At 34.9% G+C, this 72,089-nt stretch overlaps 3 protein-coding genes, 1 non-coding gene and 1 pseudogene across 4 annotated transcripts; 4 read left to right on the forward strand and 1 right to left on the reverse strand.

Moving 5' to 3' along the window:
• Nucleotides 1-26,842: 26,842 nt before the first annotated feature.
• LOC107632852 (uncharacterized) lies at nucleotides 26,843-27,922 on the forward strand. The gene is made up of 3 exons (XM_016336494.1): nucleotides 26,843-26,939; nucleotides 27,432-27,527; nucleotides 27,606-27,922. The coding sequence occupies exons 1-3, from the start codon at nucleotides 26,843-26,845 to the stop codon at nucleotides 27,920-27,922; spliced, it is 510 nt and encodes a 169-aa protein (XP_016191980.1).
• Nucleotides 27,923-33,588: 5,666 nt separating this feature from the next.
• LOC107634335 (uncharacterized) lies at nucleotides 33,589-40,354 on the forward strand. Its single transcript, XR_015906995.1, has 17 exons — nucleotides 33,589-34,162; nucleotides 34,239-34,327; nucleotides 34,612-34,727; nucleotides 34,819-34,863; nucleotides 35,246-35,335; nucleotides 35,637-35,703; nucleotides 35,791-35,852; nucleotides 36,005-36,075; nucleotides 36,617-36,722; nucleotides 36,813-36,901; nucleotides 36,992-37,068; nucleotides 37,189-37,262; nucleotides 37,390-37,433; nucleotides 38,384-38,451; nucleotides 39,666-39,891; nucleotides 39,975-39,993; nucleotides 40,056-40,354. It is a non-coding gene; the product is annotated as an uncharacterized LOC107634335 (transcript).
• A 979-nt stretch (nucleotides 40,355-41,333) lies between these two features.
• On the reverse strand, nucleotides 41,334-42,311 carry LOC107632851 (putative CCR4-associated factor 1 homolog 9 pseudogene; annotated as a pseudogene).
• A 5,051-nt stretch (nucleotides 42,312-47,362) lies between these two features.
• Nucleotides 47,363-49,119, forward strand: LOC148570128 (uncharacterized). The gene is made up of 3 exons (XM_088506858.1): nucleotides 47,363-47,843; nucleotides 48,522-48,796; nucleotides 48,868-49,119. The coding sequence occupies exons 1-3, from the start codon at nucleotides 47,363-47,365 to the stop codon at nucleotides 49,117-49,119; spliced, it is 1,008 nt and encodes a 335-aa protein (XP_088362984.1).
• Nucleotides 49,120-49,639: 520 nt separating this feature from the next.
• On the forward strand, nucleotides 49,640-50,185 carry LOC148570129 (uncharacterized). The gene has a single exon (XM_088506859.1). The coding sequence runs from the start codon at nucleotides 49,640-49,642 to the stop codon at nucleotides 50,183-50,185; it is 546 nt and encodes a 181-aa protein (XP_088362985.1).
• Nucleotides 50,186-72,089: the final 21,904 nt, after the last annotated feature.

A 72,089-nucleotide genomic window follows, 5' to 3' on the forward strand; every position in this document is an offset into this window, starting at 1 on the left:
AGTCGACGGGCTAGCCCGCTTGTCTCTTTTTTTTTAAATAAAATTCATTAAAATTAACTAAAAAATAATAATTAAAAAATCAAATACAAATAAAAAATAGCCAAATTATAATATAATTTTTTTTATTATTTTTTTAATTTTTAACTTCAATAAAATTGTTCAAAATAATATTTGTCAATAAAACTATCTTTATTTTAAAAAACAAGTCACATAATTCGAACAAATATACGAAATTGTAAAATAAAATAAATAAAGTTAATAACTAAAAGATGAATAAAAATAAAAACAAAAAAGTGTTTGAAAAGTATATATTATTAATTTTATAATAGTAATCACTCTTTTATTTAATAAAAAAAAAGAAAAATAAAAATATTCAGCTCGGCGGACCGGCCGCCCCGCCCCGCCAAAACCCGCCAATTTGGCGGTGCAGATTTGGCAGATTTTTTAATTTGGCGAGCTCCAAATCCTAGCCCGATCCGTCTTTTTTAGCAGGTTTAGCGGATCAGCCCGACAGGTTCAACCCCTTTTGCCACCCCTATGTATAATATATGCACCAAGGTTTTATAAACTAACCATTTGTTTAATGTGAAGCTGGTTTTTTAGATTTTACAGTTATTTTACTTAATATTTTTCTGATTTAATTTAACGCAAATATAATTTTTTTTATGTATTCTATTATTAAAAAAGATTGTGAAAAATTTTTTTGTCGAGTTTGAATGCAAATTTTATGCTGTGTATGGGTGAACTGAAAACGGTGCACTACCCTTTTTTGGCCCAGTTCCTCTAAGAAATGTTTTGAGGCTTGGGTGGATAGTGAGTAAGAAAAGGAATTTCTTACGGTGATTTAGTTTGTGTGAAAGGATAGGAAAGAGATGATTTTTAATGATGTTATGTTTGATGAAAAAAAAGAATAAAACTTGATATAGTTGTTTCTTGTTTGTGCTTCAAACCGAAACCGGTAGAAGGAGCAAAGAAAAATAGCTAGTCCGAACCTTTCATGCATGTGTAGCGTGACAACTGGTTCGGGAATGTTTAGGGTCCATAGGAGGAGTATTAAGTTTTTACGTTATTCAATGATGTATTTAAGTTTTTCATTTGTGTTGCAATGATTTCTTTAAGTGGTTCCTTTTACTAGCTATTTAGAATTTTACTATGGGGGCGTTGGGCAAAGGATTCGATGGTCCCAGAACATTTGGACCATTAAATGGTCCCATAACAAAACATGTTTTTTAAGTTTTTTAATAATTGATAAATAGTCTTTATCTAATTTTAATTACAAATTAACCTCATATATTTTGTTTAATCATAAAAACTATTTTTTATTATATAAATTATTATTTTATCATTAATCTATTATGTTTATTAACAATCAAAAACAAAAACAATAACGAATTAGATCTTCTATTGATAGTAATAAACTTTTTAGCTATTCCAATCGATTAAAAGATTATATTTGATCCGTGACGTCCAGGAATGTGAAATCGTGTTTCTTTGAAAATCAATCGATTGGATTATCAAAACAATCGATTGAACTACAAGTTGTTATCACAAAACAATCGATTGAAAATTGCAAGGCAGCATGATTTTCACAAAAATCAATCGATTGGTCATATTACCCAATCAATTGAACGATGACTAAAATGTGGATTTTTAATAATTTAATCAATTGCTTATACTACCTAATCGAAAACAACCTAAGGTCTTACAATTCAATTGATTGGTTGTGTTACCCAATCAATTGAAGTCATCAAAACAATATGGATTTGCATATCTAGAACTTGATATTAATGGAAAGAATTGAGGCTGATCCTAATCCACTAAGAATTGCATCTCGTCCGTCTTTTAGTTTTAGATATATTCAGATTTTAGACCTGTGATGTCAATTTTGCATTCTTATAACATTGTCTTCTTGAGCTTATTCGCTTTAGCATGTGAACGTGATTGATTGCATAAATGAATGGGACTCCAAACTTTCAGTCTTCTTTAGGGTAATTGGTTATGCATTCTCTCTTTTGGATAAATGATAATATATTATACGTATTTGAATAGACTTGTGACTTTTTGTGCCTAGGAATTGTAAGTGATGGTTAATCAATTTTATATGTCTTTTAGCACAACCAATCGATTGAATTCAGCAAATTCATATTATTTTGATGACTTCAATCGATTGAATTGTGAGATCTCAGGTTGTTTTGAAGCATTCAATCGATTGGGTAGTATAAGTAATCGATTGAATTATTAAAAACCCACATTTTAGTCATCGTTCAATCGACTGGGTAATATGACCAATCGATTGATTTTTGTGAAAACCATGCTGCCTTGCAATTTTTAATCGATTGTTTTGTGATAACAAACTGTAGTCCAATCGATTGAATTATGAAAAACCTGAAATTCAATCGATTGTTTTGATAATCCAATCGATTGATTTTCAAAGAAACATGATTTCACAGTCCTGAACGTCACGGATCAAATATAATCTTTTAATCGATTGGAATAGCCGAAAAGTTTATTACAATCAATGGAAGATCTAATTTGTTATTGTTTTTATTTTTGATTGTTAATAAACATAATAGATTAATGATAAAATAATAATTTATAAAATAAAAAATAGTTTTTTATGATTAAATAAAATATATGGGGTTAATTTGTAATTAAAATTAGATAAAAACTATTTATCAATTATTAAAAAATTTAAAAAATATATTTTGTTATGGGACCATTTAATGGTCAGACCATCAAATCCGGTGCCGGGACGTTATATTTAACTATTTATTTAGAGAAAGTCTAGAAGATTATTTAGTGTCCACTCAACTAGAGTTAACTAGGATAAAAATAGTTCCAAAAACAAAAATCAATGTAATGTATAGTACATTGTACCAAGATCCAATTGTTTAATGTGAACAATGACAATATTAAAGATTTCGATTTATTAATTACAAACTTGATTTGTTCTAATTTAATTTAACACCAATATAATTATTTGATCCGTTCTATTATTAAAAACGATTATGTGAAAATATTTGAGTCAACTAGAATTTTGCTATGCGCATGGACGGTGTATTCATTTAGAAAAAGTCTAGGAGACCAACTATTGGTCCAGTCAATTAAAGCCAACTAAGATAAAAAAAAATTTCGAAATAAAAATTAAAAATAAAAATCGCTTAAAATATTTTTTTACGTTTTGGATGTTTCTTTATTTTAGGTTTTAGATGATTTTTTTATTTTAGATATATTTTTTTTAATTTTTGAATGTTTTTTTCTAATATTTTTTAGACATCTTGTTTTGATAAATTTTAGAATTTTTAAAATAATTTTGAATATCCTTTTTTTGTTAGGTTTTTTATGCTTCTTTTTATTAGGTTCAAATGTTTTTTTATTATGAATTTTAAAATAATTTTTAAAATAATTTTAGAATTTTTTATATGAATTTAAGAATTTCGAAAATAATTTTGAATGTTTAAAGTTTTTAAAATGATTTTGCTAGCATTGAATTGCCACCTGCACTCAATGTAGCCACCCTAAAGTTGGCAAATTGGAGATTATGGTTTTTATCACTGTTTCACTACTTTTTTTTAGGCTATATTGTTTTGGATGGTGAGAGTTACTAGTAAAATAGTCTAAAAATAAAAAAAAATGAAGATTTTGAAATTTAATGTTTTATGATTGTTTAGTTCAGTAATTATTAGCTCTTTCTTATATCATTGTCTTTGTTAACCACTTAACCCTCTATACTTGTTTTATATAGCTCTTTTGACATTTTGCTTCTTTATTAAAAGTAGTTGTAATATATTTATGATTTTAATTAAATTCAATGTCTGAGCTTTTTAGCTACTATCAGTGAACAGTGTGCGGATAGAGCCTATTTTACGCAAATAGATAGGCTGGATTTGGTTCTAACGGGAATTCTGATTATGAAAGGCTGTCCGAGGATCACGCTCTTTCTAACTTAACCCTGGAAAGCAACTTTGTTAAATTTTTAGAAGTCGAAGAAAAAGATAGAACATCGGTATGATTATTGATCATGTAAGAAGAATAGAAGAGAAAACCAATGTACTGTATAATATATGCACCAAAATTTTATAAACTAACTGTTTGTTTATTGTGAACAATGACAGAATTAAATATTTAGATTTATTAATTGAAAACTGATTTTTTTTTATTTTACAGTTATTCGACTTGATTTGCTCTGATTTAATTTAACACAAATATAATTATTTGATCAGATTCTATTATTAAAAAGGATTGTGAAAATATTTTTTTGTCGAGTTTGAATGCAAATTGTGTGCTGTATATTGGTGAACTGGAAACGGTGCACTACCTTTTCTTTGACCGGATTCCTCTAAGGAATACTTTGAGGCTTGGGTGGATAGGGTATTAATAAGAAAAGGAGTTTCTTACGACGATATGGTTTGTGTGGAATGGTAGGAATGAGATGATTTTTAATAATGTTATGTTTGATGAAAAAAGAATGAAATTTGATATAGCTGTTTATGCTTCAAACTTGAACTGGGAGTGAGAGTAAAGAAGAAAAGCTAGTCCAAACCTTTCGTGCAGGTGTGGCGCGACAACTGATTCGGGAATGTTTAGAGTTCCATAATTAATGGTTTAGTCAACTAGAGTCAACTAGGATAAAAATAGTTTCAAAAATAAAAATCAATGTAATGTATACTACACTATACCAAGATCTAATTGTTTAATGTGAACAATGACAACATTAAATATTTAGATTAAGTGATTGCAAACCTGATTTGTTCTAATTTAATTTAACACAAATATAATTATTTGATCTCTTCTACTATTAAAAACGATTATGTAAAAATATTTGAGTCAACTAGAATTTTGCTATGCGCATGGATGTTGTATTTGTAAGAACCGTGATTAATTAACCATTTAATTAAAATAATTAAATTATCTAAAATAGGATCTAAAAAATTTAGAATGTTAATTTGGAAATATAAATATGATATTTGGATTCAGTAGATTTTTCTGAGTTGAAAAATGTAATTTTTGCGAAAAACCGTGTAAAACTTTGAACCGACAGATTAACTGGCCGAACCGATTTAAGTCTGTCCGATACTGTGTGAGAATAATTAAAAACAGCAGAAAACTTTAGGAAAACATTTAGAATTGAAAATCGGACACTAATTTTAAAGGTTTGGCCTGAAATTAGGCCAAACAGAAAAAAATGCTAACGGGTTGGACTAGGCCTAATCTGGGCCCAAGCCCAACATATAAAACCCCTCTTTAATGAGCCATCGGCCTATTCACCACACTCAAACACCAAAAACACAGCTGAAGTGAATAGAAGAGAGAAGAGGGTTCTATTAACACTATTCACCTCAAACTTTCCAAGCTCATAACTTGAGCTATAGAGCTTCGATCGCCGCACCGTTTACGGCCACACGATCACTATGAAGAGCTCTAAAAAACCCATCTAAAAAACTGGTAATAAAATCACGAATCCCTTCTCAGCCTTTTCTTTCATAAATTCAAAATTTTTAGGTTTTGTATTGAGTGAAATTTTGTAATTTTGGGTGTTTAGGTACACTTTAGCCTTTGGTTCCTATTGGGTTTTGACCCAATCAATATTGGGTAAGGTGAGTTTATTCTTAATCCTCGTGAAATTGAATAATAAGGAACCCTAGGTATTAATTTGTGGTACATTAATGTGTAAAGCTTGGAATATTGATTGTTCATGCTTGATGGAGATTGATTGGTGGCTTGATTGAGTTTGAGAACTTGTGGAAGCTTGGTTGAGGTCAATTTGGTGATTTAGTACATATTGAAAATCGGTCAAGGTATGATTTCGGTTTTTTCTATGTAATATATAACATTTCTGGACACTTAGGCTAGTTGACCACAGGATAGGATTGAAATTGAATATTGATAATTATGATGTATGACTTTGAATTATGTTGCATGATGATGGATTTTTGATTTTGTGTTAAGATTGATGTTGGGTGGCTATTATGAGAATGATGGGTGGTAAGTGATGGATTTGTGTATGAGGAATTGTTGATGTGTGACGTTATTGTGTGTTGTTGAGAGATTTATGAATTAATCGATGATTTGGTATGGAAATGATGAAAATGTGAATTCTATGTTGTGGAAGTAATTGGAGGATATGTGAATATGTTCTAGGTACATTGTGACTATTTTAAATGTGGGATAAGTAATTTTGGATTGTGAGTTTGGTAAAATTGAGGTTTAGAGATTTTGGTAAAAATTAGATTTTTGGTGAACAAGATCATATCTTGAGCTATGATTTTTGAAATTGCTTGAATTTTATATCAAATTAAATATAATTCAAAGAGTTTTAAAACGGTATAGATTTTGTAGGAATTTGAATTTTGTAGAGAAAGATATGATCGTTGAAAATTGGTGTCAAAAATCAGAATTATGTGATGTTGCAGAATTTGAGATTTCTGGCTTGTGTGCGCACACACACTGCTGTGTGCGTACTCTGAACAGTGGCCTTGTCTTGACTTGTGCGTATGCACAGCCTTGTGCGCATGCACACCCTGTAAAAATTTGAAAACATACGTACGCACACATGTGTGCGCACGCACACATAAGGAGGTGCTTATTGTTGGGAGGATCGCGCACTTTGGTGCGCACGCAAGCCCTATGAATTTTTCAAGTTGTGTGTATGCACAACATTGTGTGCAAGCACATGCCGGGAGGTACTTTCTGTTGGGGGGCGTTTGCACGTATCTGTGCGTGTACGCAAAATAGCAACTTTTACTTACTGTGCGTACGCACACTTTGAGAAAATTTTTGGGAGGTGCGTACGCACAACCTTATGCGCACGCACACTACCCTGTTTTTCAATAAAAATCTTGTTTTTAACTGTTTTACCTCCCCGATAAGCTTGTAAACTTATGTGACACTTATCTAAGACTCTTTAGCTTGTTTTTAGGTGTTAAAACATAGAGAAGGCTTTAGGTGGACTTAATTAGGTATTTCTGGAAAAAAATTTAAAAAATGGAGATTTATATTTCTGGAGTACTGAGGACGAACTAGTTGAGTGAGATGGCGGAGTGTTGTAATAACGATCAAAATGATGAATTGTGAAATTCGAATTGATGATGTTGAGAGGAGTCGAGGACTCGGCGTGGGCTGAATACTAAAAATGATTTCTGAATCCACTGATGTGATATTTTTAAATGATATTGTTGAGACGCTATGCGCCTGGTAGGGACGGTGGTTGGATCCCGCCTGTCGAGGTCGTGGCGGCGGCGTAAGAGCGGTGGTTAGTCCCGCTTACGTTGAGATGTGAGATCCGTGGCAAAAGTATCCCGCTCGCATCCTTTCGGAATCACTAGAGTGTGCAGGCATTAAATCCTAGACCGTGTTCCAGGCACGATATCCTGGGGGTTCCCAATATGATGACCGAAAGGCGACATCTCCATGGAGGTGTGTCGGGTTGGCAGTTGAATCGACGATGTGATATCACAGCCAAATAGGACAGTCATTCATCATGTGCATATTCTATCTGCTTGTTTGCTTTGCCGACTTGTATTGTTTGCCTAAGTGTTCAACATGCCTAAATGCTTATTGAATTACTTGATATACATGCTTATACTTGTGCTTTACTTGCATTGTTATTAATTGTGTATTCTACTAGGATTGAGGAGGTTCGGAAGGCGGTGGCGATGGGATCGCATGGAGGTTAGGCTGGTGAAGGCTGTGGGATAGCGATGAAATGTTAGAGTAGAAATCCACTAAGTTGGATTACCCCTTTTTCATTGTGGTTTTAAATTTATGTTTTAAAATTTTTACTTATATTTTAAGCTTCAATCTCATGATGGATATGAAGTTCTAGGATTGCCTCTAGCGTCCCGAAGTCTTATATCTTACTTTAATCTCATGATGGATATGAAGTTCTAGGATTGCCTCTGGCATCTCGGAGTCTTATATCTTACATCATTGGGCACTGTTACTATACTGAGAACCTCCGATTCTCATTCCATACTCTGTTGTTATTTTTCAGATGCAGGTCGCAACCCACCTCGGTGAGTTGCTTTGATGGTGACAGAGCGGAGGATCCTTGCTATGTTTTGAAGTCTTTTGCTTTATTTTGATTAGATCTCTCATTTTTGTATCTATTTTGCCTTAGAGGCTTAATTTGAGAGAATTATTGTATAAGCTATTTTACCTTCTAAACTTTGTATGTTTGTATATAACTAGCCGGCTTAAACTCCGCAGGCGGCGGCTAGATCCTTATGACTATTATCTTTTGATATATCTATATATATACCTTGATATTTGTACATTTATCTTGTGCCTTAAATTTGTAGCTTCGTGTGAACGCTTTGCGTTTTTCGAACTCTGTTTTTGAGCTTAATCCTTCATCGGGCTTCTAGAATATATTTTTTTTAACCAAAATAAGCTCAACACACTAATGTGGAGCAAACGAACTAAATAACAAGTACTACATAGAAATACATAAAATCCTTGTAACTTCTGGCAATGCCTTCAACCACCAAAAGGATCACTCTCGGTCCATTCTTTGTAGCTCAGAATTGTCTTCTTTATTACGAACTCAACACCTGTTTCCTGATTATTGAAAATGCTAGCATTGCGTTCCACCCAAATGTTCCAAATAACTGTAAAGAACCCCGTCAACCACTTCTTCTGATCTTATTTCCGCTTATGCCTACCGGTCCACCTCTCAAACAGTTCCCTTATGGTTCCAGGAATAGGCCAAACTTCACCAAAAGACCTCAACCAACTACACCACACCTGCCATGTTAGTTCATATAGAAGAAATAAATGCTCCACCGACTCTATCTCCTTCTCACATAGTACACAGACATTATCACTGGGCCTAATAACGCCTAGTCTACTCAACCTCTCCTTAGTACTAACTCTACCAATAAGCACAAACCACCCAAAAAGCTTAATTCTCGGAGGTACCACTCCTCTCCAGACTGAACTTGTAAAACTGTAGCTCGTTATCTCAACCGACAGAGTCTTTGATTGTAGGACCTGCACAACAGATTTGGTAGAAAATATCCTTTTACTATCAAAATTCCACACCATGTTATCCTCTTTACCATCTGACAACTTCATCGGCCTTAGTCGCTCATGTAGCTGGTGGACAAGTTCCAGCTCCCATTGGAACAACTCTCTTCGCCACTGGAAATTTCATATCCACTCAAGCCCATCCCAAAATCCACAATCCCCTATCATCGATCCTTGCTGATTCGAAATAGAGAAGAGTCTTGGAAAAGTCACCTTCAGGGGCCCACCTTGCAACTAGTTATCTTCCCAAAACAGGGTGCTCCTCCCATTCCCTACCTCCATCGCTAGGCCAGTAAGCATTTTGTCTTTTATCCTCTGCTCTTTTATATTTAAATGACATATGTCTTTCTAGGGCCCCAGCATTCAGGTTGTTACACGAGCATACAATCTTCTTCCACAAGGGGCAATCCTTTTTTGAAAATTGCCACCACCACTTAAATAAGAGCGCTGTGTTCCGAAGCACTGCATCCCCAACCCCCAATCCCCCAGCCTTTTTCGGTACCTGAACCAACTCCCACTTAACTAACGGAATACCATCATTACCATCCCCCTTACACCACATAAATTGCCTTTGCAATGCGATCATCTTATCCGCAACCGCCTTTGGCATCTTGTACAGACTTAGGTAGTATATTGGTAGGCTATTCAGCACTGATTTGATGAGAACAAGCTTGCCCGCTTTGGTTAGAACCTTTGCTTTCCATAGGCTGAGTTTCTCTTCCACCTTATCTATTATCGGTTTCCAAGTCTTCACCATACGAGGATTTGCACCCAAGGAAATCCCGAGATACCTAACGGGTAAAACCGCTTGCTTGCACCCCAGCAAACCACATGCATGATCTATCCATTCCTGCTCACAATTCACCGATATCAGACTTGACTTATCAAAATTAATGCTCAGCCCCGACATCAACTCAAAATACCGCAACAATCTCTTATAATTCACTATTGTCTCTGTTACCGGGGGGGGGGGGGAGGCAAAATAATATCGTATCATATGCAAATTGTAAGTGCGATAATTCAATATCCTCTCCTCCGACCAGGAGCGGTTCAATGCGCCCGTTCCTGACAGCTTCTCCCACCATCCGATTCAACACGTCGACCACTAACACAAACAGAAATGGAGAAAGGGGATCCCCTTGTCTGAGGCCTCTTTCCATGTTAAACGGCTTGGATGGTGACCTATTTACCAGAACAGACATAGTGGCCGTACTGACACACTCTTTCACCTAATTCCTCCAACGCTGTCCAAATCCCATTTTCTGTAACACTATATCCACAAAACTCCATCTGACTCTATCATAAGCTTTATGAAAATCCAACTTAATGATTGCCGCTTTCTTTCTCCGTACCTTGAGCCAATGAACCGTCTCACAAGCTATGAGAGCACCATCATGAATTTTTCTACCTTTCACAAATGCAGTCTGAGTCTCTCCCACCAAGCCCGGCATAACCGACCTCATTCTTCTCACCAGCACCTTTGAAATCACCTTATACACACATCCCACCAAACTAATCAACCAAAAATCCTTGATCTCCTTAGCACCCAGGAATTTTGGGGTCAGTGTCACCCATGTTATATTCACATCTGATGGTAGCTTTGCCCTTTGGAAGAATTCCATTACCGCCGCCGTGAACTCCTGACCAATCTCTTTCCAATATTTCTTGATGAAATTCATATTGTATCCATCACTACCTGGGGCCTTAGAAGATTCACAATTCCATACTGCCTCCCTGATTTCCTCTGCAGACGGTAAAACCTCCAAGGCTTCTGCCTCAGCTCTATTAATTTGCTTTAACAACCCCTCTCGAACACCGATCCTTGGTGCATACTTCTGACGATACAATTCCTTGTAGAATTCCCTAATTGCATGCTTTATTCTTGCCTAGTTCCTCACAAGCCGTCCATGAATCATCAGAGCATCAATCCTGTTATTCTGCCTTCTAGCCGATGCAGTGGTATGAAAGTACCGGGTATTTCTGTCCATGTCTCTAGCATGTTTAGACCGAGACATCTGCTTCCAATGGATTTCCTTCCTAATGTACCACTTTTCACAAAATCTCACCAACGTCTTCCTTTTAGCCTCCGTTGTACCATCATAGATCCCATCACTAACCTGCTCGTCTAGCTTCCTGATCTCATCTTCAAATTTTTTCAGTCTGTTTTCCATATCACTAAAGTTATCCTTGTGCCATTGCCTCAAAGGTATCGTCAAGGCCTTCAGTTTACCAAGGAACGGAACTCCTCCCAAGGTCCGCCATTCATTTTTTACCGTCCTTAGAAAACCCTCATGGGTAAACCAGGAATCTAGACTCCTGAACGATCTAGGCCCCCCTCTTACTCTTGTATCCTCCACAATCAACGGGCAGTGATATGACAATCTCCTTGGACCACCTTTCAGCCTAATGTAAGAAAACTCCTCCACCCATTCGATAGTAACCACCACCCTATCAATTCTGCTACAAGATTGACCCCTGAACCATGTGAACTTCCTATCAGTAAGGGGGAGATCCACCAACTGCATGTCTTGCACCCAACTCTTGAACTCTTCCACTGAGACCGGCAAACTCCGCACCCCTTTGTGATCCTCCACTTGCAAAATCTCATTGAAGTCCCCCAACAAACAGAAAGGAACCTGACACAAGCCTGCAATATAGCTCAACTCCTCCCACACCACTGGTGCACGAAATTGTAAATCACACTTTTCACAACTCTGCACAACTAACCAGCAAGTGCACTGGGTCGTCCAAGTAATACCTTACGTGAGTAAGGGTCGATCCTACGGAGATTGTCGGCTTGAAGCAAGCTATGATTATTTTGTAAATCTTAGTCAGGAGATTAATAATAAGAGTGATTGTATTTATGAAAAATAAATAACATAAATTAAATGGTACTTGCGATTCAGTAATGAGAAACAGGTTGAGGTTCCGGAGATGCTCTGTCATCTGAATCTCTGCTTTCCTACTGTCTTCTTCTCCAACACGCATGGCTTCCTTCCATGGCAGGCTGTATGATCCTCTCGGATGAAAACAAATCCATATGCGCTGTCACCGCACGGCTAATCATCTGTCGGTTCCCGCTAGCGTCAGAATAGGACCATTGTCCTTTTGCACACTGTCACTTGTGCCCCACATTCGCAGGTTTGAAGCTCTTTACAGTCATCCCTTCCCAGATCCTACTCAGAATACCACAAACAAGGTTTAGACTTTCTGGATCCCAGGAATGCTACCAGTTGATTCTAGCCTATACCACGAAGGTTTTAACCTCCGGACTCGGTCCGTGGATCAGAAACCCAAGAGATACACATTCAAGCTGTCGCCCAATGACTACGTTGAGCTCAAATAGAACAAAATGATTGTCAGGCATGCATTCATAGGGTTGAGAATAATGATGAGTGTCACGGATCACCATCTTCTCCGGATTGAAGTACGAATGAGTATCTTAGAATATAATCAAACGTGATTGAAAGGAAAAACAGTAGTAATTGCATTAATCCATTAAAACACAGCAGAGCTCCTCACCCCCAACCATGGGGTTTAGAGACTCATGCCGTTAGAAATACAATATGAAGTGTAAAAATTTCATAAGGTACTAAATGAATCTCTAAAAGTAGTTTTTATACTAGACTAGTAACCTAGGGTTATTGAAAATGAGTAACTAAGTGCAGATAGTGCAGAAATCTACTTCCGGGGCCCACTTGGTGTGTGCTTGGGCTGAACATTGAAGCTTTTTCGTGCTTAGGCTATTCCTGGAGTTAAACGCCAGCTTTGGTGCCAGTTTGGGCGTTTAACTCCAATTCTGGTGCCAGTTTGGGTGTTTTACGCTAGAATTTTTAGGCAGAATTTGAACGCCAGTTTGATCCATCAAATCTCAGGTAAAGTATGGACTATTATATATTTATGAAAAGCCCAGAATGTCTACTTTCCAACGCAAATAAGAGCGTGCCAATTGGGCTTCTGTAGCTCTAGAAAATCTACTTCGAGTGCAGGAGGGTCAGAATCCAACAACATCTGCAGTCCTTTTTCAGCCTCTGAATTAGATTTTTGCTAAGGTCCCTCAATTTCAGCCATAAAATACCTGAAATCACAGACAAATACACAAACTCATAGTAAATTCTAGAAATGTGATTTTTGAATAAAAACTAATAAAAATATAATAAAAATTAACTAAAACATACTACAAACTATGTAAAAATAATGCCAAAAAGGGTATAAATTATCCGCTCATCACAACACCAAACTTAAATTGTTGCTTGTCCCCAAGCAACTAAAAACAAAATAGGATAAAAAGAAGAGAATATACAATGAATCTCAAAAATATCACTGAATATTAGTTTTAATTAGATGAGCGGGACTTGTAGCTTTTTGCTTCTAAACAGTTTTGACATCTCACTTTATCCTTTGAAGTTCAGAATGATTGGCATCCATAGGAACTCAGAATTCAGATAGTGTTATTGATTCTCCTAGTTCAGTATGTTGATTCTTGAACACAGCTACTTTTATGTGTCTTGGCCGTGATCCTAAGCATTTTGTTTTTCAGTATTACCACCGGATACATAAATGTCACAGACGCATAACTGGGTGAACCTTTTCAGATTATGACTCAGCTTTGCTAGAGTCCCCAGTTAGAGGTGTCCAGAGCTCTTAAGCACACTTTTTTTGCTTTGGATCACGACTTTAACCGCTCAGTCTCAAGTTTTTCACTTGACACTTTCACGCCACAAGCACATGGTTAGGGACAGCTTGATTTAGCCGCTTAGCCCATGATTTTATTCCTTTGGGCCCTCTTATCCATTAATGCTCAAAGCCTTGGATCCTTTTTACCCTTGCCTTTTAGTTTAAAGGGTTACTGGCTTTTTGCTCTTGCCTTTTGGTTTAAAGAGCTATTGACTTTTTCTGCTTGCTTTTTCTTTTTTCTTTTATTTTCGCTTTCTTTTTTTTGCAAGCTTTGTGTTTTTTCACTGCTTTTTCTTGCTTCAAGAATCAATTTTATAATTTTTCATATTATCAATAATATTTCTCTTTTTCATTGTTCTTTCAGGAGCCAATAATTTTAACATTCATAAACTTCACTATAAAAAATATGCACTGTTCAAGCATTCATTCAGAAAATAAAAAGTGTTGCCACCACATCAAAATAATTAAGCTAATGATAAGATGATTTTCAAAATTATGCACTGTTCTTTTGCAAATAAAAACATTTTTTTAGAAGGGTGAGGGATTCATGGAATCATTTATAGCTTTAAGACATAGACACTAGACACTAATGATCATGTAATGAAGACACAAACATAGTCAAAACATAAAGCATAAAAACGAAAAACAGAAAAACAAGAGCAAGGAAATTAAAGAACGGGTCCACCTTAGTGATGGTGGCTTCTTCTTCCTCTTGAAGATCCAATGGAGTTTTTGAGCTCCTTTAAGTCTCTTCCTTGCCTCTGTCGCTCCTTTTCCTAGAGGTTTCTCTGGCCTTGGGTGCCATTAATTTTTATGTAAAGCAAAGAGCTGAGCTTTTCCACACCAAACTTAAAAACTTTTCTCGTCCTCGAGCAAAATTAAATAGAAGGGAGTAGAAAAAGAATAATGCAATTAATTTTGAAAACTTATTATTGTATTCAAGAAAAATTAAAAAGAGTTGAAAAGAATTTGAAAAGATATATAAGTTTTGAAAACGTTTTGGAAGAAATTTTAAAAGAATTGAAAAAGAACTAAAAAGACTTGGAAAGATTATTAATTTTTGAAAATAGAAATTAAAAAGTGAAAGTTTAAAATATGTTTGATGCAAAAAATTATGAATTAAAACATGAAAAATTGAAAAAAAATCGAATTGGAAACAAAATTACCTCCATTGTGTCATCCTGGCGTTAAACGCCCAGAATGCTATCTATTCTGGCATTTAACGCCCACTTGACTGCCATTTTGGGCGTTTAACGCCCAGCCAGATACCCTGGCTGGCGTTAAACGCTAGGAATCTTTCTTTACTGGGCGTTTTTCTGAACGCCCAGAATGCTATCCTTACTGGCGTTTACATGCCAGTAAGCCTGTCCTCCAGGGTGTGCTGTTTTTGATGCTATTTTTGATTCGCTTTAATTCTGCAGCTATTTTTGTGACTCCACATGATCATCAACCTAAAGAAAACATAAACTAACAATGGAAAATGAGATGAAAAAGTAATTAACATAGATAAATAAGATTGGGTTGCCTCCCAATAAGCGCTTCTTTACTGTCTTTAGCTGGACTTTTACTGTGCTTTTAATTTAGTCTCAGTTTTGAGCACTCTTGCTCAACATTGCCTTCAAGATAATGTTTGACTCTCTGTCCATTAACAATGAACTTTTTGTCAGAGTCAATATCCTGAAGCTCTACATATCCATATGGTGATACACTTGTAATCACATATGGTCCCTTCCACCGGGATTTCAATTTCCCAGGGAACAATCTGAGCCTAGAGTTAAACAGCAGAACCTTCTGTCCTGCCTCAAAGACTCTAGATGACAGCTTCTTGTCATGCCACCTTTTTGCTTTCTCCTTGTAAATTTTAGCATTTTCGAAAGCATTAAGTCTGAACTCTTCCAGCTCATTCAACTGGAGTAATCTTTTCTCTCCAGCTACCTTAGCATCAATGTTAGGAACCTGGTTGCCCAGTAGGCCTTGTGTTCCAGTTCCACTTGTAGATGACAGTCTTTTCCATACACCAACTGGTATGGAGAGGTCCCTATAGGAGTCTTGAATGCGGTTCTGTATGCCCACAGAGCATCATCTAGACCTCTTGCCCAATCCTTTCTACGGGTACTTACAGTCCGTTCCAGGATTTGTTTTAGTTCTCTATTTGAGACTTCAGCCTGCCCATTTGTCTGTGGATGATATGGAGTTGCCACTTTATGGTTAATTCCATATCGGACCAGAGCAGAGTCAAGCTGTTTATTGCAGAAATGAGTGCCTCCATCACTGATCAGTATCCTAGGGACACCAAACCTGCTGAAGATATGCTTCTGGAGGAACTTTATTACTGTCTTAGTATCATTAGTGGGTGTTGCAATTGCCTCCACCCATTTAGATACATAATCTACTGCCACCAGAATATAAGTGTTTGAGTAAGATGGTGGGAAAGGCCCCATGAAGTCAATACCCCATACATCAAACAACTCAATGTCTAAGATCCCTTGCTGAGGCATGGCATAACCATGAGACAGATTACCAGCTCTATGGCAACTGTCACAGTTACGTACAAACTCTCGGGAGTCTCTATAGAGAGTAGGCCAGTAGAAGCCACATTGGAGAACCTTGGTAGCTGTTCGCTCACCCCCGAAATGTCCTCCATATTGTGATCCATGGCAATGCCATAGGATCTTCTGTGCCTCTTCTCTAGGCACACATCTACAGATCATTCCATTTGCACACCTCTTAAAGAGATATGGTTCATCCCACAAGTAGTACTTTGCATCAGTAATCAATTTTTTTGTTTGCTGCTTACTGTACTCTTTGGGTATGAATCCACAGCTTTATAGTTTGCAATGTCTGCAAACCATGGTACTTCCTGAATGGCAAAGAGTTGCTCATCCGGAAAGGTTTCAGAGATCTCAGTAGGAGGGAGGGACGCTCCTGCTACTGGTTCTATTCGGGACAGGTGATCTGCTACTTGGTTCTCTATCCCTTTTCTGTCTCTTATTTCTATATCAAACTCTTGCAGAAGCAACACCCATCTTATTAGTCTGGGTTTTGAATTCTGCTTTGTGAGGAGATATTTTAGAGCAGCATGGTCAGTGTACACAATCACTTTTGATCCTACTATATAAATCTGAATTTGTCAATGGCATAAACCACTGCAAGCAACTCCTTTTCTGTGGTTGTGTAATTCTTCTGTGCATCATTTAAAACACGGCTAGCATAATAAATGACATGCAAAAGCTTGTTATGCCTCTGTCCCAATACTGCACCAATGGCATGGTCACTAGCATCACACATTAGTTCGAATGGTAATGTCCAGTCTGGTGCAAAAATAACTGGTGTTGTGACCAGCTTAGCTTTCAGAGTTTCAAACGCCTGCAGACAATCTGTGTCAAAGACAAATGGCATGTCAGCAGCTAGCAGATTGCTTAGAGGTTTTGTAATTTTTGTAAAATATTTTATAAACCTCCTATAGAATCCTGCATGTCCCAGAAAGCTTCTGATTGCCTTAACATTGGCACTTGGCAGGTGGTGGTAATTTTTCAATTACCTCTACTTTAGCTTGATCCACCTCTATTTTCTTGTTTGAAATTTTATGCCCAAGGACAATTCCTTCAGTCACCATAAAGTGACATTTTCCCAATTTAAAACCAGGTTAGTCTCTTGACACCTTTTCAGAACAAGTGCTAGATGGTCAAGACAGGAGCTGAATGAGTCTCCAAATACTGAGAAGTCATCCATGAAGACTTCCAGAAATTTCTCTACCATATCAGAGAAGATAGAGAGCATGCACCTCTGAAAGGTTGCAGGTGCATTGCACAGACCAAAAGGCATCCTTCTGTAGGCAAATACTTCAGAAGGACATGTGAATGCTGTTTTCTCTTGGTCCTGAGGATCTACTGCAATTTGGTTGTAACCTGAATAGCCATCCAAAAAGTAGTAGTATTCATGACCTGCTAGTCTCTCTAGCATCTGGTCTATGAATGGTAAAGGAAAATGATCCTTTTTGGTGGCTGTATTGAGTCTTCTGTAGTCAATACACATACACCACCCTGTAACTATTCTTGTAGGAACCAGTTCATTCTTTTCATTATGCACCACTATCATGCCTCCCTTCTTGGGGACAACTTGAACAGGGCTCACCTTGGGGCTATCAGAAATAGGATAAATAATCCCAGCCTCTAGTAACTTAGTGACCTCTTTCTGCACCACTTCCTTCATGGCTGGATTTAGCCGCCTCTGTGGTTGAACCAATGGCTTAGCATCATCCTCCAATAGGATCTTGTGCATGCATCTTGCTGGGCAAATTCCCTTAAGATCATTTATGGACCACCCAAGAGCTGTCTTGTGTGTCCTTAGCACCTGAATTAGTGCTTTCTCTTCCTGTGGATTTAAAGTAGAGCTTATGATCACCGGAAAAGTCTCACCTTCTCCCAGAAATGCATATTTTAGGGATGGTGGTAGTGGTTTGAGCTCAGGTTTAGGAAGCTTATCCTCTTCCTGAGGAGTTTTCAGAGGTTCTTCCGTTCTCTCTGGTGCCTCCATATCAGGCTGAACATCCTTAAAAATGTCCTCTAGCTCTGATTTGAGACTCTCAGTCATATTGACCTCTTCCACCAAGGAGTCAATAACATCTGCGCTCAGGTAGTCTTTTGGTGTGTCTGGATGCTGCATAGCTTTGACAGCATTCAACTTAAACTCATCCTCATTGACTCTCAGGGTTATTTCTCCCCTTTGGACATCAATGAGGGTTCGTCCAGTTGCTAGGAAAGGTATTCCTAGAATGAGAGTTGCACTCTTGTGCTCCTCCATTTCCAGCACTACAAAGTCAGTAGGAAAGGCAAATGGCCCAACCTTGACAATCATGTCCTCAATTATGCCTGATGGGATTTTAATGGAGCCATCAGCAAGTTGGAGGCATATCCGGATTGGTTTAACTTCATCAATCAAACCAAGCTTTTTGATAGTGGATGCAGGTATTAGGTTGATACTTGCCCCAAGATCACATAGAGCTGTCTTGGTACAAGCATCCTCTAATGTGCATGGTATCATGAAGCTTCCGGTATCTTTAAGCTTTTCTGGTAAGCTTTTCAGAATGACTGCATTGCATTCTTCAGTGAGAAAATTTTTTTCAGTTTCTCTCCAATCCTTCTTATGACTTAAGATCTCTTTCATAAACTTAGCATAAGAGGATATTTGCTCAAGTACCTCTGCAAACAGAATCTTTATTTCAAGAGTCCTGAGATAGTCTACAAAGCGGGTAAATTGTTTATCCTACTCTGCTTGGTGGAGTTTCTGAGGATAAGGCATCTTGGCTTTATATTCTTCAACCTTAGTTGCTGCAGGTTTATTTCCTACAGAAGTGGTTGGAGAAGCCTGCTTAAGGGTGTTGTTATCAGCACTTGCAGGTGTCTGATCCCTTAGTAGCGTTTGAACGCCAGAATTGGGGGCTGAATGGGCATTTAACGCCAAATTGCCAATCTTTTCTGGCGTTTAGATGCCAGAACTGGCCAGTCCTTGGGCGTTTAACGCCACTTTTCCACCCTTTTCTAGCGTTTGAACGCCAGAATCATTCCTCTCTGGGCTCTTACTATCCTCAGATGGATTTTGGGCAGTGATTTGGTTGTCCTTTGTTAGTTGCTCCTTTCCTAGCTTTCTGCTACCTTGGATTGATACATTCAGTGTTTTCCCACTCCTTAATTTAACAGCTTGGCATTTTTCTGTTATCTGTTTAGATAGCTGTTGTCTTGTCTGATCCAATTGTGCTTCCATATTTTGGTTAGCATTTTTAGGTCTTGGAGCATCTCTTTGAATTCTGCGAACTATTTTGTTATAATAAGCAATTATTGATTGAGTTCAGCAACTTGTTCTTGAGGACTAAGTTCAGTGGATACTGCTTTAGCCTCTTTTTTCAGGGAGGACTCACTACTCAAGTACAGATGCTGATTTCTAGCAACTGTATCAATGAGCTCTTGAGCCTCTTTAATTGTCTTTCTCATATGTATAGATCCACCAGCTGAGTGATCTAGAGACATTTGAGCTTTTTCTGTAAGCCCATAGTAGAAGATGTCTAACTGTACCCACTCTGAAAATATTTCAGAGGGGCATTTCCTTAGCATCCCTCTGTACCTCTCCCAGGCATTATAAAGGGATTCATCATCCTCTTGTTTAAAGCCTTGGATATCCAGCCTTAGCTGTGTCATCCTTTTTAGAGGGTAATATTGATTCAGGAATTTGTCTGATATCTGTTTCCATGTTCTTATGCTTGCAGTGGGTTGGTTGTTTAACCACCTTTTAGCTTAATCTTTTACAGCAAATGAAAATAGTAATAATCTGTAGACATCCTGATCCACTTCTTTATCACGTACTATGTCAGCAATTTGTAAGAACTGTGCTAGAAACTCAGTAGGTTCTTCCTGTGGAAGACCGGAATACTGACAATTTTGCTGCACCATGATAATGAGCTGAGGATTTAGCTCAAAACTGCTTGCTCTGATGGGGGGGGGGTATACAGATACTATTCCTGTATGCAGCAGTAATGGGGTTAGCATATGACTCCAGAGTCCTTCTGGACTGTTCATTTCCACTTAGATTCATGATGGAGAAAGGGAGATGTTGTAGATTGTAAAATAGAAATAAAGTAAAGGAAAAATCAAAATATTTTTGTTTTTATTTTATTTATTGAATGCTAACCGAATTCAAAAGAAAAGAAAATAAAATAATTGGGAACTAGAAAAATAAGCTTTGAAAATAAAATAAAATAAAATAAAATAGATTAAAATAAATAAAAAAATTCGAATGCTAAAATGGCTGATGAATTAAAAAGATTTGAAAAATTTTGGATATGATTTTAAAATTTGAAGATTGAAATAAAATTAGATAAGATTTTGAAAAAGATATAATTTTTGAAAAAGATTTTGAATTTTAAAATTTTAATAAAATTTTAAAATAGAAATCTAAATTTTTTTATGAAATTTTCGAAAATTCAATTAAATAAAGTGAAAGATATTTTTGAATTTAATGAGGAAAGAGAAAAACAATAAAATGACACCAAACTTAGAATTTTTAGATCAAAACAAAGAAAACAAACAGGGAAACTTTGAATATCAAGACGAACACCAAAAGTAACTTTTGAAAATTTTTTAAGAAAACTAAAATACAAAGGACACCAAACTTAAAAATTTTTATACTTTGAACACTAATAATTCAAAAAAATGAAAGAAAAATAAACTTATGCAATTGACACCAAACTTAAAATATAAAATTAAACTCAAACGGAAGAATCTAAACCAAAAAGAAAAAAAAATTTTCCTATTCTAAGCAACAAAATAAACCGTCAGTTGTCCAAACTCGAACAATCCCCGGCAACGGCGCCAAAAACTTGGTGCACGAAATTGTAAATCACACTTTTCACAACTCCGCACAACTAACCAGCAAGTGCACTGGGTCGTCCAAGTAATACCTTACGTGAGTAAGGGTCGATCCCACGGAGATTGTCGGCTTGAAGCAAGCTATGGTTATTTTGTAAATCTTAGTCAGGAGATTAATAATAAGAGTGATTGTATTTCTGAAAAATAAATAACATAAATTAAATGGTACTTGCGATTCAGTAATGAGAAACAGGTTGAGGTTCCAGAGATGCTCTGTCATCTGAATCTCTGCTTTTCTACTGTCTTCTTCTCCAACACGCATGGCTTCCTTCCATGGCAGGCTGTATGATCCTCTCGGATGAAAACAAATCCATATGTGCTGTCACCGCATGGCTTTCTTTGTTTTAGGTTTTAGATGCTTTTTCTTTTAAATTTTGGACTTTTTTTATTTTTGATTTTTTTAAATATTTTTTAGATATCTCGTTTTGATAGATTTTAAAATTTTTAAAATGATTTTGAATATCCTTTTTTGTTAGGTTTTTTATGTTTCTTTTTATTAGGTTTAGATGTCTCTTTTTATTAGGAATTTTAAAATAATTTTTGAATTATAAAAATAAATATTGAAATTTTTAAGATGATTTCAGAAATAATTTAAATTTTTTTAAATGAATTTTAGAATTTCAAAAATAATTTTCAATGTTTAAAATTTTTAAAATAATTTTGCTAGCGTTGGATTGCCCCTGCACTCAATGTAGCCATCTCAAAGTTGGCAAATTGGAGATTAGGATTTGTGTTATCACCCTTTCACTAATTTTTTTTAGGATATACTATTTTGGTTCGTGAGAGTTACTAATAAAATAGGTGAAAACTAAAAAAATGAAGATTTTAAAACTCAATGTTTTATGATTGTTTAGTTCAGCAGTCATTAGTTATTTCTAATTTTTTTTTATATCAATGTCTTCTTTAATCCTCTATGCTTATTTTATATAGCTTTTTTGACATTTTGCTTCTTTATTAAAAATTCGTAGTTGTAATATATTTATGGTTTTGATTAAATTCAATGTGTGAGTTTTTTAGCTACCATGAGTAAGCAGTGTGCAGATAGAGCCTATTTTTGTGCAAATTGATAGATTGGATTTGATTCTAAAGGAAAATTCTGATTGTGAAAGGCCACTCGAAAATTATGTTCTTTCTAACTTAATCTTGGAAAGTAACCAAATTCATAGAAGCGGAAGAAAAAGATAGAACAATGATATGATTGTTGAGCATGTAAGAAGAATAGAAGAGGAAACTAATGTACTATATAATTTATGCACTAAGGTTTTACAAACTAACCGTTTGTTTAATGTGAACAATGATAGAATTAATGATTTAGATTTATTAATTGAATATTAATTTTTTAGATTTTACAGTTATTAGACTTGATTTACTTTGATTTAATTTAACACAAATATAATTATTTGATCGTGTAAACCCCGATTAATTAGTAGATAATTAGTCAGTAAATTGGTTTTTAATAAGGAAGACTGAAAATACGAATATTATATCAAATTATGATAGAGCTCATTGAAACGAGAATTTTGACACTAATTTCGAAGAAAATAGTCCAAAAATAGACCAAACGGGCCGAACCGATTGAACCAAATCCGAATCGGGCTGTCGGTCCAACCGGACCAACACATTAAAAGAGCCCAAAAGCCCCTTCCTTCTTCATTTCACCTGCAGTACGTGAAATGCTTCCAGGGAGAAGAGAAACGAGAAATATCACGTAACACTGACGTTAATTTTCAACTCCCGTAACTTCTCCGTCCGAGCTCCGATCGCCGCACCGTTTGCGGCCACGCGTTCACCGCATCGAGCTCTATGTTTCTACTGGAACAATTTCATAGGTAACTCATTATTTTACACTCAGCCTTCATTTCCCCCAATTTTCAAATTTTGAGAAGGAAGGTTGAATTTCTTTGATTTCTGATGTTTTAGGATCCAATTAGCTTGAGAAAAATGTTCACTCTTGCTTATGTGAAGCTTGGGTAAGGTGAGGATATGATAATTTCATTTTAATTTTATTGAATTTGAGCTTTGAGTATTAAATTGGATATATATGTGTTATGAATGTGTATTAGGTTGAAAATAAATAATTGGAGCTCGAAATTGTGAATACTGGAACTTGGAGGAAGTGGATTAGTTGAGGTTTTGAGGGCTATGTTCTTTTAGGAAAATTGTCTTGGAATAATACTTGGGAATCAGCTAAGGTATGGTTTAGGTTTCTTGCATTTAATATATAATGTTCTGTGAAAACTTAGGCTAGATAACCATAGGATAAGTTAGAATGCAGGTGTATGTTTAATGTTTAGTAATTTATCGATGAATATATTTGGTTGAAGTTCATTGGATAATTAGTTATTAATTTTGGTTGGTGAATGTTGTTATGTTAATTTGGAGAGAATTATGGTTGAATGTTATTGTTGATGAGCATGGTTGGTTTGGTGAATTATTGATTTGAGGTATAACTATTGTGGAGGTTGTTGTGATAATGAGGTATTTTTTGTTAGAAGCCTAGAATTAGTGAACTATGATCCTTAGTTGAATTTTGGTTGTTGGATTTGAATATTGTATGAGTATAATTGTTGATCTGAGGTAGATTTATTGTGGTGACTGTTATGATGATGAGGAAGGGTATGTTAAACTGAAAAGAATGTAGGTTTAGACCCGAAAAAGGGTGGAAAAATCCGAGTTTTAGAGGAGATGCTGCCAAAATTTTATAAAAAATAGAGATTTTGTTTATATGATTATTTAAAAGATTTAGATTCAAAGGTTATATGGTTTGATTTAGAGTTATTAAGAAAATGAGCATGTTTTAAGTTTGATTCATTTAGAAAAGAATGAACTATGTTTGGAATTGGAACTATTGATGGACAGAATGGGAGGTGTGATAATGAAGGATAAGGATTGAATATGATTGACGTATGATGGTGAATGAGATGCGATTGAGAATGATGTGGATGTTGATGAATTATAATTGAATTATTTATATGGCTTATGAATTTGAATAATCTGAGATACGAGATTCCCTGGATAAAGTGCCGTGACTTGCCACCACGTGTACCAGGTTGAAAACTCGATACTTTGTTGACCCTACGACGTAAGTGTGACCGGACACTATATAAATTCCCGGGAATGTTACCCCCATTGAGCAATATTGATTATTTGAGATAAAGCTATGCATAGACTCTTGAGGATGCACGTCGGGGGACAGTCTAAGGACAATTCAGACTTGTCGGGTTGGCTGGATAATCGACAGATGAGCCTCATCAGCCATAGGACAGGCATGCATCATATGCATATTACTTGAATTATCTGCTTGTGCTTTAATTGGGTATGCCTAATTGTACTTGCCATGTTAAATGAATATTATTACTTGCAGTATTTGTAACCTTCTTATGCTTGCCTTTATTTGCTTATTTGTCTGTGAAATGTATAATGGAGTTGGAGGTATGGAGGAATGGCAGTATGAGATTTAAATTTAAGGTTAAGTTAAGTTAGGTTTAGACACTCTTAGAAAACCACCTTTTATGGCTCCTGTTTAATACTTTAAGCTCTATAATTTGAGTGTCGGCGTTCTAGGATTGCCTCTGGCATTTCCAGGACCTTATATATTATGTGTGTGGTACCTTTACCATACTGAGAACTTCCGGTTCTCATTCCATACTATGTTGTTGCTTTTCAGATGCAGGTCGAGAGGCGTCTCGTTAGGCGTCTGGGCTCCTGAAGCGAAGTGGTTACTAGGTTATATTGTTGTACAGTGGTGTATATATATGTACTTAGCTTTCTCTCTGCATAACTTGTTCTTTTGATCCTCTTAGAGGTTTATGGAGAGGCAGAATTTTGTTTGTATATATTTGGGTTTTGGATATGTACATATATATGTGTGTAAATATTCTCCGGCCAATCTTGACTTCGCAGGCTGAGTTAGGAGCTTGTTATTTTGTATATTTGGCACTCTATTCCTATTTTCACAATCTTATGTTTGATGGATATAGTTTTCTTAGCACGCAAGTTAACTCGTTCCTTGAACGTTGCGCTTTTATTTTGAAATTTTTATTTCCTCTATTCTTCAAGGCTCCTAGCATATTATAATTCTTCTGCTATCATATGTACATATTTTATTTTAGAGGTCGTAATACCACATCACCTCTGTTTTACGACTTAAGCGTAAAGCTTTGTGTGGTAGGGTGTTACATTATGGTATCAGAGCAGATCGTTCCTATAGAGCCTGAAAGACAGACTGATTGTGCTTCTGTGCATTCTCTGTGTATGTGTATGTGTTTATGTGCTATTAGGATATCTGACTGATATATATGGCATAAACGTTTGTGAGCTTGCATTTGGAACTTAAAGCATTAGACCTGTGATATTGAGACTGATCAACTTAATATCACTTGTTTGGTGTGTATAGGGACCAGATGTCAACTCGCAGACGCGGTCGCGGGTGAGGTAGAGGTAGAGATAAGATAGGCACTGTTACTCCTGTCCTGGCAGGGACTGATCCAGTAGACTTTATGGCTGCCCTGAGAAATATGGCTGCAGCTATGCAGGAAACAACCGATGCACTGGGTAATCAAATAAACCAGGGTAATGACGGGAACAATAATGAGGAAGACGGCCCTATGACATTTGCTACCTGAAAGTTTGCCCTCCGACTTTTAGGGGAACCTCAAATTCCACTGATGCAGATAATTGGATTCAGGCTGTGGAAAGGGCGTTGCAGGTTCCTGAGGAGCAATGGGTTGAGTTTGGAACTTATCAGCTGCAAGTCGAGGCTCAGCATTGGTGGTAGGGAATACGACGTATCCTGCAGGCAGATGATGCTGGAATAATCGGGAGGTTGGTTGTTTAAGAATCATGTTTTGCTTGATTGTTCTGAAAAGTTAGTACAGTTTATGCCGGAAGGATCAGAAGTGCTACTTGAACTCTAAGATAGTAAAACTATTCTGGAACTGAATATGAGGATATTATGTTATTAACAGTGGGAATATCAGGTGATGATCAGAGTTTAGAGTAGATTCCAGTTGTATCTGAATTTTCAGATGTGTTTTCAGATGATATTACCAAATTTCCACCTAACCGAGAGGTCGAATTTGCAATTGAGTTGGTGCTTGGAGCCGGTCCGATTTCGATTACTCCTTATAGGATGTCACCTTTAGAAATGACTGAACTGAAGGCTCAGCTAGAAGATCTATTGGGTAAGCACTTTTTTCGACCAAGTGTTCCTCCATGGGGATTGCCAGTGTTACTGGTAAAGAAGAAAGATGGGAGTATGCACTTGTGTGTCGATTATCGACAATTGAATAAGATCACCGTGAAGGATAAATATCCACTACTTGGGATCGACGGCCTAATGGATCAGTTACAGGGTGTATGTGTGTTTTCTAAGATTGATCTGCGATCCGGTTATCATCAGATAAGGGTTAGAGACGAGAATATTCCGAAAACTACTTTCAGAACCCGTTATGGTCATTATGAGTATACGGTGATGTCTTTCGGGTTAACTAATGCCCCGGCAGTATTTATGGATTATATGAACATGATTTTCCGACCGTATCTGGACAAGTTTGTTATTGTCTTCATTGATGACATTCTTGTTTATTCTAAGATTGAAGAGGAGCATGCTGATCACTTGCAAATTGTGCTACAAAATTCTGAGAGACCGGAAGTTATATGCTAAGTTATCTAAATGCGAGTTCTGAAAAAGTGAGGTGAAGTTCCTCGGTCACGTGATGAGTAAACAGGGAATAGCTGTGGATCCTGATAAGGTGGAAGCAGTAATGAATTGGGAGCGACCAACTTCAGTGACAGAGATCAGAAGTTTCCTAGGTTTGGTGGGATAGTATCGCATATTCATTAAGGGATTTTCACAGCTTGCCTTACTTTTAACTAAATTGATTAGGAAGGATACGCCTTTTGTCTGCACTCCGGAATGTGAAGAGAGCTTCCAAGCATTGAAGCATAGGTTGACTACTGCACCTGTATTGGTATTACCTAAGCCAAGTAAACCGTTTGAAGTGTACTATGATGCATCGTTGAAGGGTTTAGGGTGCGATCTAATGCACCACCAGAATGTTATAGCATACGCCTCCCGGCAATTAAGGCCACATGAAATGAACTACCCGATACATGATTTGGAACTTGCTGCTGTTGTGTTTGCTTTAAAGATCTGGAGGCACTACCTCTATAGCGTTAAGTTTCATGTTTTTTCAGATCATAAGAGTTTGAAGTATCTTTTTGAACAGAAAGAGTTGAATATGCGTCAGAGAAGGTGGATGAAACTTCTGAAAGATTATGATTTTGAATTGAATTATCATCCAGGAAAAGCGAATGTTGTGGCGGATGCCTTGAGTCGGAAATCTTTATATGCAGCTTGGATGATGCTACGGGAAAAGGAATTACTAAGGGCATTTCAAGGTTTAAATTTAGGAATTAGAGAAGAATCTGAAATTTTGTGTTTGAGTCAGTTGCAGATTTCAAGTGAATTTAAATCAGAACTTCTGAAGGTTCATCGAGACAATGAAACGTTACATAAGGTATTACCAGCAGTTGAACAGGGAAAACAGTGGAGAGCGTTAGAAGGACATGATGGTTTGTGGAGGTTCAAGAACGAGATTGTTGTGCCAGATATTGGAGACCTGCGACAGAGAATCTTGAAGGAAGCTCATAAGAGCGGGTTTTTAATCCATCTAGGAAGCACCAAAATGTATCAAGATCTGAAAGCAATGTTCTGGTGGCCAGGGATGAAGAATGATGTGGCATTGCACGTATCTAAATTTTTAACGTGTCAGAAGGTTAAGATTGAGCATTAGAGATCATCAGGGACCCTTCGGCCTTTGGAGATTCCACAATGGAAATGGGAGAGTATCGCAATGGATTTTGTGATAGGTTTGCCTAGAACCCGATCTGGCTGTGACGCTATTTGGGTGGTTGTGGACCGACTGACAAAATCAGCTCACTTTCTTCCTATTCGAATAAGTTGTACAATGGAAGAATTGGCTCGAATGTATATCAAAGAGATTGTCAGGTTGCACGGTGTGCCATCTACCATTATATCTGACAGGGATCCTCGTTTCACATCAAAGTTCTGCGGAGCTTTTCAGCGTGCATTTGGGACTCAGCTGAGTTTGTGTACTGCGTATCACCCTCAGACAGATGGTCAGTCAAAGAGAATATTCAGACCTTAGAGGATATGCTAAGGGCTTGTATTGGACCACCCGGCAAGCTGGGATCGGTATATGCCATTAATAGAGTTTGCTTATAATAATAGCTATCATGCGAGCATTGGAATGGCTCCATATGAGGCTTTGTATGGTAGAAAATGTCAATCTTCGCTATGTTGGTATAAAATTGGAGAAAGAAGTTTGTTAGGGCCTGAGATGATAGCTGAAACTACTGAACAGATAAAGAAGATTCGTAGTCGAATGCTTATAGCCCAGAGTCGGCAGAAGAGTTATGCTGATTAGAGGCGAAAGCCTTTGGAATTTGAGGAAGGGGAGCATATTTTTCTGAAAGTTACACCAACCACTGGAGTGGGAAGAGCTATTAAGACTAAGAAACTGAATCCCCGTTATATTGGACCGTTTGAGATCCTGAAGAGAATTGGGCCAGTGGCCTATAGAATTGCCTTACCACTGTATCTTTTGAATTTGCACGACGAGTTTCATGTGTCATAGTTTCGGAAGTATATTCCTGATGCAAGTTATGTTCTAGAACCCGAACCAATCCAAGTAAGAGAAGATCTAACACTTCCAGTAATTCCAATGAGAATTGATGATACTAATATTTAACGATTATGCGGGAAGGAAGTATCATTGATAAAAGTGGTTTGTAGTCGAGCTGGTATCGAGGAACATACCTGGGAGCTCGAATCAGATGTATGAAAGGACTATTCACATCTCTTTTCAGATAACTAGATTTGAATTTTGAGGGCAAAATTCTTTGTTAGGTGGGTAGAATGTCAACCCCGATTAATTAGTAGATAATTAGTTAGTAAATTAGTTTTTAATAAGAAAGACTAGAAATGCGAATATTATATCAAATTAGGATAGAGCTCATTGAAACGAGAATTTTAACACTAATTTCGAAGAAAACGGTTCAAAAATGGACCGAATGGGCCGAACCGGTTGAACCAAACTCGAACCGGGCTGTCGGTCCAACCGGACCAACACTTTAAAAGAGCCCGAAAGCCCCTTTCTTCTTCATTTCACCTGCAGTACGTGAAATGCTTCCAGGGAGAAGAGAAACGAGAAATATCCCGTAACCCTTACGTTAATTTCCAACTCCCGTAACTTCTCCGTCCTAGCTCCGATCGCCACACCGTTTACGACCACGCGTTCACCGCGTCGAGCTCTACGTTTCTATCAGAATAATTTCATAGGTAACTCGTTATTTTACACTCAGCCCTCATTTCTCCCAATTTTCGAATTTTGAGAAGGAATGTTGAATTTCTTTGATTTCTGATGTTTTAGGATCAATTAGCTTGAGGAAAATGTTCACTCTTACTTATGTGAAAGCTTGGGTAAGGTGAGGAAATGATAATTCTATTTTATTTTTATTGAATTTGAGCTTTGAGTATTAAATTGGATATATATGTGTTATGAATGTGTATTAGGTTGAAAATAAATAATTGGAGCTCGAAATTGTGAATACTAGAACTTGGAGGAAGCGGATTAGTTGAGGTTTTGAGGGCTGTGTTCTTTTAGGAAAATTGTCTTGGAATAATACTTGGGAATCAGCTAAGGTATGGTTTAGGTTTCTTGCATTTAATATATAATGTTCTGTGAAAACTTGGTTAGATGACCATAGGATAAGTTGGAATGCAGGTGTATGTTTAATATTTAGTAATTTGTCGATGAATATATTTGGTTGAAGTTTATTGGATAATTAGTTATTAATTTTGGATGGTGAATGTTGTTATGTTAATTTAGAGAGAATTATGGTTGAATGTTATTGTTGATGAACATGGTTGGTTTGGTGCTTGTTGATTAACTAATGATTTGGTGAATTATTGATTTGAGGTATAACTATTGTGGAGGTTGTTGTGATAATGAGGTATTTTGTGTTAGAAGCCTAGAATTAGTGAACTATGATCCTTAGTTGAATTTTGGTTGTTGAATTTCAATATTGTATGAGTATAATTGTTGATCTGAGGTAGATTTATTGTGGTGACTGTTATGATGATAAGGAAGGGTATGTTGAATTGAAAAGAAGGCAGGTTTGGACTCGAAAAGGGTGGCAAAGTCCGAGTTTTAGAGGAGATGCTGCCAAAATTTTATAAAAATTAGAGATTTTGTTATATGATTATTTAAAAAGATTTAGATTCAAAGGTTATATGGTTTGATTTAGAGTTATTAAGAAAATAAGCATGTTTTAAGTTTGATTTATTTAGAAAAGAATGAACTATGTTTTGAATTGGAACTATTGATGGACGGAATGGGAGGTGTGATAATGAAGGATAAGGATTGAATATGATTAATGTATGATGGTGAATGAGATGCGATTGAGAATGATGTGGATGTTGATGAATTATAATTGAATTATTTATATCGCTTATGAATTTGAATAATCTGAGATACGAGATTCCCTGGATAAAGTGCCGTGACTTGCCACCACGTGTACATGGTTGAAAACTTGATACTCTGTTGACCCTACGACGTAAGTGTGACCGAGCACTATATAAATTCCCAGGAATGTTACCCCCATTGAGCAATATTGATTATTTGAGATAAAGCTATGCATAGATTCTTGGGGATGCACGTCGGAGGACAGTCTAAGGACAATTCAGACTTGTCAGATTGGCTGGATAACCGACAGATGAGCCTCATCAGCCATAGGATAGGCATGCATCATATGCATATTACTTGAATTATCTGCTTGTGCTTTAATTAGGTATGCCTAATTGTACTTGCCATGTTAAATGAATATTTGTTACTTGCAGTATTTGTAACCTTCTTGTACTTGCCTTTATCTGCTTATTTGTCTGTGAAATGTATAATGGAGTTGGAGGTATGGAGGAATGGCAGTATGGGATTTAGATTTAAGGTTAGGTAAAGTTAGGTTTAGACACTCTTAGAAAATCACCTTTTATGGCTCCTGTTTAATACTTTAAGCTCTATAATCTTAGTTTCGGCGTTCTAGGATTGCCTCTGGCATTTCTAGGACCTTATATATTATGTGTGTGGCACCTTTACCATACTGAGAACTTCCGGTTCTCATTCCATACTATGTTGTTGCTTTTCAGATGCAGGTCGAGAGGCGTCTCGTTAGGCGTCTGGGCTCCTGAAGCGAAGTGGTTACTGGGTTATATTGTTGTACAGTGGTGTATATATATGTACTTAGCTTTCTTTCCGCATAACTTGTTCTTTTGATCCTCTTAGAGGTTTATGGAGAGGCAGAATTTTGTTTATATATATTTGGGTTTTGGATATGTACATATATATGTGTGTAAATATTCTCCGGCCAATCTTGACTTCGCAGGCTGAGTTATGAGCTTGTTATTTTGTATCTTTGGCACTCTATTCCTATTTTCACAACCTTATGTTTGATGGATATAGTTTTCTTAGCACGCAAGTTAACTCGTTCCTTGAACGTTGCGCTTTTATTTTGAAATTTTTATTTCCTCTATTCTTCAAGGCTCCTAGCATATTATAATTCTTCTGCTATCATATGTACATATTTTATTTTAGAGGTCGTAATACCACATCACCTCTGTTTTACGACTTAAGCGTAAAGTTTTGTGTGGTAGAGTGTTACAGATCGATTCTATTATTAAAAACGATTGTGAAAATATTTTTTTGTCAAGTTTGAATGCAAATTGTGTGTTGTGTATGGGTGAACTGGAAATGGTGCATACCTTTTTTTGGTCGGGTTCCTCTAAGGAATGCTTTGAGGCTTCGATAAATATGGGTATGAGTAAGAAAAGGAGTTTCTTACGGTGATCTAGTTTGTGTGGAAGGACAGGAATGAGATGATTTTTAATAATGTTATGTTTGATGAAAAAAGAATGAACTCTGACATAGGTGTTTTCTGTTTGTTCTCCAAACTGAAACTGGGAGAGGGAGCAAATAAGAATAGCTAGTTCGAATCTTTCATGCAGGTGTGGCGCGACAACTGATTCGAAAATATTTAGGGTCCATAGGAGGACTGTTAAGTTTTTACGCTATTCAATAGGAGGACTGTTAAGTTTTTACGCTATTCAATGATGTATTTAAATTTTTTATTTGTGTTGCTATGAATTCTTTAGGTGGTGCCTTCTACTAGTTATTTAGGATTTTACTATGGGAATCGTTGTATTTAACTATTTATTTAGAGAAAGTCTAAAAGATTAATTAGTGGTCCAGTCAACTAGAGACAAATAGGATAAAAATAGTTCCAAAAATAAAAATCAATGTAATATATACTAAATTGTATCAAAATCCAATTGTTTAATGAGAACAATGACAACATTAAAGATTTAGATTTATTAATTACAAACTTAATTTGTTTTGATGTAATTTAACACAAATTGTTTAATAGAATTGGGAGATTTGAATTGATTCTCTTCGTGCCTTAGCTGGACTCTACATTTTTCTATCTCTCTCCGTCCTTTTAACTTTAACGTTGTTGCGGTTGATTGTTGATAGATCCTTATATAGCATAAAAAATAAAGATATGTGAAGTGATACTAGTTTAGGATAAAGATTAAGTTTGTTGCAAATAGAAATCATTTGTCTGATGTGCATGTTCAATTTGGATGTTCCTCATTGCTACTGAATGTGGACTTCCATCGGATTTCAGATGGAATGACTGTACAAATCCAAACAGTTAATTTATTACTTGAAACTCATGGAAGTGTACATCTCCAAGGGAGAGCAGCATGGTAAGTTCTTACCAGTTTTCTGAATTGGTTATCTACTTTACTTTATTTATGCTCTAAGTCATTGTCATGTATCAATAAATTTACCAAATATATTTTGAAGTTGTTCCATTTTAAAAGTTAATAGAATCTACAATGTCAATGTGAAATTACCAAAAAAGAAATTACGGCTAATTTTTTTTTAAAAAAATTGTGTATAATTGAGTATCATAAATAATTAGTATATTTTTTTATATGAATTAATTTTTTTAATTTTAAATAATAAATCGGTAAACAAATCATAGAGTTCGATTAATATGATTAATTTTTTTTTCAATACTGATTTGTCTTTTTTTTTTAAAAAATAAAAAATCACAAATCTAACATATTTGTGGTATCAACAAAAAAAAAATTAAAACACCACAAATTTAACACAAACCAAAAACACACAAACTCTCTACCTTGTTAAAAATCACCACTATCATCTTTCATATTAAAAATATAAAGCGAGAAATTACTTTGCTGACGTGGTTCCGGTTTGGTTATAAGAATTTAGTTGTAAAAAAAAACCAAACAATCCCACCCATAAACCCGAGTTCTCTTGGCCCCTGGCCCCCGATCCAAAACTGGAAATTACAAACCTGGCTCTTCCTGTTTCCCGCTATACCCAACCTCCCCATCGCACGTATTGCACGTGCCTCCATCTCTGCTACCGAGAGCACACTCTCCGGGACGTGATTGTTCACACCACGTCACCACCCTCCTCTTTCTCCGTTTCACGATTCCATCTTTCCCAGTTCAAAGTTTCGTACCTTAAAATTAAAAATTAAAAACACTAAATAAAATAAAATAAACCAGATAAAAAGCACCGACCCGAATATAAAATATACATCAAAACCCAATTAGCCATTATATTCCTCCCTCCCCCCTTTTCCCCATAATTATAAAAATAATTTCAATACATGAATCTCCATTTGCATGATTTAATCTAAATCCAAAATCCAATGCAAATCTAATATACATAACGGTTCGGTTCTTCCACGAGATTTTTTCTTCTTGTTCGGGGGGTGATTCCGAAGCTGGATCCGAAGGGAGGAGCTAGGTATGGAGTCGATCCTAGCCAGAGCTCTGGAGTACACTCTCAAGTATTGTCTCAAATCCTTCTCCAGAGAGCAGTTCAAGTTGCAGGGTCGCACTGTTCAGCTCTCCAATTTAGGCATTTCCACTTTGTAATTTATTTTGTATAATTTGTGTTAATTACAATAATAGTAACCATGATGATGATGGTTCAGATATAAACGGTGATGCATTGCATGCCAGCGTTGGATTGCCACCTGCACTCAATGTAGCCACCGCCAAAGTTGGCAAATTGGAGATTATGGTTTGTGTTATCACACTCTGAATAATTTTTCTTTCCTTCTTTTTTCTTTTTTGGGCTATGCTGTTTTGGTTTGTGAGAGTTACTAGTAAAATGGGTGGAACTCAATGTTTTATGATTGTTTAGTTCAGCAATTATTAGTTCTTCCTAATTTTTTATATCAAGGTCTTCTTTAAACCCTCTACGTTTATTTTATATCGCTTTTTTTCCTTTTTGACATTTTGCTTTTTTATTAATAGTGTTAATAAATTTATGGTTTTGATTAAGTTCAATTGTGAGTTCTCTAGCTACTGTCCGCGAGCAATGTACAGACAGAGCCCATTTTTGTGCAAATTGACAGGTTGGATTTAGTTCTAAAGGAGAATTCTGATTACCAAAAGCCACCTGAGAATCTTGCTAGGAAGTGAAAATTCTTATCTTGCTGTAGAGTGATGCTTTTTTCAGTTTAGCTAGTAAGGTTGGTATACTATTATATGCAGCATCACGCCATCAAGTGCCTCTTCAAAGGGTAGTGGTTATGGTTTTGCTGATAAGGTTTGGCTCTCTCACTCCTAAGACTATGTTGTTATTTGTGGCTAACATCTAACATGTGTATTTTACTACTTGTGTGATGCTTGTAGTAGTTAAACTTTACAATGAATGCACACAATTGAAAATGGAAATGAAGAGAGAAAACTGTTGTTTACGAGAGATGGGAGATTTGAATTGATTCACTTCATACCTTAGCTGGACTCTACATTCTTCTATCTTTCTCCATCCTTTCAACTTTCACGTTGTTGCTGTTGATTGTTGAGAGAACCTTAAGCAACATAAAAATAAAGATCTATGAAGAGATACTAGTTTAGGATTAACAGTTTGTAGCAAATAGAAATCATTTATCTGATGTGCATGTTCAATTTGAATGTTCCTCATTGCTACTGACTGTGGACTTACTATACAAATACAAATTCAAACAGTTAATTTATTACTTGAAACTCATGGGAGTGCCCGTCCCCAAGGTGGAGCAGCATGGTAAGTTCTTCTTACCAGTATTCTGAATTCGTTATCTACTTGAGTTTATTTATGCTCTGCAATCGTTGTCATGTATCAATAAATTGAATTGAAATCGATATTTATATCTTCTTTGCTCGGTTTGGTCATTATTGCAGTACATGGTTTGCATTCATTGCAATAGAGTTTAATGATAGTGCATGTTTTTATGGGGTAGCTTTACAGATAAACCTGATGGACTGTTCGTCCTCTTTGACTGAAAAACTATGTTATAAATTTATCCAAAACTTATCTATAAGTATCCCTATATCTCTGGCTGTAGGGCACCGCCTATGGCATCTGTCACCATACGCAATCTGTTGCTGTATACCACAAATGAAATCTGGGAGGTAAATATGTTTTGGCTCATGCTTACAATTAATTTGGGACCCTTGGTATAAATATTATTGAAGACTTTTTTCCGTTTGCATTATCAGGTTGTAAATCTTAAGGAGGCAAGGGAGTTCTCAAGTAATACGAAGTATATATATGTATTCAAAGTACTGCATTACGCCTTTCATTTTATATCTTATGTGTGTATGACTGATATTGGGATAATTACCTAAATATTGATATTCTATATTATCTTTATCCATTCAATGGTATTTCTCAATATGTATAATAATTCTTATCCCCACCTCTTTTTCTTCCGAAACTGGAGTGGGAATCTTTGTCTATTGATCTTTTGCCTCATCCTGACATGTTCAAGGATAGGAGTGTCCGCGGATCGGATCGGATATGGTCGAAAATTCGATCTGATCTACACAATTTTTATCGGATCGGATATGATATCCACGCTTTTTTAGTGCCAGATCCGATCCGATTTGCAAATGTGCGGATCGGATCGGATATATCCGCATAATTAAACCTTCTCTTTTTAATAATATTTCTATATAAAAAATTCAATAAAAATATTTCTTTTATACTTTTAAACTTATTTATTCCTAAAATATTTTTAATCAAACTCTTTCTAAATAACAAAAATAAAATAATACAATATATGAATAATAATTACTAACTAAAACATACAAACAAGTAAATATAATACCAAACATATATATTTATTTATTTTTAATTATTATTGTGCGGATCTGCGGATCCGCGGATCGGATACGCGGATGTAGAGTAGATATCCGCGATCCGATCCGATCAATTTACGGATCGGATCGTATCCGCAATTTTCGGATCGGATGCGGATATTTACTGCAGATCTGTGGATACGATCCGATCCATGAACACCCCTATTCAAGGATGATACTTTAGGCCGCTCTCAAGAGTGAGCAAACATGAGAGATGATGATGGTGCAAAATGAGTATTCTTTGGAGGGGAGTGTTTTTTAGAAGGAATATCGGGAGAAGCATATGTACAATTCCTCTAATTATTGTAATCTATTTTCTTCTAAAAGGCTATGATTCTTGACTCATGATATGTTACTATATTTGCTATTCCCCATATCACAATTCAGAGAACAGTCTCCAACAGTCCACTTGGGCTTGAGTTTCAGTTGCACATCACAGAAGCTCTTTGCCGTGCATTAAGTGAGCCAGGCAATTAAAATGACACTTTTTACATGTATCCATATTGGATCGATACAAGTGGTACAGATGTTGTATGAAGTTAATATATCATGTGTGCAGGATTTCGTGCACTTCTCCACTTTATGACAGGGTTATGTGTCTGTCTAAACAGGGGAGATGTAAATTTGAAGGCCCAGGTTTCAATTGCCTTAACTTTTCTCACCTTTGAGAAAATCAGTTTTCAGAAGCTTGTTTTTGGACAAAGCTCATCTATTATTCTAGCTTTTTGAGTCGTCTTTGAATTTGAATCATGATAGTGATCTATTGAAGCTGCTGGGCACTCTCGTCTCAGTTGTTGTGGACCATATATTTATTTGCATCAAAGATTCTGGTATATCTGCAACTTTTTACATTATTTGATTGTAATCTCCTTTACTGATGATCAAATATCATAGGGCTAATAGTTTATGCACATACATGGCAAACAAAATGATCATACAATTGCCATTAATTTGTAGAGTTCCAGCTTGAACTATTAATGCAGTCCCTTTTTCTCTCTTAGGTAATTTCCTTGATTATATTCTTTTTTGTGTCTTTATTTGTGAATCATTCTTCCCTTCCTGGTACCATTTGCGTCACCTGTTGATGCCATAGAATATGTATAGGGGAAGGAGGATTTATAACATGCATGGAATGATGTAAGTGTTTAAAAGTTAAACAAAAATCAACCGAATATATATATATATCAAGAATCGGATCAGGTGCTGGTGTAGTCTTATAAGTACGAGCTAAAATCTGCATGCAAAATAAAATTCCTAACCCTAATTAAAGTAATAAACATAGTACAATTGGCAAATGACAAATAACAAAATCCTTCCTTAATGACATTCCATATTATATTTTGAAGATTATCGTGAGATACATTAAATATGCAGGATATATTGAATTTTTTCTGAGATATTCTGACATTATTCTTCACGATCGAGTCTACATTACTCTTATATCTAGTAGGTACAATATAATCAATTAGAAAAAGTTCCTCTAAAAGGAGAATGGAAGGGTGTATCCACCATTGATTCATTTTGAGTTATGATTGCAATACTTTTGATCTAAAGGTACATAAACATAAACCCTTGCCTTCATATTTGAAAAGCAAGCTGACTCTAGAATAATGGTTAATACCTACGGGCATATTTGTCTTGCATGTTCATGCAATTTATACTAGAAGTATTACACAGTAAATTTGGAAAATGTAGTTGAATTTGGCTTGATGAGGTTAAAAATCTTTAGTTATTATCTCAGTATTCAAATCCCAGAGGTGAGAAACTCCCTCTATATGTTTATCTTGGATGATTTTATTCAGCATTTGCTGATTTTAAATACATTAATGAAAAATATTTATCTAGTTCTCTCTGCATTAGCAAGTTGTTGTGTCTATTGGTCCTTTGATGTGCCATAATATTTCTGGCATCCCCTGGAGAACAATTAATTGTTTATATATTTTCCTTGCAGGCAAGTCTTTCGGAGGGAGAAAATGACAGTAGTTTGACCAGGATTACCATTGCAGGTCTATGTTTAAGGTTTGTGTTATATGGTCTGCCCGAATAACTACTATTGAAAGGATTAATAACTAATCTTGTTTTGCTCATGGGTCTTTCATATTGTTTATCGGTGTTAATAGGACTTTAAGTTGAGTGGAAACTATATACAAACTAATCTAAAAGAATTTAAATTAATATAGGGTGTTTTGGTTTTAGTCCCTCAAAAAATTTTTCTTGGCGTTTGTTAGCAGGCTTTTCCAATATTTGGTTGTTAGTCCTGCTGTTCTAAACTTTGATCATTCTAAGTCTAAACTCTCCAATATTTAGTCCTTACATATATTGGAAGTTTCTTTTTCAGTCCTTGTAAATATTTGATAAACCTTCTTTTGAAATTAAGAATTTCTTGATGCTTTCAAGAATATAGTATTTTTTTTCAATTCATTTTATCTGACAGCATATCCAGATAGATCTGCAGTTAATGATTTAATTAGTCTTGCTTAAATCACATTGAGAAATCTGGCTAGTTTATTTCTAAATTGAATTTGTGCCCTTGGTATACTAAAATTATAATATAACGGAGTACTAAATTCAATCTATGGCTGCTTGGATGTCGAGTTAGTGGCTGCAGTTTTTGTTTGTTCTGTGTGACATACTCTTGTCAAAAATCAATTTAGAATTATTTCTTTTACTATGACTTAAATCATGTATCCATGTCAATAAGATTCAATAACTTTTTTACACTAGTTATTGATTTCCTAACTCTTCTGTCCTGGAACTAGCAGTGTAGAGGTTTGCAATAAAGCACGACATGGGAAATTGAAGTGAAATGGAAGAAGCTGAGTGATGCTATGACTGTTATTTGTGATAAAAATCTACCACTCAAGTTTAAAGAGAAAAAATTTATTGCACAGCTAGACATGTGAGAAAAAGTTGGGATAGTGGAAGTTCTAGTAAGTAGATTAGATTAGGCTGAGGGTAGCTTAATAGTCAAAGATAGGGGGAGACCAAGCACACCTACATGAAAAAGCATTTAGATGAATTTATATTTTTACGATAAGACATGGTCCATAAGAAGACACTAGCGTAGTCCATGCAATCGACCTTACACACTGAGATAAGGTTTGGTGGTGGCTGTGTTGATAGGGTTGTCAACAATTGTTTACTTGCACTGGAAGTCTTAAAAATAAATTGAAACTCAGATACTAATTGATGATATCTCTGTGCAATGTGTCATTGTCTTTCCTGTTATTAAGGTGTGTTCTGTCGTACCTCTTACAGGTTGGAATCCAAGGGATGCAGATCATGAAGCCGCAGAGACCGAAAGAGATTCATTTGTCAAAATCAAATGGTGCTAAAAAAGTTATCAGTACTGCTACGGGAATTTGTCTTCAGCTGGGTTTGGTATCAAGGGAGGATAACGTTGAAGTTGAAATGGCTAATTGGGAAGTGGAAAATCTAACGTTCACTGTTAAGCAACCGGTAATGAGAATTCCATATTTAATCATCATGTCATTGTCTCTCTCTTTATGATCATTGTGTGTGATTAAGATTTTACTATGCAGATAGAGGTGGTTTTAACCAGTGATGAGGCTCAACACCTTCCTTTTTTGTGCAAATCTGAAGTTGATTTCATGGGCATGCAGGAAGTGAAGGCATTGACAAGATTTTCTCTGCTAAGCATAGCAGAGATGATAGTGTCCATAATAGAGGATTTTGTCCATCACCGAAGCTGATAAACAAAAGCTTGTACAAATTGACGATGGAACTAACATTAACTTTGTTCGAGGAAGCAGTTGTAGATTCACAGGAAAAGATCAATGGCTTAATCAGTGATTTTGGTATTTCAGAGTCCTCTGGGCAGCAACTTACCATTGCTAAAGAACTCAGTCAAAAGATTGAATCAATGGAGGGTTTATTGAAGCAATTACGGAATAAAACTTAGTCCATTCATATTTGTATGTAATTAGAATTTAAGATTGTCCTTTTTCTTTATTGATGTATTTTACCTAGGTCACAATTCTTTTTGTATATAGCAAAGATCATATTGCCGAGTATTGTATAAAATAGTTAGAAATTAGGATTCTTCATTATTTTAAGAAAAATTTTGTTCGGTTGAGCCTGTACTGCTGCAAAAATAACAATTTTGGTAACTTGCCTTTTATCTCATGAAATTTTCTTTTAGGTGTTTTAATTTGTTCATGCGTAATACTGTATTCAAGAAATGTTTAATTAATATTTATCAAGTTAAAATTGCTTTAGATAATGGATAGCATCTTCATTGTGTTCAGTTATATTGTGTGAACATGTGCCCTACAATAGAACAGAGGACTCTAGTTTTTGGTAAGTACGTGCCAATTTTGAGTTTTGTGAATGTTAGAGACACTATAAAAGAATAAAGAATATGCTGTAATACTGCACTCCTTTACTGACTCTAGTAAGATGATGAAGCCAATAATAAGATTAGAAGAGTATTAGGGGTCATCAAATTTTGAAATTTGTAGCCATCAATTAATCATTATTAATATTTTTAGTGGTGTGAGATTACATCTAATGATGTAAGATTACTCATTTTTCTTTTGCTAGTTAAGTGCTGGCCAAATTTTAATAAAACTGTTGGCTCCTAAACTTTCTCATAAGATTAACATGTTTGTAAAACTTCAAAGGTAAATGATAATAAAAGTCTGTTAATAAACTCAAATATAAACTTGGTCACTATAGAACAGATTCAAAGATAGAACCGTGAAACAACCATTGTAAGTGTTATAAAACAACTTTGTCATATCCATAAAACAACCAATTCAAGTGTTGTAAAACATTGTCATATTCAAAAAATAACTCGTTAATACTACTATGTCATTCACAGACAAAATGTTGATATATGAATAATCTAATGTATAATAATTTCTTTCAACTTAAGAGTATTAAGCTTTTGCAATTTCTAACCCAAAAAATACATTAACATATTCTCTAAACCCATCATCATTAGCCAAAAAATAAGTTTCTCTAATCTTGTGAAAGGTGTGGCAGGTGAGCAAGCTATCAGACCCAGCCTGATGGTACTTTCCAGCAATTCGGTCCACTTGAAGTGTGTCAGCCACTTTTTCCAAACCACCATAAAGGCCATTGCAGAACCCCATCACATGCTTCACATCATAAGCATTTCCCCCAAACAGCTCTTTTACAAGCACCAAGAACTTTCCCAAGCTTGTCGAAAGTACACCCGACGTCAGAATCTTCACCAAATATCCAATATCATAAGCACCATGGAATGTGACCCATGTCAGTGCTTTGTTGAACAGTAGCCCAGATGCTGCTGCCAACTTCGCAAAATGCACCGAAGAAACTCCAGCCACTGCGCGTGCAAAGTCGATGCCCTGGCTATGTAGGAGTGCCACAGAGTCCTTTGCGTGGATGTCACGCATGAGGTTGAAGTCTTGAAAATTGGACTGCCAGATGTAGTGAGTTCTGTTGTTGGTTCCTAGGTCAGGGAGGTTGCCGTGCTCATCTGGCAGAGTGAATCCAAGCTGAATGATTTTGAGAACGTCCACATTGGCCTTCATGACTTGGTAAGTTTCTTCTGGGACAAGATTCCGGTAGTTCTTGTTGCGGGTTAGGATGACTACACCGAGAAATTCAGTGTCAATGGAGACAAATCGATTTTTGTCGATCAGGCTGCTTATGATTTGGAACTCAGAATCAGCGTTGGCAGCCCAGACTTACCTGCTCACAACCGAACTATTGGGACTAGGCTCTAGAAGCGACAGTGGTTCAACAAACCTTGGCAGCACGATAAAATGGTGGAAAACCAACAACCATGGGCGGTGGCATAGAAAAACTCTCGGTTGTTGAAGTTGTTCTATTTCATCCACCCGCATCATTTTTGTAAATATGGTCGTCATGCTCTTTCTAACTTAATCCTGGAGAGCAACTTTGTTAAATTCTTAGAAACTGAAGAAAAAGACAGAACAAAGGAATGCAAATTGTGTGCTGTGTATGGGTGAATTGGAAACGGTGCACCCCGTTAGTCCGGAATGAATAAAAATCCAAAAAAAGACACCAATTTGTACGTGAGAGGGAATTCTATAAACAGATTCATTTGCAAGTTCGTTATTACGGGTAGTTCCTACAAAGGATCGGACCCTTCATAACTCCAAATACTCGGATTCGGTGTAGTACCTCCTGTGATACTCTATAAAGTTCTATATTTTAATCGACTAGATATATATTGGAGTTCTTTTTAACTGAAAGAAAGGAAAATAGAACAAAAACGACACTAAAAAAAATCTTGAAATAAGATTCAAATAGAAAAATAGAGAAGTAATAAAAAATAGCTTTTCTTTGGCTGGATTCCTCTAAAGAATGTTTTGAGGCTTGGGTGGATAGTGGTACGAGTAAGAAAAGGAGTTTCTTGCGATTTGACAAAACCAGTTTTCAAAAGCTTGTTTTTGGACAAAGCTCTTCTATTATTCTACCTTTTTGAGTCGTCTTTGAATTTGAATCATGACAGCGATCTACTGAAGCTGCTGGGCACTCTCTCGTCTCAATTGTTGTGGACATATATTTATTTGCATCAAAGATTCCGGTATATCTGCCAGTTTTTACATTATTTGATTGTAATCTCCTTTAATGATGATCAAATATCATAGAGCTAATAGTTTATGCTTTTTAATTATTTTTAAGTGATTAATTTTTATATTTTTATTTTTAAAATTATAAATTTAATAAAATAATTTAAATATTAAAAATAAAAAATTTAAAAGTAAAAATATTTTTTTAAATTATTTAACTTTTAGAAGGTATAAAATTTATAAATGTAAATTAAATAAGATATTAAAAAATTTTTATTATGTTGTTATTATGTGTAAAAAAATATAAATAAAAATTTAGAAATATTATTTACAAATTAAATATTTATAAATGTTATTAAGTTTGTTTATTTATTTTTAACAGTATTTAATTTAAATCAGAGATAAAAAATAATATTTAAAATATTTTTTATTTTTATGTATAATTTTAATTGATAAAAATATTTTTTTAATTTTATTATTTAATTTTTAAAATTATCTTTAATTTTATTATTTTTTAAATTATTAAATTATATCTTTATTATTGTCTTAACTCCACTGTGATATTGCATTTTTTTCCTTTCGATCTTGCCTTCTTCTCTTTCCACTTTCTCTTCATCCGATGGTTATTAATTATCACCAAATATCATTATCACAACTTTTAATTTTATCTATCACTTTGATTTATAACCAACTATTCTATTAACTTTATGAGTTGTTAAAGTTTTGCTAAAAGAATTTATTTTTGTGTCTTTTCAGTATCTAAATGTATAAAAATTATAATTTTTTTCTTGATATGCGTATTAATTGTCTTATTTTGTTCTATTAAAAAAAAATTTAAGACAAAAAATATTCAAAATATTTACTATATTATCAAAATTTGATGTCAATAATTCTAAAAAATGATATCAAAATATATTATTTTTAGGGTAAAGTATATTTTTTGTCCCTGAAGTTTTACAAAAGTTTTAAAATTACCCCTAAGTTTTATTTTGTTTCAATTTTGTCCCAAAAGTTTTTGATTTGCATCAAATATACCCCTGATGGCTAATTTTTCAAAAAATTTAAAACCAATTTAACAACAATTTCATAAGAACAACCCTCAATACAAGCAAATCAAGCATAATTTTCATGTATTATTGTTAGATTGGTCTTAATTTTTTTTTTAAATTTAGCCGTCAAGGGTATATTTGATGCAAATTGAAAACTTTTGGGACAAAATTAAAACAAAATAAAACTTAAGGGTATTTTTGAAACTTTTATTAAACTTTAGGGACAAAAAATATACTTTACTCTTATTTTTAACTAAATATTAAAAAATAATACATCATTGTAAGTTTTTTAACTAATAATTATAAATTGAAGTGGCAGTTTAATATAGTACTTTGGATAAAAGACAATCATTGTTATCCACATTTGACTACAATTATATAAGTTTCATGTTTACTTCATTGTACACATTAATTAAAACGTACTTTATTATTTTATTTTGCATGTTTTGAAATAATGTCATCGTATTATAAAGGTGAGATGAATTTTCATAATCTGATGTGAACCTTCTTACTATTTTGTTTATCATTTGAATATTATTTATAAAAAATAATTATTTAAAGTGAAACACTACATAAAAAGAAACAAAAAACTTTTAGATTTATCATTCTAGTTTCTTTTTTAATCCTCATTTGATATTACTCAAATTTAATAGGTTGATGATTCTGTTTTTTATAAGAGAAAGTCTAGGGGTAGCAGATTTTGTGATTTTTAGTCATTAATGATGTTTTTAATGGTGTGAAATTGCATCTAATAGTGTAGAATCATTCAATTTCCTTTTGATGGTTAAGTGCTGGCTAAAATTTAACAAAAGTGTTGGGCCCCTAGTACTCATCTTTTTATAATCTATTCTATTATATAAAAATCGGATGTCTGCACTTAATGATGAAGCCGACGTGGCATACTTCGGAGAGTGTTTCCGGATTTAATTGTTTTAACTCATTCAATACAATTTATTGCACTGACTTAATTATATCAACTAATTGGTTTGATTAGATATTTAAATATTAATATAATTAATATAATTTATTATAATTTATATTACTTAATTAATTATATTACATTAATTATAATTTGTTATATTAGTGAATTAGTCTTTTCATTTATAAAGTTTAAAATAAAATAAATAAATTGTTATTTATTCTAATTAAATTTATTTATATACTATATATGAATTAACGTTAATTTATAAAACATAGAACTTGTGGATTGTGATAAAAATGCAAATAAAAAAAATGCATATAATTATAGAAGAATTAAATCTATCCTCTTTATTTATTTTTAACCATCGTTTTAGATTTTAATTTTTTTTTAAAACCAGTGATAGTGAAATTTTATTGATGCTAGATAAAATTATAGAAGAATCAAATCATAATTTACATTTATTGATGCTAGATAAAATTATAAATTGTTGCTCTTTCAATTAAATCATACCACATACAAAAATAAATTAAATAAATTGAATTTGAATTTCTATATAAATCGAATTGAATAAATTCTATTTAGACAAATACGTAGTAAATTGAATTCATAAAGTTCGAATTATATGCAACTTCTGAATAATTATAATGTTATGGGTATTTTATATAAAAATTAATACAAAAATAATTTTAATTCTGTACAATATTTTTTTGTATTTATGAGCTATTAAAAATGAATGAAAAAATATTGTATGAAATTTGAATTTTCTTTGTATGGGTTGTTGTATAAAATACTAATATCATTATAATTATTTATTTTGAAACAGAGTACAACCAAGATTTTACTAACAATTTTAAATAAAATATTTTTATAAAATTTTAAAATTTTTTATTATGAGCACTTTTTGTAATTATTATAAATAATTTTATAAAATTTAAAAATGGCTTAACAGATGTTATGAGTAGACCGTCTGACAAAAAAATTGATTATAAAATCGGTCGTATATGTGATTAATCAGTGAACCGTTAGAACTGGTCAGTTTTTTTAAAGGGTTTCCAGTTTGTTAATAACTCCTCCAAACGGTGCCGTTTTGACTTAAAAAAAAAACTGAATCCCCAACGGCTTAAGCCCGTAACCCATTCCCACTCCCACACTCCTCTCCTCTTCTCTTTGAAATTGACGTGAAATTTTGAAATTGAAAGAAGAATCCTAGCTCCCCAAATCGCGAGCCCGCAGCCGCCGCATCGTCAGAATGAGAGAGAGCGTGTTGAGATAGAAGAAGAAACTATTATAGTTAAAGCAATAGTAGAGGCTGAAGGTTAAGCGCATGAAGCAATTGACTGAGGATCATAAAAAGAGAATGCTTATAGAACGGATGCAGGGTGAAAGAGATAAATGGCTTGCTGCGATCAACACATCCTTTGGTCATATTGAAGGTATGCAACTGTTAACAAACTTTTTGGGAATTATATCAGATTAAATTAAGAAACAAAAAATTAGTGCTATATATCAAATCTTATTCTCATACCCTTTTTATTCTGTACGTCTTGAAATTCTTTAGGTGTAAACAATTACAGTTGATGGTTGATAAATATAAATGTCTGCATGAAAGTCTTATAAACGGGGATGTAGATGCTGCAAGGCTTGGCAAAAGAATCATTCTTCCCAGTACTTTTATCAGTGGACCTAGGTATATGATGAATAATTGTAAAGATGCATTTGCAATTTGCAGATATGCAGGATATCCTAGCTATTTTATAACCATGACCTGTAACCCTGAATGAGATGAGATAAAAAGAGAAGTGACTTTCATTGGATTGAAGGCAGAAGACCGTCCTGATATATTGTGTCAAGTTTTCAAGATCAAGCTTGATGGTTTGCTTGATGACCTAAAAGAGGAAAAAATCTTTGGCAAAATTTTGGGATGTAAGTCTGTGTTTATGCAACGTTTTATTAAAATCTTATGTTGTAATGCTTTGCTCATTTGTGTTTTTCAATTTTCAGACGTTTGCACTGTAGAGTTTCAAAAGAGAGGGCTTCTGCATGCACATATCCTTTTATTCATGAGTAACGAGTTCAAGCCACAAACACCATATGATATAGACAAACATATAACAGCTGAGATTCCTGATGAAAATGAAAGGCCAAATCTACATGGAGCAGTTCAAAATTACATGGTACATGGTCCATGTGGTCCGTACAACAAGAATTCACCTTGCATGAAGAATGGATCCTGTTCAAAGTTCTATCCTAAAGAGTTTAGATAGCGAACACTCATTGATGAGGCCGGATTTCCCAAATATAGGCGTACTGATAACGGTCGAACAGTGAAGAAAATGGAATGTGTACTAGACAATAAGTTCGTTGTTCCGTAAAATCCAGAATTGTTGCTCAAGTTCGGGTGCCACGTAAATATGGAATACACATGCCAAACAAGTTCTATTAAGTATCTGTTTAAGTATGTACACAAGGGTAATGACCGCGTAACAGCTACTCTATACAATGCTGGTGATCCGTCAGAAGCCACACAAGTTGTTGACGAAATTAGGAATTACTACGATTGTAGGTACATTTCGGCATGTGAGGCAGTCTGGCGTCTATTTGGATACAAAATCCAAGAGAAAGAACCATTTGTGATTAGACTTTCATTCCATTTGGAGGATGAGCAACATGTGGTTTATGGTGAAACTTCTAATGTGAATGATATCGTCGAAAGAGCAATATTTCATAAGTCCATATTTTTGGGATGGATGGCGGCGAACATGTCATATCTCTATGCTCGAAGTCTGACTTATGCTGAGTTTCCAACCAAGTTTTTTTGGAAGGACGATTCTTCAAAGTGGTTTCCTCGAAAGAAAGGCTTCACAATTGGAAGGCTGACTCATGTACCTGCAGGTAATGACGAGTTTATATTCAATTTTGATCTTACTTATTTAATGATTTAAATTTAAAATCTTAACAGCCTGTACCGCACGTCCATTTTATTCAATTTATCTACACTAGAAAATAAATGTTCAAATAACTTTCAACAGTTATAATCTGTAGATTATACAATTTTTTATTTTTCTATATTTTTTAGGAAAATTATTCTTATGCGGATGTGTAGCTACATAATAATTAAAATAGTGTAGCTTAATCCATTTAACAACTTAAAAGTGGGATTTTAACCAAGTTTTTTGCAGCAAATACTGAAGAATATTACCAACGACTTCTCTTGAATACTCAAAGAGGATGTATGAGTTTTCGAGATATAAGAATAGTAGGAGGAACAATTTATGCTATGTATAGAGATGCATGCTTCGCCCTTGGACTCTTGCAAGATGACAAAGAATTCATGGGCCTCAGGATTATATGTTAGGAGGTTATTTGTCATTCTATTAACATCCAACAATATCTCAAGACCAGAACATGTCTGGGATAGATGTTGGTATGAACTCTCAAATGATATTTTGTATCGACAGAGAGCCGTGATGAACATGAGGGGTGAGTTTTTAGTAATTACAATGATAAAAGTTCTTCCTTATTGATCATTTTTAGTTTGATTGAATTTTTACAGTATCGTATAATATGCAGAGTTAACAATGTCAGATGATGAGATTAAGCAGTTGTGCTTAATGGATATAGACAAGATCTTACATTTCTATGGTAAAACCTTGAAAGACTATCCTCCTATGCCTTTAGCAACTGAAGTTGATAGTTCTTTGTTAACCGAAAGGGTTATTAGGGAAGAGATAAACTTTAACAGGGATGATTTAAAGAAAAATACCTCAGACATGTTAGCCATCGCAACACCTGAGCAGAGATATGCATTCGATAAAATTGTTACAGCTATCTATTGTGATGAAGGGGTTTTTTTTTCTTTGTGTATGGTCATGGGGGTACTGAAAAAATATTTCTCTGGAACCTTATGTTTGCTAAGATTCGCTCAAGGGGTGATATAGTGTTAAACGTTGCTTCGAGTGGTATTGCATCTTTACTTCTTTCCAATGGAAGAACTGCATATTCAAGGTTCAAAATACTGCTGAATATAACTGAGAATTCTGTATGTAACATCAAACCTGATTTCCCTCAAGCAATGTTGCTGTTGAAAGCCAAACTTATAATTTGGGATGAGGCTCCAATAGTTAGTAGGTACTGCTATGAAGCGCTTGATAATGCTTGGGTGACATGAGGTGTTCTCCAACATATAGCAAAGATTTGCCCTTTGGAGGAAAAGTGGTTGTACTAGGTGGAGACTTTAGACAAATTTTTCCTGTCATTCCACGAGGATTGAGACAAGATATCGTTCATTCAACCATGAATTCGTCTTACCTTTGGAAGTTTTGTCAGGTGCTCAAACTAACAAAAAATATGAGACTCTCTGTAGGGACGACTGCTTCAGATTAAGATGAGACAGAGCAATTTAGTGAGTGGTTATTGAAAGTTGGTGATGGTCTAATAGGTGACAATATGGATGGTGAATTTGAGATATGTCTTTTAGGAGATATTGTTATTCCTTCTTCGGACCAGGCATTTGATGAGTTGGTTCATTTTTCTTATCCAAATATTTTGAAAAACATGTCCGCAAAGGATTTTTTCAAAGCAAGAACTATACTGGCTCCCACACTAGACATCGTTGAAGAGGTCAACAACCATCTGATGGCTATCATTTCTGGAGGGGAAAATTATATCTTAGTTCGGATTCCATTTGTATGGATGAAGGGAATATGGAGAGTCAACTAGATCTCTATGGTCCTGAATTACTGAATAGCATAAATTGCTCTGTTTTGCCTCCACATAAATTAATACTCAAGGTTGGTGTTCCGGTGATGTTACTGAGGAATATTGACCAATCCAGTGGTCTTTGTAATGGTATAAGGCTACAAGTTAGGAAGCTTGGAAATCATGTCATAGAACGTGAAGTTTTAACGGGTAACAATGTTAGTCATATTGCTTTGATTCCAAGAATGAATATGGTACCAACAAATGAAACCGTCCCAGTTAGATTCCAACGAAGACAGTTTCCCATAATAGTATCGTTTGCCATGACAATTAATAAGTCTCAGGGACAAACTTTATCTCATGTTGGATTGTACTTGCCCAAACCAGTTTTTACACATGGCCAACTATATGTGGCACTTTCAGGAGTTAAGACTAAGAGAGATTTAAAAGTTTTACTTATGAATCACATAGAAATGTCTGCAAATTCAACCATCAATGTTGTTTATAGAGAAGTCTTTGAAAAAATAGTATTCTAATGTAAATATTTTAATTTTATTTTAAATTCTGTATCAGTGTATATTTATTTTACCTTAAAAAATATAAAATAATTATTATTCACTTTTTTTAAGTTAAACTTTGATTTTGATAATAATTTTATAAATTTCTTAAAATAATAATTATTTTATACTTTTGTTTTAAATATCGAAGCATATAATTTTTTTTACTTTTATAAATTTTTTCGTGCTGAGCACGGGGTCATACACTAGTTAGTTAGAAAATTTCATCTCTCTCTCTTCTCTCTCTCCAAACTCAATTTTGTTATGAAATTTTTTTATGTAAGAATATTTTTAATTTTTTTAGGTAAGAATATTTTAATTTCTTATATAATAAGTATATTTTAAATTATCTAGTGTATAAGATGTTACGTCTTTTTATTTATTCTAAAAATTTAAAATTAAATGATAGTAGTTTTTTTTAAAGATAAAAATCTATAATAATATAAAATAGTAATATTAAGTTTCACGTTCTTATATATGAGAACATTATGGTTTATTATATTATATATTATTGTTGTACCATATAATAAAAAATAAAATTCTATATCTTATTTTTGTTACTTAATTTACTTTCTTTTAGTTGTCTAAATTAGCCTATATATTATCAATTCATTTCTGTTATTTATGCAATAATTTTTTTCTTCTAATAGTTATCCATTAATAAATATTGAATTTTCCACATTCAAATCTATTCTCTTGAACCATTTTTTAATCATATGGTTGGAATCGTTTAAACAGGAGATTTTTAGACCCTAAAATTTTTAAAGTAAAAAAAATAAAATAAAATAAATTAAAATACCTAATAAAATAAAATAATTCAAAAAATAAAAGATATATAAGAAAAATAATAAATTAAAACTTACATGCTCCATGAGATAAAAAAAGAGAAGAAAATAATCATGAATGTTAAAATAATAAAAAATATATATTTAGATATTTATTGGATTGTTAAATTATTTAAAAAATTAAAATTTATTAACAAAGTTCTTGTCATATTTTAATGTTATATGGAGTTTGTTCATTCTATTATTGGTATGTGCATGTTTTTTTTGTCCTTTGAATGTCAATCAAATAATCTTTTGCTATATGCTAAACTAATAATATTAAATTAATTAATTTTTAAGTTTTTGCAATATACTTTAAAAAAAATTAATAAATGACAAATCTAGTGCTCTACATAATTAAATATCAAATTCAGTACTCTAAATAATTAACAATCATCGTTTTTGTTCATAGTTTATCCATCTCCTTAATATCTAATTTTTCTTCATTCTTTATCCATCTCCTCAATATCTAATTTTTATTCATCTTATACGATCTTCACAGTTGCAGTAAATCCAATCAATTTTTTATTATAATAATCAATTAGTTCGTAAAAGAGTCTTTCTTATCTTATGTCATTTAGGAAATAAGTATGATTTTGATTCCAAAATTGAGGTGAGTGAATAAAATTTTTTATTTTATAATTCCTTATTTTATTAGTTATGACAGTCTTCATCATGTATTAAAAATATATAGATATTATTTAAAGTATAATTTTTAATATATTAAAACAGTTTAATTAGCCTGATTAAATAATTATAAAAATTACAAATTTTTAAAACAAAAATAAAAAAATTTCATGTTAGCAACCGCAAAAAGGCACTCAAATAGTGCTTGTTTGCTCTTTTTTTTGTTGACTGTGAATTCTCGTCGGGGATGTTGTGTTTTTCTTCTTTAATTATTTGCACTTTGTATACTCTGCCATTTTTATTATTTGTTCCTGTTTTTCTCCCCCTTTTTAAAAAAATTTCTTTTTTTTTACTTTGTTAAAGTATGGGTGCTTGAACAGTTACACAAAATGAAATACGAAGAGGAATAAATCAAATTGAATTAGAAATCAGTGTTTTAATCTGATTTGTATATAACCTTAACATGAGAATTGAAATTAGTACTATTTTTTTATACCAAAACAAGAAATAAAATTCCAATTCCAAGGATTAATCAATGCAAAACACATTATTCTAAACAATGGTAGAAAATTAAAAAGAATTCTATATAAAAATTAAAAAATATCAATTTATGCTACAAACATCTAAAAAATGAAAATAATATTAATATATACAAACATATAAATAGAATGCAAACAAAATATTTTTTTATAAACAAATTAATTATATAAAATAAAATATAATTGACAATACATAATATTTATATGACATGGTTGTTGAAATAATAAATGAAAATAATATTACTTCATCGTAAAAATATGAGTTTTTTAAATATATATATATATCAATCAATTGAATATATAAAAAACTTTAATTACGTACAAATTTCAATCAATTGTATTATCATATCAATCAATTGAATAAGAAAATACTCTTATTATTTTGCAAAATTCAATCGATTATTTTATACCTCTAATTGATTGAATTTTGAAGAAACGTGTGATATTCAATCATTGAATTACCAAAAAACACGATTTTTCTTGAAAAAAAAAACCTCATTGATTCACATTACCAAAAATATTTATGAAAGTTACGATTAATGGAACATCTATTTCGTTATTATTTTTTTCTAATGGTTAATAAGCATCATAAATAAATAAAAAATAATAATTTATAAAATAGAGGATAAATTTAATAATTAAATAATATATAAAAAATTAAATTAGAATTAAAATTAATTAAGAATTATTTGGCGATTATTAAAAGACTTAAAAAAACATGTTTTATTAGCAGACCATTTAATAGTCCAAACCTTCTAGACAGTCAAATCCTATGCTGAGTCCAAGCTGAATGATTTTGAGCGCGTCCACATTGGCCTTCATGAGTTGGTAAGTTTCCTCAGGGACAAGATTCCGGTAGTCCACCGGAAAATTCAATGTCAATGGAGACAAATCGATATTTGTCAATCAGGCTGCTTATGATTTGGAACTCGGAATCAGCTTTGGCAGCCCACACTTGCCTGATCACAACCGAACTGTTGGGACTAGGCTCTAGAAGTGGCAGCCGTTCAACAAACCTTGGCTGAGCAATGCCATAAAATGGCGAAAATCCAACAATCATGGGCGATGGCATCAGAAAAACTCTAGGTGGTTGTTGTTGAAGTTGTTCTCGTTTATCATGGACCCTCGTCGTTGTTGTTGTATATATGGTCGTCATACTCTAACTAACTTAACCCTGGAAAGCAACTCTGTTAAATTCTTAGAAACTGAAGAAAAAGATAGAACAAAATGAATGCAAATTGTGTGTTTTGTATGGGTGAACTGGAAACGGTGCATTACCTTTTCTTTGGCCGGGTTCCTCTAAAGAATGCTTTGAGGCTTGGGTGGAAGGGTAGGAATGAACAATGTTATGTTTGATGAAAGAATGAAACTTGTTTGGATAGCTGTTTTTTGTTTGTGCTTCAAACTGGAACCGGGAGAGGGAACAAAGAAGAACAGATGCATGTGTGGCGCGACTACTTGTATGTTATTCAATGCTGTTTCTTGTTTCTTGTTTGATGTAAGGTTGTATTTATTTAGGAAAAGTCTAGTTCAATTAGAGTCAATTAGGATAAAACTAAACAATGACAAATTGATTTTTTTAGATTTTACCGTTGCTAAATTTGATTTGTTTTGATTTAATTTAATACAAATATAATTATTTGATCTATTCTAATATTAAAAATAATTGTGTAAAAATATTTGAATGATTATTATTTTATTTATTAAATTTAACTTAAAATAAAGATTTAATTTCATCCCAAAAAAAATTATAGACGACTTTTCCTTTTTTAAAGCGTATGATTTTGACGCCAGAATCTAAATTGTGGAATAAGAAAGAAGAGGGAAAGTTTCATAAGGAAAGGGGAAAGTTCACATAGCAACATCAGCAATTGGTCTTCTCCTAAGGTCGGTAAATCCATCACCACTTGAGCAGGGGTTTTCTGGCCTTCAAACACTTGCAAATTTTTAGCTTTCCATAATTCCCAAAATAGCACCGCAAATGAGCCTATAGCTTCATCTCCTCCACTTCCATTTCCGGCGACCCTCAGAATTTGTTGCCACCAAGTCACAAAAGGGGAGTCATGGGGCAGGAAACCAGGACCGAATCCTCCTCTCACCAAACTTCCCGGGCTGGACCGCAACTTCTCAGGTAGTGGATGATAGTTTCTGTGTCGACACAATGGTAAGATACTTTAGATTTGAAGCGTTGGCACTGTAAATTCTTGAAACATTTTAATTGGACGAGTTCGAAGTTTTCTTATATATTATAAGGGTTTTTTAAGTAGGCAATGCGCAACTACTTTCACAAATATTTGTTGGCTGTAAAATTATATTCTAACCTTAGTAAGTTGATCAGCTGAATCTGTAAAATCACTTCAACTTTCTAATATATATATATATATATATATATAACAGAATAAAGTGATACAAAAATCTTTAAAGATTTATATTTTGAATAAATTAGTTTTTTTTAAAAAAAATATCAATAAAATTTTTTAAAATAGTAAATATGAACATATTATCTCTAAATTAATCCTTATAATTAAGATAAAAAGTCTTAACTTAACTAATTTATCTTTTTTTTTTTTGGTGACACTAACTTATCTATATTTGTTATTATAGAGAATTTTATTGGTATTATTTTAGAAATTAATCTGTCAGAAGCTTAAATTTTCACGAGATTATTTATCACTCTACTAACTGAGCATAATTAAAAAAGCGTAAGGCAAACGATAAAAGAAGTTTATTAAGAAACAAAACCAATTTATACATTACAACATCGTGACCAAATTTTATTGAGAGGAGTTAGCATTTTGATGTTTAATAAGAGAATAGTATGCCCCATGAAGGGAAATTAACTCATTATGTGAACCTTGTTCCACAACCTTGCCACCCTTAATGACAGCAATGGAGTTGGATCTTTGTATTGTAGATAGCCTATGTGCCACAACAATGCATGTTCGTCCAATCCGTGGCGGAACCAGAAATTTTATAAGAGGGGCCAATTAAATATAAATATAACAAAAAATTAATAAAATATGATTTGTAGCATATATATCAAAAAAGTAATTATATTATATAAAAGTCAATGTTCAACTACATACTTTAAGATTTTGATATTTTTAAACTTGTTCGACGATGCTTCATGGAACTAAAATCATTATCATCTCTGAAGTGAATTTTGAAGCAATTTCCTTTTCAATATATATAATCTGCTAAAAATTCATCTTCCATCTTGTTTCGAAGCCTTGTTTTAATAATCTTCATAGCTGAAAAGGCCCGTTCAGTTGTTGCTGTTGTCACAGGAAGAGTCAAAACAAGACGAATTAATCTATCAATTAAAGGATATATATTTGATTTTTCTGTTTCTGTCAATTTTTGACACAATTCAGCAAGAGTAGACAAATTCTGAAAATCTGGAGTTTTAACCACATCAAGTTCATAATGTTGTAACTCATAATCCAATTGAATCTTTTCTTGCTCAGAAAAATCTAAAGAATAGAAATTCTTTACAAGATTGCATATGTTGCAAACACTGAATAACTTGAAACCAAATTTGCGGACGCTTTCCGGGATCACGCATCAATGTATCAATATTAACTTGATCTATTTCGGTCCTTGTTATTTTGGAAGCAGGGGGTTGAATATCTTGCTCAACAAGTTGTGTCACAGGTTGTTCAATAATATTTTGAACATTACTCAAAGAATCTGAAGCTGAATTTTGTTCATCATATATTCTCTCTTTTCTCTTAAAAAATGAGTGAATTGTTTTCATCTTTGACATTTTTAACTTAACTTAAACTATCTAACAAAAAAAAAAAACAAAAAAAATTGCATATATATTATTTTCTAAAAAAAATATTAAACCTATTGAGCAATAACAAATAATTTTAGAAACACAAATATATAATAACCAAAAATAAAGTTATTGATTTACCTGATTATTTTTTTGTTCCAAGTCTCACCAAAAAATAATTCTATTGAGTTTTGTCCTCACTTCAATCTTTGAACACTGTCCATTATAAAAAAAATAAATTAATTATTTTAAATAAATAATATAAATAATACTTGACATTGTTATTAACTTAAAAAAAATTGAAATATACCTCTTTGAATCTTTGTTGTGCATTCAATGGTTAATATTTTACTGTTCACTTCTCTTAAATGGTTTTTCTTCATATGTCTTGTTTTAGTATGGAAGGAAAATTAGAATGAGAAGAGTAGAAGACCAAAAGTTTGGGAACCACTAAAAGAGAGAGAAGAGTGGTGTTGATGCCTCTGATGGTTTGAAACAAATATTTGAAAAATGTACTAGGGTTACTTTAATTAATAGTATGGGTTTGAGCTAGTATAATAGAACCATTTTTATTAATTATTAGAATGAGCTATTTGTTAACAAGAGCAACAATAATTCAAATATCCAATACATAGTGCAGTTTTTAGTTATTTTAATTTATAAAATTTTGTAACTTATATTTTTTTAATATTATATATAAAAAAATTTAATATTATTAATTATTACTATTTGTCTATTTACTATTTTTTTTTAAAAATTTTGGGAGGACCATGGCCACCTTAAGTCCCCGTGGATCCGCCACTGCGTCCAACCATCATCTTCTCAAGTGTTTCTTGGACCAAATTCTCTGACACACTATCCAATGCACTTGTAGCCTCATCAAGAAGCAATATTGCTGGATTCTTTAGTATGGCCCTTGCTAATGCTACTTTTTGTTTCTGCCCTCCTGAGAGTTGAACCCCTCTTTCTCCACAATATGTCTCATACCCATCTTTCATTCCACTGCCATCATCACAAACAAATATGTCATTTTCATTTTCATGACTTTTCTCAAGATATAAAAATTTAAATATTTTTATAAAAGTTTAATTATCCTTTTAATATTTGTAATTTTACCAAATTTTTAATTAGATTCTTAGACTTTAAAAGTTTGTAATTGAATCCTTATACAAGATAAGAATTTGTAATTAGATTTTCACTAGTTATTTTTCAACAAAAAACACATTATTCTTAGAATATTTGTTTTCAGAACATTTCATAATGCATTTTACATAAAACACAAAAAAAAAAAATTCAGCCCAACCAATTTCATTCTTTCTTTTTTCAATTCAGACCAACCAATTATTGGTCTTTCAACATAGTGATTTTTGGGCTGCACCATAATTTCCTAGCCCAATTTAAGTTGTCTAATAATTCAGCCACATATTAGATAGGATTTCTTGCACAAAGCTGAATCTATTTAGCATATTTAGCTTTTAAGTTGCATTAAGCCCAATCACCAAAATATGCATGTAATATAGAAATTATTAAATAAACAATTTTGCATCAATAATCAAATTAATAATTTTTAATTAATATTTTTTGTAGTGTTTGATCATGATCATATTTCAAGTTTTTCAAACTCAACAATCTCCCCCTTGATGACAAACATTATTAAAAATTAAATTAAAACAGGGTAAGGATTAAGAATACTCCCTTTGAAGATTTTTTGATCCTCCTCCTTTCTATTTGTCACATAACTCCCCCTTAATATTTGCTGTTTGATTAATGGGAGCAATACCTTTAACATTCTTAAAACCAAGCTTAAAGCTATAATGTATTTAACATATGGAATATTAAACAAATGTTGAACAGTTTGATTTTTGAGCAGATGTATTAAGATAAACAAAACCTGATTTGTTATCTTTTAACCAATTTTTTTGCTCAACAAAACAAATTATGCTAGAGTACTTTCAGAGTACATAGCAACAGATAAACAAGATTCAACATACTTAGATCCACATGTTCACAATTATTTCTTGCCAAGTAAAATTTCTTGCCAAACAAAATAATAATTCAGGCTCTATGAAGCATTTTCTGAGATTTAGTATCAACAACAAAGCTTCATAAAAAATGGCAATGAATATCAGATAAAAAAAATATCAGAGCACAAACAAATTCAGAACATGATAAAGTAGAAATCAGAGCATAAATCAGAAATCAGAGCATAAACCATAGAAATAAAAAAAATTTGAGCACAAGCACAAGGGTAATCATTAATCATTCAGATTTCAGCCCCTGTTCAGTTAAACCATAGAAACAAAATTCATAAGTTAAACCATAGAGTCAGCCCTGTTTCTTTTCTCCTTTTAATTTCTCTCCCTTTTGTCATCAATAGGGTCCTGCAAAACAAATGAAAATAACATGCCAAAATACAGAATATTTGTTTAAAACAAACCAAAAGGGTCCAGAGTATCCAAGTACAGTCAACCAATAGTAAAATAACCAGTACTCAAAAGAACAGTAAACTAGAATTGTTCAAACATAAGAGGGCAGCAGTGAGCCTAAGCATCGGACAGATTCACATCAGAGTCAGAAAATTCATTGTCTTTGTCGGAGGAAGCCAGATCTTTTTCAAAGCTTTGGAGAAGCAGATTGATCCTTTCATTACACTTGTTCCAAGCTTTTTCATTTTGGTAAGCCTGCTTACGAGCTTCTTTGAAGGAACGTGCCATCAATTTGGACATATGAGAAAGCTCATTTACAACGTCCTTGAGTGACTCAACAAGCTTAGATGGCTCAGAAGGACCACTTTCCAGATCACTGTCAACTGACACGGCTGGCATTGAGCTTTTGCCTTTGTTACCTTTTCCGGATCCAGAAACTACGCCTCCTTTGATGGTAGACACCCTGTTGTCTACAGGCTCATTCAACAAATCAACATGAAAATGTTCAAAGATATATGTGAGAAAAATACCATAAGGCAAATTTGCCTTTTTATCACTACGTACGCAGTCCCACATATGACGAACCATTAAATATGCAAATGAAATATATGAGAAAGTGAGAATAGCAAACAGAATCAGGGTATCACAAACTGTTACTCTTTGAAAGGAACCGCTTTGTGAAATCAGAATGTGGTTGATAATGCGGTGAAGGAGAGCTCTTATTGGACCAAGTGCCTTGTGAGTTAGAACAGTCCCATCCAGTGCAGAAAAATTCTCACAGACTTGGGTAAGAGCAATCTGATAAGAGATCCCAACTTGAGAGTCCCACTTTCCTGACATATATGCTGTGGCTCCTTCATCAGTATACCCTAAGGCAGCGCTGATGGTCTCCCTGTTCAGAGTTAAATGAACCTTCTTAACATAAGAATGAATTGCTCCGTCATGTTACATCATGTTTGCGTAGAACTTGCGAACAAGGTTTGGATAAACCGGCTTTTGAATTTTGAACAAAGGAGTCCACTTGAGATTATCGAACAGAGCAATGAAGTTGATTCCTTTTGCACTCAGGGTTTTCAGATTCACTATGTGAGAGGCACACATATGTCGGTTGATCAGAACTTGGCCATGGAACTCGTAGGCAACGCAAGAGTTGAACCGTGCCGGATCAAAGTGGGAGTGATTTTTGTTGAACTTATTCTTGAAGTCTAAAGAATCCAGGTTTGGAGGTTCTCTTGTGTTGCGCAGAACATAACCTTTTGGACACTGAGAGCTTCGGCTAGATGGATGAGGAGTTGATTTCCATGGAGGTGAAGGAGGTGGAGAGGATTGTGACTCTTCTTCTTCTTCTATCACAGGCTCCTTTTCTTTTCCAATCTTTTTACGAGAAGAGGTTCTCTGAGCAATGACTTTCCTCCTCATGGCTTCGGTTGACTGAGAAGAAGGGGATGAAGATGAAGCAGAATGTATGTGAATGTGGGTGTGCGTTTGAGGAGTAGAAGAGGAAGAAGGGATTTTGGAGGCAGGGTTTGGTTACTTCTTCTGGGGGCCAACTTCTTTTTCATGATAGAAAAATGAAGAAGAAGGTGAGAAGATGAGGGGATGGCCGAAGGAGTTGGAAAGTGGAGAGAGGTTATAACTGCATTTAATGCTGAGTAGAAAGAGGGATAATGGAATAATAGGCATTTAATGGAGCGGTTATCATCAAGGAAATCTTTTAAAATTTAAAAAGTAACTAAAAATCTTTTCCTTGAATCAAGGGAGGGAGTAAGGAAAAAAGATTTTGATTTGACATTAACTCCCCTCATAAAGATATGATGTGATAACCTCCATAAATTATTAATAAAAATTAATGAAGAATTCAAACGGGCCAGAATCATGGAGTGGGTCAGCAAATTTTGGTGGGCCTTCAGTTTAGTAATGCTTGTAATCAGTCTCCCCCTGTTTCCTTACTTATTCACTATCTTCCGAGATTTGTCTCCTTCCAACCTACGAGACAAAATAGACAGAATCAATAAAATCATAATTTATCAACAGAACTTAAATCCAGCATACCGAAACTTTTTCTCAATGAACATAACCTATCTTCACATAGAGGTTTAGTGAATATATCAGCGAGTTGTTCTTCGAATTTCACAAATTGAATATCAATAGTACCTTTTTGCACATGTTCTCTAATAAAATGATATCTAACCTCAATGTGCTTAGTTCTAGAGTACAAAACAGGATTTTTAGAAATATTTATTGCACTCATATTATCACAGAATAAAGGTATACAAGTGATTTTCAATTTATAATCCTCTAACTGAGTTTTTAACCAAATTAATTGTGAACAACAAGCAGAGACAGATATGTATTAAGCTTCAGCCGTGGATAGAGTAACTGTGACTTGTTTCTTGCTTTACCACATGTTTAGTGAGCTTCCAAGGAAGCAACACATTTTGGATGTGCTCCTTCTATCCACCCGATCTCCCGCATAATCTGCATCACAAAACCCTACAGCACAAAAATCATCAGATTTAGGATACCATAAACCATAATCACATGTTCCCTTAATGTATCTAATGATTCGTTTGACGGCTGAAAGATGGGATTATTTTGGGTGAGATTGAAACATTAAACATACACCCACACTTTGAACAATATCCGGCCTAGAGGAAGCAAGATACATAAGTGAGTGATGAGCGGATAATTTATACGCTTTTTGACATTGTTTTTAGTATGTTTTTAGTAGGATCTAGTTACTTTTAGGGATGTTTTCATTAGTTTTTATGTTAAATTCACATTTCTGGACTTTACTATGAGTTTGTGTGTTTTTCTGTGATTTCAGGTATTTTCTGGCTGAAATTGAGGGACTTGAGCAAAAATCAGATTCAGAGGTTGAAGAAGGACTGCTGATGCTGTTGGATTCTGACCTCCCTGCACTCAAAGTGGATTTTCTGGAGATACAGAACTCGAAATGGCGCGCTTCAAATTGCGTTGAAAAGTAGACATCCAGGGCTTTCCAGCAATGTATAATAGTCCATACTTTGCCCAAGTTTAGATAATGCAAACTGGCGTTCAACGCCAGCTCTCTGCCCAATTCTGGCGTCCAGCGCCAGAAACAAGTTGCGAAGTGGAGTTCAACGCCCAAACTGGCACCAAAACTGGCGTTCAACTCCAGGAATGACCTCTACACGTGTAACACTCAAGCTCAGCCCAAGCACACACCAAGTGGGCCCCGGAAGTGGATTTATGCATCAATTACTTACTTCTATAAACCCTAGTAGCTAGTTTATTATAAATAGGACCTTTTACTATTGTATTAGACATCCTGGATTGTATTTTTGATCCTGTGATCAAGTCTTGGTTACTCTGGTTCCCCTCTGGGGCCGAGACCATTGAACTCCATTATCACTTATGTATTTTCAACGGTAGAGTTTCTACACTCCATAGATTAAGGTGTGGAGCTCTGCTGTTCCTCAAAGATTAATGCAAAGTACTACTGTTTTCTATTCAATTCATCTTATTTCGCTTCTAAGATATTCATTCGCACTTCAACCTGAATGTGATGAACGTGACAATCATCATCATTCCCTACGAACGCGTGCCTGACAACCACTTCCGTTCTACCTTAGATTGAATGAGTATCTCTTAGATCTCTTAATCAGAATCTTCGTGGTGTAAGCTAGAATGATGGTGGCATTCAAGAGAATCCGGAAAGTCTAAACCTTATCTGTGGTATTCCGAGTAGGATTCAATGATTGAATGACTGTGACGAGCTTCAAACTCGCGATTGCTGGGCGTAGTGACAGACGCAAAAGGATAGTAAATCCTATTCCAGCATGATCGAGAACCGACAGATGAATAGTCGTGCCATGACAGGGTGCGTTGACCATTTTCACTGAGAGGATAGGATGTAACCATTGACAAGGGTGATGCCTCCAGACGATTAGCCGTGCCGTGACAGGGCATTTGGATCATTTTCCCGAGAGAAGATCGAAAGTAGCCATTGATAATAGTGATGCATCACATAAAGCCAGCCATGGAAAGGAGTAAGACTGATTGGATGAAGACAGCAGGAAAGCAGAGGTTCAGAGGAACGAAAGCATCTCTATGCGCTTATCTAAAATTCTCACCAATGATTTGCATAAGTATTTCTATCCCTATTTTATTAATTATTTTCGAAAACCCCATTACTATTTTATATCCGCCTGACTGAGATTTACAAGGTGACCATAGCTTGCTTCATACCAACAATCTCCGTGGGATTCGACCCTTACTCACGTAACGTATTACTTGGACGACCCAGTGCACTTGCTGGTTAGTTGTGCGAAGTTGTGAACCATGGTATTGGCATCATGTTTTTGGCGCCATTACCAGGGAAAGAAAGAGCGATGAATTTTACATAATTAAAGTGTAATCACAATTTCTGCGCACCAAGTTTTTGGCGCCGTTGCCGGGGATTGTTCGAGTTTGGACAACTGACGGTTCATCTTGTTGATCAGATTGGGTAACTTTCTTTTCGTTTTCTTTTCAAAAAGTTTTCAAAAATTTTTTTTTTCAAAAATCTTTCAAAAATTTTCTTTTGTTTTCGAAAAAAAATATTTTTTAAAAATAAAAATGTTTTAAAAAAAAAATATATTTTTCTTCAGAATTTTTAAGAATGAATTCTAGTGTTTCATGAAGCATGTAAAGCCATGTCTAAATTCATTTGGACTGAGGCTTCCAATTTGTTATCAAGAGCAAGCTAGTTGTTGCTAATCCACCTGCTGCTATTCCTGATTTACATACTAAAGCTTGGCTGGCTATTAAGCCATGCCTGACCCTTTGATTGGAGCTTTAGAGCATAAGATTCCTGGAATTCATATTAAAAATTTTGGAATCCTTATTTTTGTTTTTCAAATAATTTTCGAAAAAAAATACAAAAAAAATTATAAAATCATAAAAATCAAAAATATTTTCATGTTTCTTGTTTGAGTCTTGAGTCATGTTATAAGTTTGGTGTCAATTGCATACTCATCTTGCATTTTTCGAAAATTTTCATGCATTCATAGTGTTCTTCATGATCTTCAAGTTGTTCTTGGTAAGTCTTCTTGTTTGATCTTTGCATTTGCATGTTTTGTGTCTTTTTCTTGTTTTTCATTTGCATTCTTGAATTCTTAGTGTCTAAGCATTAAAGAATTCTAAGTTTGGCGTCTTGCATGTTTTCTTTGCATTAAAAATTTTTCAAAAATATGTTCTTGATGTTCATCATGATCTTCATAGTGTTCTTGGTGTTCATCTTGACATTCATAGCATTCTTGCATGCATTCATTGTTTTGATCTAAAAATTTCATGCATTGCATCATTTTTCTTGTTTTTCTCTCTCATCATAAAAATTCAAAAAATCAAAAAAATATCTTTTCCCTTTTTTCTCTCATAAATTCGAAAATTTGAGTTGACTCTTTCAAAAATTTTTAAAAATCTAGTTGTTTTTATGAGTCAAATCAAATTTTCAATTTAAAAATCTCATCTTTTTCAAAATCTTTTTCAAAAATAAAATCTTTTTCAAATTTCTTAGTTATTTTCGAAAATTCAAAAAATATTTTTCAAAAATCTTTTTTTCTTATTTTTATATCATATTTTCGAAAATAACAATAACAATTAATGTTTTGATTCAAAAATTTCAAGTTTGTTACTTACTTGTTAAGAAAGGTTCAAACTTTGAGTTCTAGAATCATATCTTGTGATTTCTTGTGAATCAAGTCATTAATTGTGATTTTAAAAATCAAATCTTTTTCAAAACTAATTTCAATCATATCTTTTCAAAAAAATATCTTCTCATCATATCTTTTTCAAAAATTTGATTTTCAAAATATCTTTTCTAACTTCCTATCTTCTTATCTTTTCAAAATTGATTTTCAAAATTTGTTTCAACTAACTAACTAACTTTTTGTTTGTTTCTTATCTTTTTTAAAACTACCTAACTAACTCTCTCTCTCTCTCTCTAATTTTCGAAAATATCTTCCCCCTTTTTCAAAAATTTCTTTTTAATTAACTAATTATTTTAACTTTTGATTTTAAAAATTTTCGAAAAAAATTACTAACATTTTTCAAAAACTATTTTCGAAAATCACTAACTCTTTTTCAAAAAAAAAAAATTTTTCGAAAATTCCCCTTCTCTCTCATCTCCCTCTATTTATTTATTCATCTACTAACACTTCATCTCACCCAAATTCGAACCCCCTCTTCCATCTGTGTTCGAATTTCTTCTTCTTCTTTTCTTCTAACTCACACTGGGACCTCTATACTGTGGTAAAAAGGACCCCTATTATTATTATTTTTCTGTTCTCTCTTTTTCATATGAGCAGGAGCAAAGACAAGAATATTCTTGTTGAAGCAGATCCAGAACCTGAAAGGACTCTGAAGAGGAAACTAAGAGAAGCTAAATTACAACAATCCAGAGAGAACCTTTCAGAAATTTTCAAACAGGAAGAGGAGATGGCAGCCGAAAATAATAATAATGCAAGGAGAATTCTTGGTGACTTTACTGCACCTAATTCTAATTTACATGGAAGAAGCATCTCCATTCCTGCCATTGGAGCAAACAACTTTGAGTTGAAACCTCAGCTAGTTTCTCTGATGCAGCAAAACTACAAGTTTCATGGACTTCCATCTGAAGATCCTTTTCAGTTCTTAACTGAATTCTTGTAGATCTGTGATACTGTTAAGACTAATGGAGTAGATCCTGAAGTCTACAGGCTCATGCTTTTCCCATTTGCTGTAAGAGACAGAGCTAGAATCTGGTTGGACTCTCAACCCAGAGACAGCCTGAACTCTTGGGATAAGCTGGTCACGACTTTCTTAGCCAAGTTCTTTCCTCCTCAAAAGCTGAGCAAGCTTAGAGTGGATGTTCAAACCTTCAAACAAAAGGAAGGTGAATCCCTCTTTGAAGCTTGGGAAAGATATAAGCAGCTGACCAAAAAGTGTCCTTCTGACATGCTTTCAGAATGGACCATCCTGGATATATTCTATGATGGTTTATCTGAGCTATCAAAGATGTCATTGGATACTTCTGCAGGTGGATCCATTCACCTAAAGAAAACGCCTGCAGAAGCTCAAGAACTCATTGACATGGTTGCTAATAACCAGTTCATGTACACTTCTGAGAGGAATCCTGTGAGTAATGGGACACCTCAGAAGAAGGGAGTTCTTGAAGTTGATACTCTGAATGCCATATTGGCTCAGAATAAAATATTGACTTAGCAAGTCAATATGATTTCTCAGAGTCTGAATGGAATGCAAGCTGCATCCAACAGTACTCAAGAGGCTTCTCCTGAAGAAGAAGCTTATGATCCTGAGAACCCTGCAATAGCAGAGGTAAATTACATGGGTGAACCTTATGGAAACACCTATAATCCATCATGGAGAAATCATCCAAATTTCTCATGGAAGGATCAAAAGCCTCAACAAGGCTTTAATAATGGTGGAAGAAACAGGTTTAGCAATAGCAGGCCTTTTCCATCATCCACTCAGCAACAGACAGAAAATTCTGAGCAGAATCCATCTAATTTAGCAAACTTAGTCTCTGATCTATCTAAGGCCACTATGAGTTTCATGAATGAAACAAGGTCTTCCATTAGAAATTTGGAAGCACAAGTGGGCCAGCTGAGTAAGAGGATCACTGAAATCCCTCCTAGTACTCTCCCAAGCAATACAGAAGAGAACCCAAAAGGAGAGTGCAAGGCCATTGACATAAGCACCATGGCCGAACCTGTAGGGGAAGGAGAGGACGTGAATCCCAAGGAGGAAGACCTCCTGGGACGTCCAGTGATCAATAAGGAGCTTCCCTCTGAGGAACCAAAGGACTCTGAGGCTCATCTAGAGACCATAGAGATTCCATTGAACCTCCTTATGCCCTTCATGAGCTCTGATGAGTATTCCTCTTCTGAAGAGAATGAGGATGTTACTGAAGAGCAAACTGCCAAGTTTCTTGGTGCAATCATGAAGCTGAATGCCAAATTATTTGGTATTGAAACTTGGGAAGATGAACCTCCCTTGTTCACCAATGAACTAAGTGATCTGGATCAACTGACATTGCCTCAGAAGAGACATGATCCTGGAAAGTTCATAATACCTTGTACCATAGGCACCATGATCTTTAAGGCTCTGTGTGACCTTGGTTCAGGGATAAACCTCATGCCCTTCTCTGTAATAGAAAAACTGGGAATCTATGGGGTGCAAGCTGCTAAAATCTCATTAGAGATGGCAGACAATTCAAGAAAACAGGCTTATGGACAAGTAGAGGACGTGTTAGTAAAGGTTGAAGGCCTTTACATCCCTGCTGATTTCATAGTCCTGGATACTAGAAAGGAAGAGGATGAATCCATCATCCTAGGAAGACCTTTCCTAGCCACAGCAAGAGCTGTGATTGATGTGGACAGAGGAGAATTGATCCTTCAATTGAATAAGGACAACCTTGTGTTTACAACTCAAGGATCTCTCTCTGCATCCATGGAGAGGAAGCAGAAAAAGCTTCTCTCAAAGCAGAGTCAAACAAAGCCCCCACAGTCAAACTCTAAGTTTGATGTTGGGAGGCCACAACCAAACTCTAAGTTTGGTGTTGAACTCCCATATCCAAACTTTAAGTTTGGTGTTGGAGGGTCTCAACAATGCTTTGAACATCTGTGAGGCTCCATGAGAGCCCACTGTCAAGCTATTGACATTAAAGAAGCGCTTGTTGGGAGGCAACCCAATTTTTATTTATCTAACTATATTTTTCTTAGTTATATGTCTTTATAGGTTCATGATCATGTGGAGTCACAAAATAAAAATAAAAATCGAAAACGGAATAAAAAACAGCAGAAGAAAAATCACACCCTGGAGGAAGCACCTGCCTGGCGTTCAACGCCAGAACAGAGCATGGTTCTGGCGCTGAACGCCCAAAATGGGCAGTATCTGGGCACTGAACGCCCAAAATGGGCATCATCTGGGCGTTTGAACGCCAGAAATGCACCCTGGAAAAGAGCTGGCGCTGAACGCCCAGAACAAGCATGGTTCTGGCGTTCAACGCCAGAAATGGGCAACAAATGGGCGTTGAACGCCCAAAATGGGCACCAACCTGGCGCTGAACGCCCAGAGTTGTGTGCAAGGGCATTTTACATGCCTAATTTGGTGCAAGGTTGTAAATCCTTGAACACCTCAGGATCTGTGGACCCACAGGATCTGTGGACCCCACAGGATCCCCACCTACCTCCACTCACATCTTCTCACCCCTCTTTCACAAAATCCCATAAACACTCTTCCCCAAAACCCTTCACCAATCACCTCAATCTCTCTTCCCCATCACCTCTTCACCACTCACATCCATCCACTCTTCCCCATAAACCTACCTCATAAACTCCACCTACCTTCAAAATTCAAAATCAATTTCCCACCCAAACCCACCCTAAATGGCCGAACCTTCACCCCCTCCCTTCCCTATATATAGCCTCCATTCTTCCTCATTTTCACACAACATAACCCTCTCTTCTCTTCTTGGCCGAAACACAACCCCTTCTCCCTCTCCTCCATTTCTTCTTCTTCTTCATCTATTCTTTCTTCTCTTGCTCGAGGGTGAGCAAAATTCTAAGTTTGGTGTGGTAAAAGCATAAGCTTTTTATTTTTCCATTACCATTGATGGCACCTAAGACCGGAGAATCCTCTAGAAAAGGAAAAGGAAAGACAAAAGCTTCCACCTCCGAGTCATGGGAGATGGAAAGGTTCATCTCCGAAGCCCATCAAGACCACTTCTATGATGTTGTGGCCAAGAAGAAGGTGATCCCCGAGGTCCCTTTCAAACTCAAAAGAAATGAGTATCCAGAGATCCGACATGAAATTCAAAGAAGAGGTTGGGAAGTTCTAACAAATCCCATCCTACAAGTCGGCATCCTAATGGTTCAAGAGTTCTATGCCAATGCATGGATCACCAAGAACCATGATCAAAGTAAGAACCCGGATCCAAAGAACTATGTTACAATGGTTCGGGGGAAATACTTAGATTTTAGTTCGAAAAATGTGAGGTTGGCGTTTAACTTGCCTATGATGCAAGGAGATGCACGCCCCTACACTAGAAGGGTCAACTTTAATCAAAGGTTGGACCAAGTCCTTATGGACATATGTGTGGAAGGAGCTCAATGGAAGATTGACTCCAAAGGCAAGCCGGTTCAACTAAGAAGATTGGACCTCAAGCCTGTGGCTAGAGGATGGTTGGAATTCATCCAATGCTCCATCATCCCCACTAGCAACCGATCTGAAGTTACTGTGGATCGGGCCATCATGATTCATAGCATCATGATTGGAGAGGAAATAGAAGTTCATGAAGTCATCTCTAATGAACTCTACAAAATAGCCGAAAAGTCATCCCCCATGGCAAGGCTAGCTTTTCCTCATCTTATTTGCCATCTATGTTACTCAGCTGGAGCTTTCATAGAAGGAGACATTCCTATTAAGGAAGAGAAGCCCATCACTAAGAAAAAGATGGAGCAAGCAAGAGAGCCCATTCATGGAGCTCAAGAGGCGCATGAAGCTCATCACCATGAGATCCCGGAGATGCCTCAAATGCATTTTCCTCCACAAAACTATTGGGAGCAAATCAACACCTCCCTAGGAGAATTGAGTTCCAATATGGGACAACTAAAGGTGGAACATCAAGAGCACTCCATCATCCTCCATGAAATAAGAGAAGATCAAAAAGCAATGAGGGAGGAGCAACAAAGACAAGGAAGATACATAGAAAAGCTCAAGGACATCATTGGTTCCTCAAGAAGGAAACGCCACCATCACTAAGGTGGATTCATTCCTTGTTCTTATTTCTTCTGTTTTTCGTTTTCTATGTTATGTGCTTATCTATGTTTGTGTCTTCATTACATGATCATTAGTAGTTAGTAACTATGTCTTAAAGTTATGAATGTCCTATGAACCCATCACCTCTCTTAAATGAAAAATGTTTTAATTCAAAAGAACAAGAAGTACATGAGTTTCGAATTTATCCTTGAACTTAGCTTAATTATATTGATGTGGTGACAATGCTTCTTGTTTTCTGAATGTATGCTTGAACAGTGCATATGTCTTTTAAAGTTGTTGTTTAAGAATGTTAAATATGTTGGCTCTTGAAAGAATGATGACTAGGAGACATGTTATTTGATAATCTGAAAAATCATAAAAATGATTCTTGAAGCAAGAAAAAACAGCAAAGAACAAATCTTGCAAAAAAAAAAAAAAATAGGCGAAAAAAATAGAAAGAAAAAGAAAAAGCAAGCAGAAAAAGCCAAAAGCTCTTAAAACCAAGAGGCAAGAGCAAAAAGCCAATAACCCTTAAAACCAAAAGGCAAGGGCAAATAAAAAGGATCCCAAGGCTTTGAGCATCAGTGGATAGGAGGGCCTAAAGGAATAAAATCCTGGCCTAAGCGGCTAAACCAAGCTGTCCCTAACCATGTGCTTGTGGCGTGAAGGTGTCAAGTGAAAACTTGATACTGAGCGGTTAAAGTCAAGGTCCAAAGCAAAAAAAAAGTGTGCTTAAGAACCCTGGACACCTCTAATTGGGGACTTTAGCAAAGCTGAGTCACAATCTGAAAAGGTTCACCCAATTATGTGTCTGTGGCATTTATGTATCCGGTGGTAATACTGGAAAACAAAGTGCTTAGGGCCACGGCCAAGACTCATAAAATAGCTGTGTTCAAGAATCATCATACTGAACTAGGAGAATCAATAACACAATCTGAACTCTGAGTTCCTATAGATGTCAATCATTCTGAACTTCAATGGATAAAGTGAGATGCCAAAACTATTCAAGAGGCAAAAAGCTATAAGTCCCGCTCATATGATTGAAGCTCTGTTTCACTGATAGTTTGAAATTTATAGTATATTCTCTTCTTTTTATCCTATTTGATTTTCAGTTGCTTGGGGACAAGCAACAATTTAAGTTTGGTGTTGTGATGAGCGGATAATTTATACGCTTTTTGACATTGTTTTTAGTATGTTTTTAGCAGGATCTAGTTACTTTTAGGGATGTTTTCATTAGTTTTTATGTTAAATTCACATTTCTGGACTTTACTATGAGTTTGTGTGTTTTTCTGTGATTTCAGGTATTTTCTGGCTGAAATTGAGGGACTTGAGCAAAAATCAGATTCAGAGGTTGAAGAAGGACTGCTGATGCTGTTGGATTCTGACCTCCCTGCACTCAAAGTGGATTTTCTGGAGATACAGAACTCGAAATGGCGCGCTTCAAATTGCGTTGAAAAGTAGACATCCAGGGCTTTCCAGCAATGTATAATAGTCCATACTTTGCCCAAGTTTAGATAATGCAAACTGGCGTTCAACGCCAGCTCTCTGCCCAATTCTGGCGTCCAGCGCCAGAAACAAGTTGCGAAGTGGAGTTCAACGCCCAAACTGGCACCAAAACTGGCGTTCAACTCCAGGAATGACCTCTACACGTGTAACACTCAAGCTCAACCCAAGCACACACCAAGTGGGCCCCGGAAGTGGATTTATGCATCAATTACTTACTTCTGTAAACCCTAGTAGCTAGTTTATTATAAATAGGACCTTTTACTATTGTATTAGACATCCTGGATTGTATTTTTGATCCTGTGATCAAGTCTTGGTTACTCCGGTTCCCCTCTGGGGCCGAGACCATTGAACTCCATTATCACTTATGTATTTTCAACGGTAGAGTTTCTACACTCCATAGATTAAGGTGTGGAGCTCTGCTGTTCCTCAAAGATTAATGCAAAGTACTACTGTTTTCTATTCAATTAATCTTATTTCGCTTCTAAGATATTCATTCGCACTTCAACCTGAATGTGATGAACGTGACAATCATCATCATTCCCTACGAACGCGTGCTTGACAACCACTTCCGTTCTACCTTAGATTGAATGAGTATCTCTTAGATCTCTTAATCAGAATCTTCGTGGTGTAAGCAAGAATGATGGCGGCATTCAAGAGAATTCGGAAAGTCTAAACCTTGTCTGTGGTATTCCGAGTAGGATTCAATGATTGAATGACTATGACGAGCTTCAAACTCGCGATTGCTGGGCGTAGTGACAGACGCAAAAGGATAGTAAATCCTATTCTAGCATGATCGAGAACCGACAGATGAATAGCCGTGCCGTGACAGGGTGCGTTGACCATTTTCACTGAGAGGATAGGATGTAACCATTGACAAGGGTGATGCCTCCAGACGATTAGCCGTGCCGTGACAGGGCATTTGGATCATTTTCCCGAGAGAAGACCGAAAGTAGCCATTGACAATGGTGATGCATCACATAAAGCCAGCCATGAAAAGGAGTAAGACTGATTGGATGAAGACAGCAGGAAAGCAGATGTTCAGAGGAACGAAAGCATCTCTATGCGCTTATCTGAAATTCTCACCAATGATTTACATAAGTATTTCTATCCCTATTTTATTAATTATTTTCGAAAACCCCATTACTATTTTATATCCGCCTGACTGAGGTTTACAAGGTGACCATAGCTTGCTTCATACCAACAATCTCCGTGGGATTCGACCCTTACTCACGTAAGGTATTACTTGGACGACCCAGTGCACTTGCTGGTTAGTTGTGCGAAGTTGTGAACCATGGTATTGGCATCATGTTTTTGGCGCCATTACCAGGGAAAGAAAGAGCGATGAATTTTACATAATTAAAGTGTAATCACAATTTCTGCGCACCAGTGAGCTTATCATTC

The sequence above is a fragment of the Arachis ipaensis genome, chromosome B3, assembly GCF_059453495.1.
Source record: "Arachis ipaensis isolate K30076 ecotype BB chromosome B3, ASM5945349v1, whole genome shotgun sequence".
NCBI classification, from domain to species: Eukaryota; Viridiplantae; Streptophyta; class Magnoliopsida; order Fabales; family Fabaceae; genus Arachis; species Arachis ipaensis.

Coding starts and splice junctions, on each gene's coding strand:
- LOC107632852 (XM_016336494.1), top strand. CDS start 26,843: ATGAGTAAACAGGGAATAGCTGTGGATCCTGATAAGGTGGAAGCAGTA. Junction 26,940..27,431: donor AGAGATCAGAAGTTTCCTAG/GTTTGGTGGGAT, acceptor ATTATCATCCAG/GAAAAGCGAATGTTGTGGCG. Junction 27,528..27,605: donor ATTACTAAGGGCATTTCAAG/GTTTAAATTTAG, acceptor AATTTAAATCAG/AACTTCTGAAGGTTCATCGA.
- LOC148570128 (XM_088506858.1), top strand. CDS start 47,363: ATGGAATACACATGCCAAACAAGTTCTATTAAGTATCTGTTTAAGTAT. Junction 47,844..48,521: donor GCTGACTCATGTACCTGCAG/GTAATGACGAGT, acceptor TATAATATGCAG/AGTTAACAATGTCAGATGAT. Junction 48,797..48,867: donor CTATCTATTGTGATGAAGGG/GTTTTTTTTTCT, acceptor ATGTTTGCTAAG/ATTCGCTCAAGGGGTGATAT.
- LOC148570129 (XM_088506859.1), top strand. CDS start 49,640: ATGGATGAAGGGAATATGGAGAGTCAACTAGATCTCTATGGTCCTGAA.